The sequence below is a fragment of the Chenopodium quinoa genome, unplaced genomic scaffold (assembly GCF_001683475.1).
Source record: "Chenopodium quinoa cultivar QQ74 unplaced genomic scaffold, ASM168347v1, whole genome shotgun sequence".
Taxonomy (NCBI): Eukaryota; Viridiplantae; Streptophyta; class Magnoliopsida; order Caryophyllales; family Amaranthaceae; genus Chenopodium; species Chenopodium quinoa.
In genome coordinates this window covers 1,233,890-1,305,978 of record NW_018744633.1, presented here as the reverse complement: position 1 = coordinate 1,305,978, position 72,089 = coordinate 1,233,890, and the positions used below count along the sequence as shown (strand labels likewise).

The 72,089-nt window shown below is 35.1% G+C and overlaps 1 protein-coding gene, 2 long non-coding RNA genes and 1 pseudogene across 5 annotated transcripts; 3 read left to right on the top strand and 1 right to left on the bottom strand.

The window, feature by feature from the left end:
* The first annotated feature begins 17,664 nt into the window (after window positions 1–17,664).
* Window positions 17,665–18,610, top strand: LOC110701501. Its single transcript, XR_002507354.1, has 2 exons — window positions 17,665–17,949; window positions 18,304–18,610. It is a non-coding gene; the product is annotated as an uncharacterized LOC110701501 (long non-coding RNA).
* Window positions 18,611–29,571: 10,961 nt separating this feature from the next.
* LOC110700926 (interactor of constitutive active ROPs 3-like) lies at window positions 29,572–35,136 on the top strand. 3 transcript variants are annotated; one of them, XM_021878492.1, is made up of 5 exons: window positions 29,572–29,858; window positions 31,009–31,136; window positions 32,494–32,665; window positions 33,004–34,672; window positions 34,768–35,136. In XM_021878492.1, exons 2-4 carry the CDS (start codon window positions 31,117–31,119, stop codon window positions 34,657–34,659), a joined length of 1,848 nt encoding a protein of 615 aa, XP_021734184.1. In that variant the 5' UTR covers window positions 29,572–29,858; window positions 31,009–31,116; the 3' UTR covers window positions 34,660–34,672; window positions 34,768–35,136. The 3 variants fall into 3 exon arrangements, with proteins under 3 accessions (XP_021734184.1, XP_021734182.1, XP_021734183.1); XM_021878490.1 differs by having other exon boundaries at window positions 34,765–35,136; XM_021878491.1 differs by lacking the exon at window positions 29,572–29,858 and adding an exon at window positions 30,604–30,879 and having other exon boundaries at window positions 34,765–35,136.
* A 1,306-nt stretch (window positions 35,137–36,442) lies between these two features.
* On the bottom strand, window positions 36,443–45,659 carry LOC110700925 (annotated as a pseudogene).
* Window positions 45,660–48,539: 2,880 nt separating this feature from the next.
* On the top strand, window positions 48,540–53,332 carry LOC110700924. Its single transcript, XR_002507285.1, has 7 exons — window positions 48,540–48,916; window positions 49,070–49,637; window positions 49,724–49,780; window positions 50,036–50,151; window positions 50,252–50,296; window positions 51,261–51,334; window positions 53,086–53,332. It is a non-coding gene; the product is annotated as an uncharacterized LOC110700924 (long non-coding RNA).
* Window positions 53,333–72,089: the final 18,757 nt, after the last annotated feature.

The following is a 72,089-nucleotide window of genomic DNA, read 5'->3' as shown; positions in this document are numbered from 1 at the left end:
AACGTCAAATATGAGGACTTTACTCTTGTAGATCTTGGCCACTTAAATGATAGTGTGAAACCATTTTTCCTTCCATCTCAAGCTAAGCAAGTGTTCTACGTAACGGACCCAATGGATTCAAAATGGTTTATAGTGCTAGCTGGAAAAAGAAGAATCCTAGGCATTGGAGATGTTGAGGATGAGGAAGTGTAGGGAATATTTCAAGCATTACCCCAGACTTGAACTCCACTGTGATCATACACTAAAGTACGGTGGCGTCCAAAGGGAAAGAAGATAGAGAAAAAGAGTCACCAACAAGTTTTAGGAACTTGTAAACCGTTCACGAGGTGAAGGTTACACGCCTTCACGATCCAGGAGATCGGAGATGAAGGTACAAATCCAACCTAAAAGAGATTGAACCTGCCCTAATAATAGGCCTCTACTTTATTCTGATCGTATTCATGTGCGCTTTCTGACTAACATGCAATCAATAGGTTTAGCCCTAAACCTGTTTATCTATGTTGGTTGAATTTAATGCACAAATAAAACTATTATTGGTGATCACTTGAATTATAATCAAATTAACTCTAACAAGATTATCAATTATCTTATTAAGCGTGATTACAAGTACCAATTCCCTTTAAACATGCATAAAAGGTGTGATCAAGCAATAACAATAAATATCAAGCAACAATATAAATCATAAATAATAATTAAAATAATAATCATAATCATAATAATAATAATAATAATAATAATAATAATAATAATAATCATTAAAATAATCATGTTAAAGCATAATAGTAGCAAGATCCTAGGCATGATACTGACAAGATTAATAACAAATCCTAGCATGTCACTAAGCAATAAAAATCAAAGCTTTAACCCTAACATGATAATAACAATCATAAATATTAGGAAGAAAACATAGGAAGCATCATAATAATCATACTAAGCATATTTGATATTATAACCTTTTCCCTAAACATAATGCTAAGAATCATTGTTGTCATTCAAAACATCAAGCATCCTAACATGATACTAAGAATCATAATAACAACCTAGACATGATTTCTATATCATAATATCAATAAATCAATTAAAGCACTTACTTGGATGCCTCGTATCTCTTTCTAATAATAAAATACACACGTTAGTAACTTCAAGGAAAATAATAAATAAAACAATTAAATTAAATAATTGAAAGAGATATTTGGGACCAAACCCTCAGAAATTAAAACCTTTCACATCTAGGGCGAAGGCAACTTCGAATTATGCTAGGTGTGTCTAGTGCCAATGTATGAGGAATTGTGTTTGTAAAAGGGTTGTCTTAGAAAAGAGAGAGAGAATAAAGAAATTCTTGATGAGAGTTAGTGAGAATTGGTGATTAAAAAAATGGAGATATGACCTCTATTTATAGAGAAAAAAGAGAGTCGAAGAATAAGAAAAGAAATCCGAATTCGAATCGAAATAAAACTCGATGGACAGCAGTTTTTGCGAATTTTGTTTTTATCATATCTTTTGATCTAGAAGTCCAAATAAGGCATATAATATGTCGTTGGAAAGCTCTTGAAGTCTACTTTCCAATCCAATTAAAATCAGATTAAAATATTTTTCACATAAAAATATATTTCCGAAATAGTGGGACGGTGTCAGTTTTGGATAGAGTTTCATATCTAATTCATATCTTTTTCGTTATAGCTCGGATTTAATATTATAATATATCATTGGAAATATAATTTCAAGATATATCCAACCATATAAAATTTGGATAAAAATTATGAGGCACGAAAATAAAATCTGACTATTTTTGAACATCTTTAAATTCGAATAGAATTAGAATTTAAGAAAAAGGAAAGTCTTAAAAAAAGAAAGTTTTTATTTAACTCAAATTTTTTAATCTTATCTTTTTAAAAAGGATAATTAAGATCTTTTAGAAACTTGTAGAAGATTCTAATTAATCCTAATTAGTTTAGGAAAAGGATTAGACCTTTGGACCCTCCACATGATCATTGGGTTGTAGGTAATATCCGGTTTGGGCCCAGTTTAGTATTTTGGCCATAACTTCCTCATTATTCATCGGAATTGAGCTTATAATATATCGTTGGAAAGGTCTTTTAAAGCCCCATCCAACTACACCATTATTGGACCCTTATCATGGACCAAACTAAATAAGAATGCACGTTTTTCAAAAATAAGGTAAGAAAAGAAATATTTTCAAAAACAGGAAGAAGAGATATTTTAATAAAAACATCCTCATCACTAGACTTTTCACACTTTCTCTTCGTTCGATAATCAAATGGCATGAAAGGTATTCATCACTGGGTTTGGTTTTGGGGAGACACATTTGGGTGTCTACAGGAAGAATATGATGCGTTTGATGATTCAGCACCTTTCACTGTTCCTAGACCTGTTGTACTAAATGACATAGACAACGAAGCAGGTTATATGCGATCAGACCACAACGAAGGAATTTCAGATTGAGGTAGTTTGATTAAAAGTTAGTAATGGTTTCATTGCAAATATAGTTTAGTTATCATGTATATAGGAGCAAAAGTAAGCGAAAATGACCATAAACTAACATATTTGTAGTTTGAAATTGCCTAAGTGTACTCATAATCATGTATATACAAGGTTATAGGACCATAAGTAGGTGAAAATGGCTTAAATAGCTTCTACTTAACCCAATTCTTTTGGTTTGTGTATGAACTAACATTTATTCATTCTAAAAACCTATATTCATTATATTTAACATGTTTGTAGTTTGAAATTGCCTAAGTGTACTCATTATCATGCATATACAAGGTTATAGGACCATAGGTAGGTGAAAATGGCTTAAATAGCTTCTACTTAACCCAATTCTTTTGTTTTGTGTATGAACTAACATTTATTCATTCTAAAAACCTATATTCATTATATTTAACATGTTTGTAGTTTGAAATTGCCTAAGTGTACTCATTATCATGCATATACAAGGTTATAGGACCATAAGTAGGTGAAAATGGCTTAAATAGCTTCTACTTAACCCAACTCCTTTGTTTTGTGTATGAACTATCATGCATATACTTTACTATACACTAATATTGTTTTATGATTGCTTTGACAGGTGCTTATATCTCATGGCAGACGATCATGATCCTCATTGTGTAGAGGACATTGACGATGATGAGTATGAGGACGAGTACGAGGATGAGGACGAGGACGAGGATGATGATGAGCCTTATGATGTGAATGAGGAGGATGACTTGGGTGAGCCAGAGCATCAGGCTCAAGATGAGTTCGAGCGTAGGCTTGAAGAATTTGAAATTTCAGCTGAACGTGCACCGCCTATTGAAAATACAGCACGTGAGATTGTTGGTGAGAACCCGAATCCTGAAACTCATGGCCAAGGACAAGATCAAAACAACACAAGTGGTGGAGGGGGGGAAAGGCACCGGCTCAAAGAAAAAGAAGGGGTCCGACGAGAAGCTTTAAGAAACCGGACAGTCCCATGGTCTTGGAGTATGACAACAACAGCCAACCCGGGCCCAAATGGCGTCGACAATATGCTAATCAAGTTGGCATATGTGCGCGGAAAATCCTCATTACACTTGTAATGCGGCAAGTACCTCCGGGTTTGATTCAAACATTTTGGGATGATACAAGGGTAAGTGTGTTTTTGGCACATTTAGACAATTTAAGATACCTTAACCTTATGGTTGTTACTAAATAGAAACTAATGATCGGTTTTAATTTGTGCTTGCAGAGGCTATTTTTTCTATTCCTAATGATCCCGAGAAGAGAAGGGTGATTGAATCTTTATTAACGGAAAGATTCAGAGGCTTTAAGACCAACTTGACTAATGGGTGGATCTACAAGAACAAGAAGAAATCAATGAAGAAGAAAGCTAATGAGGATGACCTTCTCCCGTGGCAAATATGGCCGACCGTGTCAAAAGATGATTGGGAAGAGTTCGTTAGAATGAAGACTCAAAAGAAAGCCATTGTAAGTTTGTGTAAATCTGATCTCAATTGAATAATAACTTGACTCTTTTTTTAGCAATGATACTAACATTTTTAGTTTTGTAGGAACTTCGAGAGCAAAATAAAAAGAATGCAGAAAAGAAGGAATATGTCCATCGTATGGGTCCTAAGACTTTTGGTGAAAAGAGACCTGAGTGGGACGATTCGGGTTTATACCCTAAATCGCTTCTAGTGGCATCGAAGGAACCCTCTAGTTCCACGATCAAGGGTCCGGAAGCCAAAAAACTGGCAGATAAGCTTGTAAGTTACCTATGAATTGTTGAATTTTAAGTCACTTTTGCATCTAAATCACTATACAAACCATTAACTGTTTTACTGACTTCATTTTTCCTTATGCTATAGCTTGAGCACACTCAAGAGCTGGTGGATGGCAAATTTGAACCAAGTGTGGAGAATGACCCTTTCACCATGGCTTTGGGAAGGTCATACCATCCAGGACGAGTAGTAGGTTCGGGAGGGTCATTGCTTGGATGACAAAAGGTGATGAGTCCCGAATACACAAAATCGGGTAGATCTCGAGCCAGTGTTAACTCACCGGGGGAGTTGGATGCCAAGGTGGCATCAATTAAGGAACAAGTACGCAACGAGTTAGTTGGTGAATTCAATGCTTGGGCGAAGCAGATGAACTTACCGACTTTGCCGTTCCTCACGAGTACCATATTCGACTCATGTTCTCAACCAAAAGGACAAGGAGAAGGTGATAGACATGGAGGAGATGAGATACGTGGTGAAGATGTGCCACCTGAGGTAAAATCAATTGGGTTATTAAAAGTTTTAAAATGCCGAGTTAATTGAGATTTGAGGTGCAATGATTGATGTACTGTTGCAGGTTCCTACTCCTACACATGCGGACTCGAGGGAGCTTGAAAATCCAACATCGCATGAATTTCCAGAGTTACAGGTGTTAACCCTCTACCTTAATGAATTTTGTTATATTATCTATGCTGTTGTAAAAGTCTTATTTAACTATCTTCTTTTTATATATATACTTGTGTAGGAAGACACCCGGTGTTCAATTCTAGCCCCGGGGCATGCAAATAGTACGGCGTTGAGTTGGGTGACGTATGGTAGTGCCCAACCGACGACGGGTGCTACGGCGGGGCCACATCATTACTCGGTTGGGATCGATTCAGTGGTTGCGGGGTTCGAAGACATCCCACTACCCGTACCGATAGAGGAGGTTGAGATAACAAAGCTTTGGCAAGCTATAGGTAGCTTCGTTGATTGGCCACGTGCATGGGTTAAGTCGATTAATAAGGAGGTAAATTATTTATTTCTCAATTTTTGTAAGTGTTAAATAACCATTAGGCACTCTAAAAATAAAACCGCCAAAATAGCACGACTCCCCGGCCCCCATCTCCGATACCGAGGCAGCGGCAGCCTCGGCTGGTGCTCCCTGCGCTGCTCCGGCATCCGGAGCGGCTGCCCGTGCAGCTCAGACCTCGGGAGCCGCTGTCCGGGCAGCTCCGGACTCGGTAGCCGCTGTCGGGGCTGCTCCGGCATTGGAATCACGCAGCCCCGGGAGCGGCTGCAGTGGAAGAAGCATCCCCGGCAGCGGGCTGCCTTGGCTGCAACAGCCCCGGCAGCGGCTGCCTTGGCTGCTGCAGCCTCGGCAACCCCTACTGGGGCTGTAGCAGCCATGGCAGTCGCCTGCCGAGGCTGTTGTGGCCTCGGCGCGGGCTGCCTTTTCTGTTCCGGCAGCGGGGGCGGCTCCCTCGGGTTTTCCAATTTGGCGGAACTTGCATATTTTTTTTAAAAAAAAATTGAGCAATTTTATTTTTTTTTAAAAAAAAAAAACTCTACAGAATGGCTTTTCGCATGCCTATTTTCTTCAGTTCTCAACTGATAAACTCCTTGCATAACAAAACATCTCATAATTACATATTTATAAGTGATTGTCAGTTCAAATTACATAAAAACCGCTAAGTTCTAAGGTTTTGGGTCCAATTCATCAAAATAAAGCCATTTTGAGCCAAAAAGGCTTCTCACTTGCCTATTTTCTTCATTTCTCAACTTATAAACTCATTACATCTCAAAAAATCTCAAAATTACATATTTATAAGTGGTTTTCAGTTGAAAATACATAAAAAAATCGCTAAGTTCTAAGGTTTTGGTCCAATTCATCAAAATAAAGCCATTTTGAGCCAAAAAGGCTTCTCACTTGCCTATTTTTTTCATTTCTCAACTTATAAACTCCTTGCATCTCAAAAAATCTCATAATTACATATTTATAAGTGGTTGTCAGTTGAAATTACATAAAAATCGCTAAGTTCTAAGGTTTTGGGTCCAATTCATCAAAATAAAGCCATTTTGAGCCAAAAAAGGCTTCTCACTTGCCTATTTTCTTCATTTCTCAACTTATAAACTCCTTGCATCTCAAAAAATCTCATAATCACATATTTATAAGTGGTTGTCAGTTGAAATTACATAAAAATCGCTAATTTCTAAGGTTTTGGGTCCAATTCATCAAAATAAAGTCATTTTGAGCCGAAATGGCTTCTCACTTGCCTATTTTCTTCATTTCTCAACTTGACAACTTATTCATCCTCAAACCATATCATAATTACATATGTATAAGTGATTGTGAGTTGAAATTGCATAAAAGAAGCAAAGTTCTAAGTTTTTTGGCGCATTTCATCAAAATAAAGCCATTTTGAGCCGAAATGGCTACTCACTTGCCTATTTTCTTCATTTCTCAACTTATAAACTTATAAATTCTCAAACCATATAATAATTACATATTTATAAGTGATTGTGTGTTGAAATTACATAAAAGAAGCAAAGTTCTAAAGTTTTTGGGCCCATTTCATCATAATAAAGCCATTTTCTTCATTTATCAACTTATAAACTTATTCTTTCTCAAACTATTTCAGATTTCGCATGGAAACAAAACTTCAAAGAGAAAGAGGGTGGACTGACGAGGGTTAAATCGGTCGCTACAATCTAACTCTCAATCAAACAATACTTATACGAACACCCTATAACCAAGTACAATGGCAAATAAAGGTTCGGTCCACGAGGAACGAGAGTAATTGCAAATCAATCTTAAACCTAAGCTAGTTCGAAATCAATGGAAAATGGTGTTCTAAAATACTACTAAAAAGATGGAATAAATCAATAAACTAAGACACTAGGGAGAACGGGAATTCACCAAACCATCGGTAACTACGCAACAAGGAATCACAGAGACAAACGGGATATGCAAAGACTATATGTCTGATCAATATCATGTGATAGGAAGACAACGGGCAATACTAAGCTTGGATTTCTCATGCACTTAACATTACTCGATACATAATCAAACCACATTCAATAATGAAATACTCAATTCACAATCTCTTGTTCAAATCAAGGATATCATGCAATCAAATTCAAGATTCTAGGTTAGCTACTCCTATTATAATGAATTAACATGCAATCGCATATAATCAATTTAATCACAATCCGTTTATCAAAATCAATCCTCAATTACATAGATTACCTAGGCCGGGTTTCATCCCGAAACCCTAGCTTGGAGACTACTCACACATATTCATAATCAAAGCAATAATGAATTCCAAAAGCATAATAGATATAAACATGAATTCTGATTAAGGAATAATAAAGCTTGATTAATAAACAAGAATGAATAATACCAATTGTATTGATGCGAATCAATGGAAAAGTTCAGAACTTTGATATCCGTCGTCAATAAATAATACAAAGAATCTTCACAAATCTTGCTTCAAATCAGTCCAAGAAAACTAAAATCGCTAGAATAATCTCTAAGAAAACTAATGAATATCTAAAACTAAGAACGTTCTCCAATAACTCTCTACAAAGGCTCTCAAAAACTATCTCTAAAAAACTGTATGAGGAATCCTCTTAAAGTTGGGCCTTATATACGTCTTCTAATGTAGAGAAGTCAAGCGCGCAGTTAACCCTGGATCAGCACAGCCGTGCTGTATTTGGCACGGCCGTGCTAGCTTGTCAGCAAGTAAACCGGATTTCTTCTTCAAATTGGCACGGCTGTGAACACGGCCGTGCTGAATATGCTCTAGCACGGGGCTCATACTGAAGCTGACACGGGCACGGGCAACATCTGGCACGGCCGTGCTAATGGCCTGCACGGCCGTGCGGGTGCGTGGATACTGACACGGCCGTGCTATTTGCTTGCACGGCCGTGCTGCCTTGCCTGGGGTTGCTTGCTTATAGGCCAGCACGGGTGTGCCTATGGTAACACGGCCGTGCTGCCTGTGCTATGTAATCAATGCACGGCACTTGAACTTCCTTAACTCCTCGGACTTCGGTCAAGGCTAGCTCGGTTACGCATCAAGGGCTCGGGATCCGATTAAACTCGGTTGATATTACCTGAAAACACATCAAAAACAAACCGAAAACCCGTGAAGCACGTAATATGGGGAACGTAAGCATAACAAGGTAATAATCGGCCAAAGCGGCCCCAAATACATCCAAAATCATCCTAAAATATGCTCTAAAGCGCGCCCTAAAGTGCGCTTGTCAAAACCCCCCAAGCTACACTTTTGCTAGTCCTCGAGCAAAAACCAAGGGAAACACACACAAGATCAAATAAACTATGCCATTGCGAACAAATCAATTAAGCACGGAATGAAATCAATGGATCCTACTTAGAACAACCATGCACGGAAGGAAAACTCACTCAAACAAGCAACGAGACACACAATCCAAGATATCGTTGATCAAATGCAAACAAGACCTAAACCAAGCATAGAGAACAAAGAAATCATGCTTCCCTCTAAACCCGACCAAACCGGCCACGTCCTCCCCTTTTGCTTCAAATCACCACCCTAATTGGCCCCTCGTGATTCCTTGAAGGAACCGGAAGAAGTGATGTTTTGAGGAAATAACAAAGGTATCCCGACATCTCGATTACGCATAATCTTTCCATAGGGTTGAAAGGTATCTCCCTCCACCGTTTGAGAACCGAACACCTCTAAAGTCTAAGGGCCTTAAAGAGTTGTAATGTATTGGCAATGGGTAAGGTAGGTGAAAACAATTTAAAAAAAGTGGGGTTAATTCCTAAATGAAGCGCAAGAATCACAATTCTCAAAAACAATAGTTCAAAAGATGTAATTCACTTTCCACAATCTCATTGATTCACATTCTTACACATCCCAAATTATCCATATAATACACACTCAAATGACCTCTTTCAAACTTCAAAACTTTATTTATGTTTCCTTGCCTTTTTCACAATTCGGACGGCTTTTCTCTTCTTCTTTTTTTCTTTTTAAATTCTTTTTTTTTCTTCCTTTTTTTTTTATTGATGGCAAAATGACTTTCACATTACATATTTACAATTAGGATCACTTTCACACCTGCTCAAACCAACTATCAAACTTTATTTCTTGATTAGTAAACAATAAGCTCAACAAACCTATCTAGGTAAACGCTTCACAACTAAGGGTTGGTAAAACATTGGCCATCGGGTTTGTAACACGGTTAACCAAGAATGGAATTAAAGCTCAACATGGTTAGCTAGTAAGATGATGTAAAAAGAAAATCAATTTGTAACAAAACAAAAGGAACAAAATAAGAAAAATGAAAAAGGTGCCCTCTTCCTCCCTTAAAAGTGTCAAGTCGGTCTTGGGAGCTACAAGTCAACACAAAGATCGAAACATGCGTAATTAAGGATCCAAATATGCCACTCAAGAAGAATGATGAAGGCTAGAACAATAAAACCTCACGGGATTCAAAAACAAAGCAACTACCAATTAAGGGGATCAAATCCACAAATGGGAAGCGACTCCATCTTACCACAGCCCAAAGGCATAGAGTTTCACATGACAAAAGTGTTCTAACCAACTACCTTCGCCTAGACTCATCTACATTGATCAACAATAGACTCAAACTGTGTATTCATCACTGGCTTAAGTAGAAATAGATATTCCACACACATCCATTCACGTTTCGAATCCAAATATGAGCATTATTCCAAAAGTTTATGCAATTAGACAAGTTTATCACGATCCAAAAATATAGGAAAAGACTATGAGGCAAATCATATAAACTAGACTACACATTCTCATAACAGAAGCTTTTCCTATATTTCACACAAAAACAAAAAAAAACTAAAGGAAAAAGGGAAAGATTTCACCAAATGCTTCTTGAAAACACACTAAGACAACATGAGATGCGGCGAAGCTCCTAATGCTACCTCCATGAGTCTTCATATCTGCACAGGTTAGATAGAAACAAACCAAAACGAAACCAAAAGAAACTCGTTTTTTTTATTTTTTTATAGGAATATGAAGAAAAACAAGGGAAAATTAGCAAGGAAACCATTCACCCCCCCCCCCAAGCTAGTATAGACATTGTCCTCAATGTCAGGCATCGAGAGACTACCTAGAAGGCAAAAAGGGAAAGAGAAAAGTACCTCATTGACTGGGTCTCGGGTTTCCTCCCGGAAGCGCTTCTTTAACGTCATTAGCTTGACGCAACACATGGATTACAGGTTACCCATAATCAATACTTGCCATTGCAGTGGAGATAAGCTCACCATTCTTATTCTTGACAATAGTCACCGCCCCTTTCTTAGGTACTACAAACACAGGGGAAACCCTTCCTTGATGTGTTGGAAGGGGTTTAAGCTTTACCTTTGGTGCTTCATTAGCCTCCTTTGCAGTGGCCACATCTAATGCATCTAGAAATTGCTCCTCCATGTCCCTGTTTTCCTTGTTCTCATTCAACTCAAAATCATGATTAGTATAGAATAATTCGTTACGCATATCAGAGACAATGGAATCAACAGTGTCAACCATCATGCAATTATCAGAATTAGAACAAGGATATTTCATAGTTTTATTTAAATCAAAATCTAAAACCTATTTTCCTACTTTCAATGAAATCTTGGCACCCTTTACATCAATAAGGGCCCCCGAAGTAGCTAGGAAAGGACGTCCTAGAATTTTAGGTATATGAACATCCTCATCCATATCTAGGACCACAAAGTCAACAGGTATGACAAACTTCCCCACCCTTAGGGGAACATCTTCCACTTTACCCTTTGGAAATTTGATCGATCGATCGGCTAATTGAAGGGATATGTTAGTGGGAAGAAGTTCTCCTATATTTAATCGTTGATAAACAGAATATGGCATGAGACTAACACTAGCTCCAAGATCACACAAAGCATTATCAATATTCATTTTGTTTATAGCACAAGGGATTGAAAAGCTACCCGGATCTCCTAACTTAGGAGGCATTTTGTTCATTATTATAGCACTACAGTGTTCAGTGAGGTTAACAGTTTCTACCCCTTCACAGTTTCTTCTACCACTCAATATATCTTTTAAAAACCTAGCATAGTTAGGCATTTGCTTGATAGCATCAGTGAATGGTATAGAAAGGTGGACTTCTCTCAAGGTCTCTAAAAACTTCCCGAATTGGGCATCTAGCTTATGTCTCACATATTTTTGGGGGTAGGGGAGTCTATGTAATAGGTCGGGTTCATTGGTTTGTGCTCCCACCTGTTCCTTTGGGACCTCATTAATTTTATCTTTTTCTCTGGTCCTCTCATCCTCACTTCCTACAACATTATCAGTGATAGGTGGAGTCACAGGTTGACTCCTAGAGGTACTACTTCATCGCTCCCCCTCAATGTCTTTCCACTCCTAATGGTGATAGCATTTACAGAGTTTTTAGGGTCAATACCTTGAGGCGGTAGTTTTGAAACTCCAACCCCGTCTTTTATAGCACTAGCCAACTGAGAAATCTGGGTTTCAAGCATCTTATTATGTGTCATCACTTCACTAAACTTTTTATCAGTGGTGGACATAAAAGTGTTGAACATTTTGGCCTGGGACTCCATCATTTCCTCCAAGCTAGATCTCTGTGGTGGTCCATGAGCATAATAATTATCATTTGTAGCTCGGGAACCACGCACATTAGATTGTTGGGGATTTTGATTAGAGTACCCCTTATTATTATTCCAGTTTCCCCTGTTATTAATGTCGTTTCCCCCTTGATTGAATTGCCCTTGGGAATTATGATTCATTTGATTACCCTGTTGGTATTGGTTTTGATTTCCAAAACCACCATGTTGATTATAGGGTCCTTGGGAATTTTGGTCCCTTTGGCCCCTATTTCCCCACTGGTTTTGATAATCAAAATCATTACCTCCCTGATTATAATTGTTCCCTCTTTGATTAGGTGGCAGATATCTATTATTGTCATTCCTAGGTCCGTTATCATAAGACATAGCATTGACCTGTTCATTGTTATATCTATTACCATCATTATTATTAGGATCATATGAGGGATCAAAATTACAAGCATTAGTATAATGATCATAAGACCCACAGTTTTCACAGAAAATACATCCTACAGGCATATTAGAAACGGAAGGATTAGGATTCATACCTCTCCCCTTAGATTGGGAGGGAAGATCTTGCAATGGCACGGAATCGAGCTTGGCTTTAATCACTGACATCTCCTTCCCGAGGTTCGTAATTTGTGATGTCAGGTTGCTAATGGCATTGAGGTGGTCCACTGAATAGACCGCTCCTCCACTCTTGTTCACAGCATCTCGCTCGCTGACTTGTCAATCCATGTGGTGTCGTACCACATCTTCGATAATATCTATGACTTGCTCTTCAGTTTTGTTCATTATTGGGCCACCTGCTCCCGCATCCAAACTGGTCTTCCCTTGAGGACTCAATCCTCCATAGAAAATCTGTAAAACTTGATATGTTGGGATTCCGTGGTGTGGGCACTCTCTTTGGTACTCCTTGTACCTTTCCCATGCTTCATAGATCGACTCCCCACTCCTTTGCCGAAACCCTTGAATCAAGGCTCTAGCATCGGCCGTCTTCTTTTGAGAATAGAATCTTCCCAAAAATGCTGTCGTGACATCATCCCAAGTGTGTAGAGAGTTCGGCTTCACCTCCTTCTCTAACCATTCGAGAGCTCTCCCAATAAGTGAAAAGGGGAAAAGCTTCAATCTCACAAACTCTTGATTCACCCCATTAACCTTGATGGTATTGCAGTACTTCTCAAATTCGTTCAAATGAGCCAAAGGGCTCTCATGCTTGGCACCACTAAACTGCCTTCTCTCGATGAGGGTGATCATAGCTGGCCGGATCTCGAAATCATTGGCCTCAGTAGTGGGTGGATCAATCCCACTTGAAGCTCTATACGCCCCAGGAGTTCCCAACTCCTTAAGGGGTCGTGGTGCTGGCCGATTAGGTTGGCGCAGTATGTCTTCCATTGGAACCTGTTGTGTGTTGTGTTCCTTTCCTTGAGAGTTTGATGACGTCAATCGAGATTTACGATTGCTCTTCAAAGTTCTTTTGATTTCTGGATCGAAGAGTATTAATTCTCTCTGTTTAGACTTGTGCATACACACTAACCAAACCAATTAAATAGCAGGGCTACAAGTGTAGCCAAAAGGGAAAAATCTTTTTGTGCTTTTTTTTTATGATGAACTAGACTCAAGAAATAAAAAAGCAATTAACAAACACCGCTCCCCGGCAACGGCGCCATTTTGACGAGGGTTAAATCGGTCGCTACAATCTAACTCTCAATCAAACAATACTTATACGAACACCCTATAACCAAGTACAATGGCAAATAAAGGTTCGGTCCACGAGGAACGAGAGTAATTGCAAATCAATCTTAAACCTAAGCTAGTTCGAAATCAATGGGAAATGGTGTTCTAAAATACTACTAATAAGATGGAATAAATCAATAAACTAAGACACTAGGGAGAACGGGAATTCACCAAACCATCGGTAACTATGCAATAAGGAATCACAGAGACAAACGGGATATGCAAAGACTATATGTCTAATCAATATCATGTGATAGGAAGACAACGGGCAATACTAAGCTTGGATTTCTCATGCACTTAACATTACTCGATACATAATCAAACCACATTCAATAATGAAATACTCAATTCACAATCTCTTGTTCAAATCAAGGATATCATGCAATCAAATTCAAGATTCTAGGTTAGCTACTCCTATTATAATGAATTAACATGCAATCGCATATAATCAATTTAATCACAATCCGTTTATCAAAATCAATCCTCAATTACATAGATTACCTAGGCCGGGTTTCATCCCGAAACCCTAGCTTGGAGACTACTCACACATATTCATAATCAAAGCAATAATGAATTCCAAAAGCATAATAGATATAAACATGAATTCTGATTAAGGAATAATAAAGCTTGATTAATAAACAAGAATGAATAATACCAATTGTATTGATGTGAATCAATGGAAAAGTTCAGAACTTTGATATCCGTCGTCAATGAATAATACAAAGAATCTTCACAAATCTTGCTTCAAATCAATCCAAGAAAACTAAAATCGCTAGAATAATCTCTAAGAAAACTAATGAATATCTAAAACTAATAACGTTCTCCAATAACTCTCTACAAAGGCTCTCAAAAACTATCTCTAAAAAACTGTATGAGGAATCCTCTTAAAGTTGGGCCTTATATACGTCTTCTAATGCGGAGAAGTCAAGCGCGCAGTTAACCCTGGATCAGCACGACTGTGCTAGCTTGTCAGTAAGTAAACCGGATTTCTTCTTCAAATTGGCACGGCCGTGCTATATATGGCACGGCCGTGCAGCTCCCTGGCACGGCCGTGCTAAAAAAGACACGGCCGTGCTGAATATGCTCTAGCACGGGGCTCATACTGAAGCTGACACGGGCACGGGCAACATCTGGCACGGCCGTGCTAATGGCCTGCACGGCCGTGCGGGTGCGTGGATACTGACACGGCCGTGCTATTGGCTTGCACGGCCGTGCTTCCTTGCCTGGGGTTGCTTGCTTATAGGCCAGCACGGGTGTGCCTATGGTAACACGGCCGTGCTGCCTGTGCTATGTAATCAATGCACGGCACTTGAACTTCCTTAACTCCTCGGACTTCGGTCAAGGCTAGCTTGGTTACGCATCAAGGGCTCGGATCTGATTAAACTCGGTTGATATTACCTGAAAACACATCAAAAAAAACCGAAAACCCGTGAAGCACGTAATATGGGGAACGTAAGCATAACAAGGTAATAATCGGCCAAAGCGGCCCCAAATACATCCAAAATCATCCTAAAATATGCTCTAAAGCGCGCCCTAAAGTGCGCTTGTCATGGACAAACCTAAAATCATTGATCAACCTAAGAATAAGCTAAGTGAACAAAGGTCCAAGAGTGAACAAGCGTCGAAGTTGCACTCTTTGAAAGGTTTACCCATGCAACCTACTCCACTAGTTGAAGACATTGTTCTTCAATCGCTCTCTGCTGACATGAACTTTCTTCACAACCGTTCTTGTCATTTGGTCGATCCCATGGAAGTTGCACTTCCTAAGGCAATGTTTCACTATGATGAGGATGCAGTTGCATGGATCAGCAAAGAAGATGTGAAGGAATTTCTACGTGGTGCAAAGTTTAACATTTCCCTCATTCAAACATTCATGAGGTACTTCAATGCCCACATAATCTACACTTTTTTCCAAGTTATTCAAATTGATGGTGATTATCCTACATCTGATTAATTATTCAATGTTCATGCACGCAAAGCACTACAGGAGCACTTAACTGAAACTGATTCTCCTTGTAAAGTTGGGTGGTTATGCCCCGAGCAGTTATCCACTACTAGAATCATAGGCAACCCTCATGACGTGTTGTACTATGTTGAGCAAAGTATCAAGGAATCAGCGCGTGCGGGAGACAAGTTCATATTCGCCCCATGTTATAAAAAGTAAGTCTAACCATGTCAAATTCAATCGATTTGGCCTCATTATATGTTGACTCCTAAATATTAATTTGCTTGTCTATTGTGAACTTATGTAGGGAGCATTGGATCCTCATGGTGATTTGTAATTCCAATAACACAATTTATCACCTTAATTCAGTTCGATCATCAGAGGAGTGGCTCGTGAAGTCTATATTGCAAAAGTAAATATATATAGCTACCTAGTGATGATTATTGCTAATAATAACTAATTTAATAGTCATACGACTAATCAAATTTGAATGTAATTTTTTTACTACAGTGTTATGAAGAAGCTACATTGTCGTGCTCCAAAGGGTCCAACATGGAAGTCACCGTTGGTAATTTACATGATATTGTGATTATCTTCAAAATCTATGTTAGTAAATATTTGCTAATTTCCTTTGCACGTTTCACTGATGTGATTGTTTGTCATATGCTAGTGCGCACAACAAGAGAATGGACTTGATTGTGCTTTGTATGTGATGAGATTCATGCTTGACATTGTGACTCATTGTACGGACACTCAACAGCTTGATGAGGTAAGTCCTAAAACTTAATGAAATGCTATATTAATGTGATTTTTAGCCTTAGACACCTAATATTACCCAACACTGACATGTTATGAGAATTAAAAAGGTAATTTGACAAGAAAGGTAGAAAATGGGCTCAATAGAAGTCATATGGGCCATATTAGGGCCATTTTGTGTTAATATGCTCTTTTGATGTGATTTCTTTCATTATACACCTATAACTAGATAATATTGACATGTTATGAGATAAATAAAGTTCATTTAATAAGAAATGTAGGAAATGGGCAAAGTAAAGTCATATAGGCCATATTCGGACCATTTTGAGTAAAAAGCGTCATAAACCTTAATAAAATGCTCTTTTGATTCAATTTTAGGGCTTACACACATACAACTATCCAACATTGACATGTTATGAGAAAGAAATAGTTCATTTGATAAGTAATGTAGGAAATGGGCTACATAGAAGTCATATAGGTAATATTTGATAAAAATACATATTGTTTTGCCTAATTAATTAATTTTAACATAATGTTTTTGTATTTCAAGTTTTGCAAGGTCCAAAAGGATGGTTCGTTGACAATCAAAGAGCTTAATGAAGTTCGTGACAAGTTGGCGTCTTTTATCACCTTCAACATGTAAATGGCATTGTAATTTTAAATTATTTATGTTAACTTTTGAACTATATATATTATTATTCAGTAAATATTTACTTACTATTATTTGTATATATATATAAGCAACTTTTTTTTTAATGTATTGCGTTTGAGAATATTTATATCTATATATATAATTGAATTCTTGTTTTTAATATTATTTTTGTATCTTATTGTAATAATTAATGATATTATTATTAGTAGTAATTATAATAATAATAATATTATTAATTATTTTATTTAATATAATTGCTGGAATTACAGGTTATTATTATTGCTGAAAACAGGTTTTTTTTTAACATTATTGCACGAAAATTGGAAAATAAATAAATAAAATTGGGTAAATAGGCACTGGTTAACCGGTGCCAAAGATAGCTACCACCCAAAAAAAATCGGCGGGAGACTATTTTAGGCACCGGTTAACCGGTGCCCAAAACAGTTAAAGGCACCGGTTAACCGGTGCCAAATTGGGTCTATAGCACCTGTTTTGAACCGATGCTAAAAAGGGGGGTATTTGGCACCCCCCACATAGGCAGCGGTTCAAACCGGTGGCTTAGACCGGGTTTGAACCGCTGCCAAAGCACTTTTTTCACCTAGTGTCCTCCAACACCTAAATACTTTCAATTTTCATGTAGTACTCGTATTTTTGTAAATTGTTTGGGTGAAAATATTTTTTTAATTTTTTAAGGGATTTTATTTCCTATTACTTCGTATAAAGGTGGTTAAATGGAGTCAATTGCGTTAATTTCAACAAGCCCACCCACCCATACATTATTCTACTTTTCATATGTAAATTTAGGCAATTACTTTATATTTTAACAAATCTAACCCTACTCATATCTTATTCTATCCGCATCCTTTTTATTTTACCTGATTCATTTCCCCATTCTTTCTCTCCTCATTGAACGGAAAAATCCAATCATCCATGGCAGCAACGATTTTGTCACTCCCAATACCTCCGATTGCAACTCTAAAGTATCGAGTTTGTTGTCAGTATCATGGGAGATAGGAAAAATCAGGTAAATTTTGTTATAATTTGTTACAAGAACAATTTAGCAGCATATAATTTTGTAAATGATTTGAATTTTGGGGTTATTAAAGAAATTATGAAGTGCGCAATGATTCTTTAGATTTTGGAATTACGATTTCAAAAAAGCATATATATACTATCACTTAGCTTATGAGAATTTTAGATCTGTAGTAATATTTTGTAACTGTAGTTATGCTTGTGTAAATTCTCTAATCTATTTTTTTTTATTATCATTTTTTGGTTGATTTTATTTCAAAATAAATATTATGTTGGTGTTGTGAATTTGGTTTTTGTTTTGTTTTGTATTTCGGAATTTAATTTGTTATGGTATTGATTTATACAGGTTTTGTTCTCAAATTAAATTCATCTCTGACTATTGAAAGTGTGAAGAAGACTTACTGAAGAAGAGAAACCTATGGTGAATGCGGCAGCAAGCGATGAAATCATGTTACAATATGTCAAATACTTGTGAAATCATTGTTAAAAAATTGTAACTTTTTAAATTGGTAGTATCCTAGATATGTTTGTCATTCGTGTTATTCTTGTACATATAGGACACAAGGGTGTATTTTACATAGAAAATATTGATTTTTTTTACTAAATATTATAAATACAAGCTTTTTTCATCAGTAGAGTAATTTTTATTTTAATATATCCAAAAATGGTTATACAAGAAAAATACTGTAGAAATACTGGAATACAAAATGTCAATGTACAAGCTAGATATTTTGGCCATTTATTTTTTATTTTACAAAAAATGAAGATTATAGACGGTTGTCTTAGGTGACAGTTCTATTTGCAAGGAGTATTATACAACGGTTTAGCAGCTCAACCGTTCTCTTTTCCTTCATTAATTTCTGATTTCAGGAAGGGAAAAGAGAACGGTTATGACTAAGGACCGCCCTCTATTTCTTAGCATACAGAACGCCTATTCGAGGCGATCTATATTCTTTATACATTGATTAGCAGAAGAACGGTTGTAAAGCGTTCTATAAAGCCTATTTCAACAGTTCTCTAAGGTCTTTTTTGTAGTAGTGCTTGAAAATATTGCATCTTTTAAAGTTGTGGACTCTCATTTTACGCTCTTAATCCCAAAATTATAATTGAAATTTAGATGTCCTTTGCATCTCATAACAACGAATCTAATAGTAATGTTGAAAGCCACCTTTGTAAAATTCTACAATACCCAAAATCAAAACCAAAGTATAATATAAAGATCATAAATAAAAATCCTAAAATATCGTATAGAATTAAAGTACCTTTTGATCGGATTGGTGGTAGCGCTTAACTGGACAAACCAAAAAGTCACTAACAAATATTCATGAAATGATCAAATTGAAAGAATAGAAAGAGACATGAGGGGCTTCCATGGGGTAGTGCTCGGAAGTTGGTATATTTCCCTCGCTTTTAGTGTTTCTGGTTCTCCATTCACTTTAATTAACTACTATATTTTTTTCATCAAAATCCAACCAAATTTAGGAAAAATAGATGAATATCCAGACCCTAAAACTTAAAAAGGATAATACCTTAAAATCTAAAATCAATCAAAACCTTATAAAACAATTGAAATTAAAATTGAAAAATACCTTTGAAGATCATATTTTCAGTGACTTTGTGGTTGAAACTTGAAACCATTAATTCAACCGATTGAATGAGAAGATGAAAAAGTACGTAATAGCATAGAGAAGATATACAATATTAAAAAAAATCTTGTAATATTAAATGGGGGCAAATGCATAAATACACATTTTGGGGTTATAATTGTCACAACACTATTCATAAGAGCAAGATTCTACTTTTTATTAAGTAGGGATTTATTTTTTCTTATTTTTTGCTATTTTAATCTTTTGAAGTCACTCAAGATTTTTATGAAATTGAAAATTGCATACGTTACACACCATCCCATCTCAAGATTAGGTAGATATGGGTTGAAAAATGAAAGGTCTATCGTTAGACGAGGCTCAAAGTGGTTTATCAAAAAAGGATTGCATATTTGAAGGGTGAAAGGTGATATGATGTGGCTACAAGGGGTGCCTCAAATCATTGGTATGCCTTGTGCTTAGTTCGACATGGATTTTTTTTTTTTTTTTTAAATTCAATGTAATGAAATGATCATATGCAAGAAAATGAATGCTCATTTTTATTAAAGGAAAAGAAATAATGATCCTATAAGATAAATCTAAGGGAAAAAAAAAGGTGCCTATGCTAGACTTATTGGGGAAGGGATAAATAAAAGAAAAGAAAAAAGGAGGTCACGAAATCTTGTCGTTGAAGCTCACCTCTTGTCTTATGTCGTTTTCTTTATCATCACTCGCTCTTCTTGCTAGCTGGAGGCATGGGAAGTTTGTCATTATCGATCAAATATTAGATAGCCTCATTTAGCTTCCAACAGCTCTCAGTAGTATGACCCCTACCTCGATGATATTTGCAATGTGCATCTGGATTCCAACTAGGCAATCTCTTTTCAGGTGCGGGATCTTGAATAGGTCCAATGGGAGTAATGAGTCCTTTAGCATGGAGTCGATCGAAGGCATTGTTGTAACTCATCCCAATGGGGGTGAAGTCTTTCCTTAGTTGCTTCTTAGATCCTTGGTTATCCATGGCCAAGACTTCACTGAGATCAAAGGTACTAACATTGTTACTAGAGTGGGCATTTTCAGAAGAAGAAGGATTTTCGTTCTTCTTTCCTTTCCAGCCATTGTTGTTGCTATTGTTAGTAGCTTTTTGCTTTGCAAGGTCATCTCCAATCTCGATGCCTATGTCATAGACGGCCTTGAAAGTATTCAAGTTATGTTGATATTTTAAGTGCTTTGAATACTTTTCTTGTAATTTTTTTATGAACATCCTTACAGATTCTTTTTCGCTTGGCACTTCAATCATTTTAGCGGAAGTTTCCCTCCACTTATTGAAGAAAAAAGTAAAGCCTTTACTCTCTTTTTGTTTTAGCATCTCAAGTTGTCTATAATCGGTTTTGACTTGAATATTGCATTTATATCTATCAATGAAAGCGTTTACTATCGATTCCCAGGTAGAGGTTTTCTCTTTGTCAAGGGAGAAGAACCATTGTTGGCAAACGGTTTCAAGAGATAAGGAAAATAAGGAATGAAAGACTTTCCTATCAATCCCCTTAATGTTCATTATAGTTTCAAAGTCTCTCAAGTGAAGATAAGGATTATCTGTTGCCTTGAATTTAGGGATGTCAGTGGCATTGAACTTCTGCAGAAGAAGCTCCTTATCTATCAAGACCCCTTGTGAACTAATGCCTTGAAATTTATAGTCATTGGATATCTTGCTCAAGCTCTCTTGCATGAGCTCCATTTGTTGTTGCTTCACAAGGTCATTGATTTTGAGGGTTAAAGCCTTCAACACTTCAGTTATGTCAGTTAATTGACTCCTAAGTTTGTTGACTTCTTCCTGAGTTGCCATTATCTTCTTAGCTTTTCTTTTCCAACTCACTAGTTTATCAAAAAGTTGAACTTGAATGAAGGTGTTGTCCTTGATTAATCGCCCTTCTCTCCTTGACATGTACTGTGGAAAGGGAAATTAGGGATATTCATTGTTAATTATTTGACTCAAACTCTATACGACGTGCAAGGATGGAAGAAGGTAGGAAGAATAAAGGTTGTGATATGGAGGAATCATGTAGAGAATGGAAAGATGATGTAGATGGAGAGATATGAAGAAGTTAGGAATAGAATGTACCCCCAACTCAAATGACGGAAAAAACCGACTCATGCATGAACCTAAGACTTGGTCATGGTGTATATACATATTAGTGTGTGCTTTATGTTGTGAGTGCAAGTGACATGCTTTGATTCTTGTGTAAGACCATGGGACTTAGTGTCTATACTCGATTAAGGACTTAACAAAGGTATTTTTATTAACAAAATTATCGAATTGATTAGCAAACTGTTTAATTAGACTCATAGTGATGACTCGAGCAAAATACCGAACTGTCGCCAAAGCAACAGGACTGTCGCCGCACTTTACAGTGCAGCGCCAGGCGACAGAGCTGTCTCCAGGCGTTGCACAACAAAGTGTGGCGCTGCAGTCCAAATCGTGGCGCCATTGCTGGAGCGTTAATCTGGGACTGCTTTCAGTATATTAACTCTACGGGACATGCCTAAAGTCGTACTAAGTGAATTCTTATTAAATTATTAAACTTTAATTACTCAAATTAATTAATTAATTAGGCAAAGTCCTTTTAGTCATTAATCAGTTTATTTTTATCTTAAACACAAGTCAAATAAACGGTTAGGAAAAACACATAGAGTATGCGCAACAAATAATGCACAATTAGGAAAGTAGGCACAACATAATGCAATGAGTTTGCAACCTAACCATGGCTCTAGTTCTCTAAAGTTCGGGATATGGGTTAGTAAAAGAGGGTCCATGGTTACTTGTTCAGATGCACTGCGCGGAAGCTTACCTTTTGAAGGGTTGGCGCGAGTGGATGGGACACCGCGAGTTAAAAACTCGCTTCCATGGTTTGGTGAATTCAACATTCTCGGATGTACCCTTTGTTGCACAGAGCATTCAATCAAGTAGATGGAGCATGAATTCCCAGAGCGTTATGTCTATATGTAGAGAACATATGGGTTTCAGAAAAGAGAGAAAAACTCAATAAGGAAGTAGGATCGAGCAAACAGTGCTAAAAACTGGTCAAAATTAGAACGCATATTTCTGGCTCGGTATTGGAAGAACTTGGCGCAAGCGAACAGAGGTCGTCGCCGCAATTTGGTTCTATCGCCTGGCGACAGGAGAGTCAAATCATCGGCGACAGAATCTGTTTTCTGGACGCCAGTTCCTACATGCCTCAGCAGCTTTCTGTGCTCGATAAAATTTTCTAGGTTCGCGCAGCATTATTTCGATCCTAGTTGTGAAAGATATTCCTCAAATTTCCTACGTGTAAAAAATCCTATGTTTTTAACTCATTACGGATGGTCTTTCCAATGAGATCTTTTTTATGCATATGACAATAATGTTAATCAAAATTACGCACATGAAATACTTAGAACTTTTTGAGTCTCATCCACTTATTCTAAATCATTGCCGAAATAAATTTCAGGAATTAAAATAGAATTCCTCCCCGGTGGAGTCGCCAAAAACTGTAGGAAATATTTCAAGCATTATCCCTAGCTTGAACCCCACTGTGATTATGCACTAAAGTACGGTGGCGTCCAAAGGGAAAGAAGATAGAGCAAAAGAGTCATAAATTATTATTATTTAATAATTAGTATTTAATTTATTTTTTTTGAATAAGTATTTAATAGTTAATAAATAATTATTATTATTCAATAATTAGTTTTTAATAAATAGTTTTAAAATGGAGTAATATTAGTAATTTATAGTGTATTATTATTTATAATTATCAATTTATAACTTATATACAATTATTGTTAATTAATAACCAATAATTAATTATTTTGAATTATAACTAATTATTATAAAATTATTGTAAACTTATTGTAAATAATTAATTTACAATTATTATTACCAATAATTTATTATTTTAATTAATATTAAAGTACTATATTAGTTCATTAGTGTTGATATAGTTTAACAACAGTTAGCACCCAATAGCCAATTTACCAAACACTACAACTTTAGTCAAACAGCCAACTCAAAAGCCAATCTAAACAACCAGTCAAACCAGCCAACTAAAACAGCCGACAACCAACAATCAACAGCCAATTGCCAAACAGGGCCATTAACGATTCAAAATATGCATTCGCAAGCGTGAAAGAAGAAGTGTTGCAACTATAAAAATACATAGAAAGTATATTTTTGGGAGAAATTCAATGAAAATTATGCCCTTATGTTTATTAAATTTAGCACTTGTCAACGCAATATTTAAACGCAGGAATTAATATGAAGAGGCAATAAATATTCTATAAGTGAAAATCAATATTCATGTAATGACAGATTTTACCCAAACAATCTAGTTAAACACTTAATATCGATAACAATCTAATATATATATATATATATATATATATATATATATATATATATATATATATATATATATATATATATATATATATATATATATATATATATATATATATATATATATATACTCACCAATTGGTTGTTGGTGTCGTGGTGATTGGGACTACACTTGGTAGGGAGGACTCGTGTTTGATCCCCCGCAACAACAATTGGGAAGGGACTGGAACCTAACCACCCAGAACTGATCCCCGAATCCGGATTAGCCCAAAGGGTGAACTGGGTAGAACACCAAAAAAAAATTATATAAGGGGAGTTTTTTCCTGAATTTTTAGATAGCCACGTGGGATTTAATTTTTTCAGCGCGCCACGTAGGATAATAAATTTTAGTGGTAGCTAATTAAATACGAGATTATTAATTTCTTTTAAAAATAAATAATTTAAATGACACGTAAGCAAAATAAGCGAATGAAATTTCCCAGTTTAAATTAATTAAAAATATAAATATATAATAAATTAAATTTTAACACACACACACACACATATATATATATACATTATTTTAAAAGAATCAAACAAGTCGTGCATCGCACGGGCTTCATCTAGTATATATATATATAAAGGGGAGTTTATTTTTTAGTTTTTAGAGAGCCATGTAGGATTTAATTTTCCCGGCACGCCATGTAGGATTATAAATTTCAATTGTAGCCAATTAAATAAGAGATTATTAATTTCTTTTAGAATTAAATAATTCAAATGCTACGTAAGCAAAATTAGCGAATGAGATTTTTAAGTTTAAATTAATTATATATAAAATATTATCTTTTGATATTTGGAATTTAATCTAAATATATAACAAAATTTAGTACATAAATACAAAAATAAAAAAAACATTTTAAGAAATTGAAATAAACCGTGCATCGCATGAGCTTCATCTAGTTAAATTAAATTCGTTTCACATACATACTCCCTCCGCGTTTTAATAGGTTTTACATTTATCAAACGTCGTTGTGTTTAAAATAAGTGTTACACTTTCTTTTTTTGGGCAAAAAAACTACATTTTAATATTATAATACTAGATAAAGCCGGTGCGATGCAGAGTTTGTTTGAATTTTTTAAAATGATTATATACATATATATATACATACATACATATGTGTGTGTGTGTATGTGTGTGTGTGTGCTAAAATTTGTTATATTTTTAGATAAAATTCCTAATATCAAAAGATAATATTTTATATATTAATAATTTAAACTGGAAAATCTCATTCGCCAATTTTTCTTACGTGTCATTATTTAATTATAAAAGAAATTAATAATCTCGTATTTAATTGGTTACCACTAAAATTTATTATCCTACATGGCGCGCTGAAAAAATTAAATCCTACGTGTCTTTCTAAAAATTTAAAGAAAAACCCCCCTTTATATATATACTAGATGAAGCTCGTGCGATGTACGGTTTGTTTGAATTTCTTAAAATAATTATATATATATATGTGCTAAAATATGTTATATATTTAGATAAAATTCCTAATATCAAAAGATAATATTTATATTTAATTAATTTAAAATGGGAAATCTCATTCGCCAATTTTGCTTACGTGTCATTTAAATTATTTAATTCTAAAAGAAATTAATAATCTCGTATTTAATTGGTGTAGGGAATATTTCAAGCATTACCCCAAACTTGAACCCCACTGTGATCATACACTTAAGTACGGTGTCGTCTAAAGGGAAGGAAGTTAGAGCAAAAGAGTCGCCAACAAGTTTTAGAAACTTGTAAACCGTTCACAGGGTGAAGTTTACACCCCTTAATCATCAATGAGATCGTCAACTCAAATAGGTATGGAACCATGACTGGTGTTCGGGGATGAAGGTACAAATTCAATCTAAAAGAGAAAGAACTTGTCCTAATAATAGGCCTCTACTTTATTCTTCTCGTATTCATGTGCGCTTTCTGACTAACATGCAATAATTAGGTTTACCCTAAACCTGTTTAATCTATGTTGGTTGAATATTAATGCACAAACAAATCTATTATTGGCGATCACTTGAATCATAATCAAATTAACCCTAAACAAGATTATTAATTATCTTATTAAGCGTGATTACAAGTACAAATTCCCTTTAAACATGCATAAAAGGTGTGATCAAGCAATAACAATAAATATAATCAAGCAACATAATAATCATCATAATAATAATGATTAAAAAATTATAATCATAAATCATATTAAAGCATAATAATAGCAAGATCCTAGGCATGATACTAACAATATTAATAACAAACCCTAGCATGTCATCAAAGATCAAATCTTTAACCCTAACATAATACTAACATGAATATTAGGAAAGGAAAAACTTATTCTTACCCTAAATATCATACTAAGAAAAGAATCGTAACATGATACTAGGAATCAAAATAGGAACCTAAATATGATTTCTATATCATAATATCAATAAAAACAATTACAACACTTACTTGGATGCCTCGTACCTCTTTCTAATAACAAAATACACACATTAGTAACTTCAAGGAAAATAATAAAACAAACAATTAAATTAAATAATTGAAATAGAGATTTGGGACCAAACCCTCAAAAATATCAAACCTTTCACGTCTAGGGCGAAGGCAGCTTCGAACTTGGCTAGGTATGTCTAGATCTTGTGAATGCGGAATTTTGTTTGTGAAAATTTGGTTTAGAAAGAGAGAGAGAATCAATATTTTTTTGATGAAAGTTGGTGATTTTAAAAAGGGGTGATATGACCTCTATTTATAGGAAAAAATAGAGTCGAAAAAATAAAGAAAAGAATCCGAATTCGAATTGAAATAAAACTCGACGGACAGTAGTTTTTGCGAATTTTGTTTTTATCATATCTTTTGATCCAAAAGTCCAAATAAGACATATAATATGTCGTTGGAAATATATTGAAGTCTACTTTCCAACCCAATTAGAATCAAATTAAAATATTTTGTAGATAAAAAGTTATGATTGAAATTGTAGGACGGTGTCAGTTTTGGATAAAGTTTTAATTTGTATTCCATTCATATCTTTTTCGTTATAGCTCGGATTTAATATTATAATATAACATTGGAAAGATAATTTCAAGATATATCCAAACATATAAGATTTGGATAAAGATTATGAGGCACGAAATTAATATCAGACTGTCTTTGAATATCTTTAAATTCGAATAGAATTAGGATTTAAGAAAAAGGAAAGTTTTTATAAAAGGAAAGTTTTTATTTAACTCAAATTTTTTAATCTTATCTTTTCAAAAAGGATAATTAAGATCTTTTAGAAATTTATAGAAGCTTCTAATTAATCCTAATTAGTTTAGGAATAGGATTAGACCTTTGGACCCTCCACATGATCATTGGGCCGTAGGTAAAATCCGGTTTGGGCCCAGTTAGTATTTTGGCCATAACTTCCTCATTATTCATCGGAATTGAGCTTATAATATGTCGTTGGAAATGTCTTTTCAAAACACATCCAACTACACCATTATTGGACCCATATCATGGACCAAAATAAACTGGAATGCACGTTTTTATAAATAGGGTAAGAAAAGAAATATTTTCAAAAACAGAAAGAAGGGATATTTTAATAAAAAAACATCCACATCACTAAAATTTTCACACTTTCGCTTTGTTCGATAATCAAATGACGTGAAAGGTATTCATCACTGGGTTTGGTTTTGGGGAGACACAATTGGGTGTCTGCAATTGGCTACCACTAAAATGTATTAGGAAAAATACACTTTAATAATCCCAACTATGGGCGATTTACCTACAATAATCCCAACTAACGTTTATTTTATAATAATCCCTACTACGCCCTGAGTTTTCCTCCAGCAATCCCAACCGGTAAACACAAAGTGAACAACATGTTATAACAAGTACCATGACACGTGTTAACACGTTATTGGTCAATTTTTTTTTAAAAAAAATAATAACCATAACCCCCCCCCCAAATGTCAGCCATTCTCTCCCCCACCCCAAACCTCGCTGGAACCCTAACCACAACCCTTGATCTCGCTGGAAATCGACCGACCAACCACCGAAAATAGCCGGCCGGCCTCTACCCCCTACCCCCACCCCTGAAACCGCCCAACCAGCCCTCCCCAACCTCCAAAACGAGAGCCCAACATCGAATTCGACCACCTTAAAGGTCGTCACATGCGTGGATTGGGTCTGGAGGTTGAAGATGATGTCGACGGTGAGAATTCGGTTGGTGTTCGTGGATGTTCGTGGGTGTTCTTCAGCGTGGGTGTTCGTGGAATCGTGGGTGTTCGTCAGCGGAGGAGAGAGAAAGAGGCACGAGAAGGAGAGAGAAGGGAGTTTGTGGGTGTTCTTCAGGTAGGGCTGCGCTGCTGCGGTTGGTCGGAGGGGGTAGGCGATGGTGGAGGCGGCGGAGCCGTGGTGTTGGGTGAAGAAAAAGGGTTTGAGCCGCCATGGCCCGAGGTTTCATGGTGAATGTAAGGTGGCTGAAGGGAGAGGGGGTGACTCAGATGACTTTTGTTTTTTTTTTAATAATTTTTTTTATATTAAGCCAATTATGTTATGACATGTGGCGTTTTTTTATTTTTTTTTTTTAAAAAAAGTTTACCCTTTTAGCAAGTAACCGATTTTTGGGACTGCTGGAGGAAAACTCACCTAATAGTTAGGATTATTGGAAAATAAACGTTAGTTGGGATTATTGTAGGTAAATCATCCATAGTTGGGATTATTAAAGTGTATTTTTCCAATGTATTACTCTACCTGACGCGCTGAAAAAAATTAAATCCTACGTGACTCTCTAAAAACTTGGGAAAAAAACTCCCCTTTATATATATATATAGACTCCCTCCGTCCCAAAAAGAACGACCCATTTGGGTTGATTACGCGGGTATTAAGGAAGTTAAGTAAAAAGAAATAAAAGTATATTGGAAAGATAAATTTGCATGGGGTTTGTAAAAAAATAGAGAGAGAAAGTAATAAAATAACATTGGAAAATAAAATTTTTATATGGGGAACCTAATTTTGCACAAATATTGTTGCAAATTGTTGGTGTTTTAATGCAAATGGGTCATTCTTTTTGGGACAAAGTTTTGGCCAAATGGGTCGTTCTTTTTGGGACGGAGGGAGTATTAGATTTTTCTCTTTCCATAGTTCTCACTTTTTTTTTTAATTATTTCTCTCCCTCACATTCATTACTTTTCAATAAATTATTACTCCGTAACTCCACTATTTTTTTTATAATTTTTTAATACTCAAATTATCCTACTTATCTCTTATTTTATTTAAATCAATTAAATTGACTAAAAATGTATGTCAATCAAAGTGTAACAATTATTCCGTATTAAAATACGGAGAAAATAGTACTCCCTCCGTCCCCGAAGGATAATCACTTTTGCCATATTTAGTGACTCAAAATGTTAGTCACATTCGCTTTTTTTCAAATACTATTAATATTATTTTTTTTTATCAAAATTCTATAATATTTGCAAAAATATTTGTGCAAATTTAACCCATGTACTTTAATTATTTTCTCTATCTACTTTTTTGCATACTCATTGTAAATTTACCTTTTCAATGTACTTTCTATAATTCTCCTTATTTTTCGTGATTTTTCTTCAAAAGTGAGTATTAATCGAGGACGGAAGTAGTAAAAAAAAAACAAATACTTGTACGCTCTAAGGGTGGTTTAAAATGTTGACATTGGAAAGTAGCAAAAGGAAAGAGGGTTTGCGGACGTGAAAGAGTAGTTAGAAATGACATAATTTTTGAAAAATAAGCTTTGGGAAACGACAATTTTAACTCCGCGCCCCTTCTACTGTCTCCCCCTACTCACTTCTTTTACTACTTCTCTACAAAGTTCAGTCCTTATCTCACTTATTCTCTCTCATCTTCACTCTTTCTCACTTTTTCTCTGCATTTTTAAGAACTCCTGCATTTTTCTTCAGGTAACTAATTTTATTTTATTTTAGCATTACATTTATTCTTATTTATTATTTTTCTATTTTTTTTGCTTTTGTTTTTCCTGCTTTTGAGCTTAAAAACAGAGGAAAAAAAACAGGATTTTTAGCTTTTTAAGTGAAGTAGATTAAATGGGTGTTCAAGATTTTTCTGCTTTTTTAATGGGTTTTGTTTATTTAATGATTTTTTGTTTTTGCTTTCTAAAAAATAATGTATTTTTGGAATAGTTTAGGGTTTGTATAAAGTGTAATGATGATACCCTTTCAACCGTTAAAGGTTAATTTTTTTTCTTCATGTAACTGTTTAAGTAAAAAGTTATTAATCAGGGTCATAATGTGGGTTATTATGTTGGATGTTTACTACTTTAGATGGTTAGAGGCTTAGAGCATTAAGTACATGTGTCTTGTGTCAGATCGAATCCCGTCTACGTCTTTGTGGTTAATCTCAACTTACTTGATATTTGAAGTGATTTATGTGTTGTAAGTTTATCTCTAAAATCTGCTAAGAAAAGGAACTAAACTACAATAAAAATCTGAACAAAGTTGAACTTCCTTTTTGTTCATAAATGATTTGTTTTTTTCCTGATATTCAAACAAAATAGAATTTCATATAATATTTTAATATATGTAGAGCTGTAGGCCATGAATGAAAATAAAAAATCTGATGTTACAGTATGGTTACATTGACATGTGCCATTGTGCCTTAATTCTCGGCCATAATTCTACCAAATATTGAGCTTTATTCCAAATTTACCCTTTTGGTGGGTCCTTTGTTGGCCAATTCATCAAGGGTATTTTTAGAAAATATACCTGAGCAGTTACTGTCACTCTTGCACATTACTATACCTACTCCCTCGTGCTTACAATAATGGTTGCTTTTATAGAACCGTTGGAAAACATTCAATATTTTTGAAAAAAGCAAAAAAATAAAATAAAATAAAAAAATTACTAATCACATTATAATGAATTTATGATAATATTATCAGTTACTCAATTGCTATGTTTCTTGGTGAGTTCATATTAAATTCCATCATTCATTTGCATATGCATTGGGTTCTTTTTTTTTTGTTTTTTTTTTGTTGGGTTATTATTGATTGATATATGTGTTTTGTGATTTCTGTGCTTCTGTTTGTGGCAGAATTTGTGGGTCCAAAACAGTATTAATTGTGTGAAGATCTAACACTACTACCTCCATTTGCCAATTTACACCTTGTGTTGTGTTTAAGGGGGGAAGTTGAGATTCATTATGCAGACTGCCAAGGCAAGGTATGGTATCATAATCCTTTTGAGTGTTTTCTTGTGCTAAACTCATCGTGTTCGTGTTTCGGGTTTTCGAGTTTAAGTTCGTTGTATATATTACTGAATGTGAAGGTAGTTTAGAGGTTAGAAATGTATATAATGTGAAGGTATGGTATCATAATCCCTTGAGTGTTTTCTTGTGCTCATAACTTATCGGAGATTTGGATTTCGAGTTTTAGTTCGTTGTATGTATAGCTGCTGAATATGAAGTTGGTTTAGTGGTTAGATATATATAAAATGGTTTACTGGTTGCGCATTGAAACAAGTTTGTAAAGTATTTTGATCTTTGGTTGCGAGTTTCAATTTTTTGAGTGCTAATTCGTTGTGTGTATGACTGAATGTGAAAGTGATTTTAGAGGTTAGAAATGTATAAAATGGTTTACTGACTGCGCATCGAAACAAGTTGTTTGTAAATTGTTTTGATCTTTGGTCGCGAGTGAATATCTTTGGTTGTAATCCAATTTTGCTCGTGTTGAAATTTGAATAGCTATCTTGTTCTCATTTTTGAAATATCTTGCTGATACGTTGTTTTCTTTGTTATGCTATATGATAACTTTTGCCAATTGCTTATTTCTGCTTTATGGTTGTATCTGCTTTTGGTTTTGATTAGAGTAAGACAGGGACGGAAACATTTAGTTAAGGTTACTAATAACCATGAAGGTTGATTGGTAGTGGAACAACTCGGGCTTAACTATATATCCTGTGGCAATCCGAAAAGAAGGGATTCTGCCTGTATAATTGTTTTCATAGAGTTTCACAAGGGCTGGATGTTTCATTTCATAAAGTTTAACAAATCAATTAGCTTATTGATATCTTTGAATCAGAGTGAGATGGCTACAAGTCTAGTCCAGGGGACAAATTAATAGCAAATGGTCTGAGATGCTGGTTTAATGTGCTATGTTTATCCTTCAGATTAGTATTTTTTATTACTAACTCCACTATTTTTGAGATTAAGCTGATAAAACACTTTGCACCTTAGTGTCATTTTCACCCTTGATCTAGCGTCCAAATAATTTTACTTCCACTCTCTAATAGTCTAATCCCTATTTGTGTATTTTTGGTATTCATTTTAGAGTTGTTTAGCTAATTTTCTGTGTTTGTCGTTGTCAAAATTTCAGTTTTTCTGTTCCTAATAGAAACTCATAGCCAAGATTGGGATATTTGTTTTCTCCTATTTGTTTTATATGTGGCTACTAATGTTGAGTCAATCTTGCACTTTTACATCTTTATTACCAGATCACAATGGTTTTTTTTAATGCGTCTATTATGTACAGTACATGTTTACTTACTATCAATCTTTCTTCTCCTCTCTCCTTCGAAACAGAGGAAGCCCCAAGGAGTCTCCTCAAAAAGTCTCTGCACGACCGGCCAGACAGCTAAAAATAAATCCTGTTGAACCGACCTCCTCATCTCCGTCAAGTAATGCAACTGCAAAGACTCCAAATAGGAGCCCAAAAGTAATTGAGCGTAGATCACCAAGGAGCCCAATTTCTGAGGTACTCTAACTAATTATTCCTCCACTTTAGGTAAACAAATCACAGTTCTTTTTAATTATTCATTTATCTATCTTTATGCATATACAAAATATTACATGAAAATTAATTTAGAAGGTTTTTTTTTTTTTTTTTTTTTTTTTTTTTTTTTTTTTTTCATTTTTGTAATGGCTCTCCATGCTGCTTCTTTATCATGGTGCAACTTCTTTTTATTTCCTGGTTTTTTTCTGTTCAAATGCTACCTTCCACCCCACTCCCAACAACTAACATGGACACACAAGTTGAGTTTTAGCAATTTTTGAATTATTCGTTAACTTTTTTATGTTGCATTCGACGTGTAGAAGAAACGCCCTAGCAAATTGTCAGAATTAGAGTCCCAAATTTCCAAACTCCATGATGATCTGAAAAAGGTAAAAGACCAACTGGTTGCTTCTGAATCGGTGAAAAAGGAGGCTCAGGAAGATGCAGAGGAATCAAAAAGGCAGCTAGCTGATGTCTCTTCGAAACTGGAAGAAAATCAGAAGCAACTTTGTCAACTTCTTGCTTCTAAGGAAGAAAATATTGTAGATCTGCAGAACATTTCAGAGGATAAGGAGCATGAATGGAAATCTCAGATTGAGTCTGTTCGTCAGCAGCACTCTGCGGATTCAGCTGCATTAGCCTCAGCCTTGGAGGAGATTGAGAGGCTCAAGCTGCATCTTGAGAAGGTCACTGAATCTGGTGATGTACAGGTTGAACAAAGTGAAACAGCTGCTGAGCTCCAAAGCTTGAAAGATAACTTGACTGAAACTGTCTCGGTCCTTGAAATCATGAAACAAGAGCTGAAAGACTCTCGAGTATCTGAAGCTGAAGCACAGGATCTAGTCAGGGAAACCTTACTGCAACTAGAAGCAGCTAAGGAGACTGTCAATGCCCTCAGATCAGATGTCAACAGATCCACGGAGGCTTACAATGCATTTGTTTCTGAATTAGAACAGTCAAAGGCTCGCGTATTCTTTCTTGAAGGTGTTGTCAAAGGTCTTAATGCAGATCTCATGAATCTCAGCAGTGTAAATTCTCTTGAATCCGTTGGTGATCAGATATTGCCAGAGGATGTCAGTCAGCTTCAAATAGAACTGCAGGCCGCAAAGTCCGATGTGAGGCAGCTTAAATCTGCATTAGAAGCTGCTGAGATAAGATACAATGATGAGCGTTCTCACAGCAGCACGCAGATTGGAAATGCTTCTGATCTCTTAGAGCAGATGAAGATGCAATCTAGGCTAAGAGAGGCTGAGCTGGAAGTGGAGCTGAAAAATGCTAGTGCAAGTATCGAAGAGCTGAAGGCAAACCTAATGGACAAGGAAACTGAATTGCAAGGCATATCAGATGAGAATGATAGCTTGAATCTAAAACTTGAGAAATCTTTGGCATGCCAAAGAGAACAGGAAGTGGAGAATGAGCTGAAAAGACTGAGGGAAGACGTAGCCGATTTAAGGTCAAATTTGATGGATAAGGAGACAGAACTACAGAGCATTTCAGAGGAGAACGAAATACTGAAGTTAGAGATCAGTAAACATGAAATGGACAAGAGTGTTGAAAATGACCAAGTTGCGGCTGAGGTGGATGCCTCCCGAGCTGCTGAACAAGATGCTGTGACAAAGCTTGGGTACATGATGGAAGAAGTAGATAAGAGTAACAGGAAAGCAGCAAGGGTTGTTGAGCAACTAGAGGCAGCTCAGGCCACAAATTCAGAGATGGAGGCAGAGCTAAGAAGACTTAAAGTGCAGTCTGATCAGTGGAGAAAGGCAGCAGAAGCGGCTGCTTCTATGCTGTCTCCTGGGAGCAATGGGAAATATGTGGAGAGAACCGGATCATTGCCTTTAGATAACAAGTATAGTCCTATCAGGGGAAGACATAGCTCACCATACATGGATGACTATGATGACGATTCCTTCAAGAAGAAAAATGGCAACGTCCTGAAAAAGATCGGAGTTTTGTGGAAGAAGCCACAGAAATGACGTGCTGATACAGGCAAGTTTCTTTTTCTTTGATTTTTCGACTTAATATGGTTTGTTTCTTTCGCTTGATATCCATAAAGTTGATTATGTTTCGATGTTCTGCAGCAGTTATGAAGGCGCTTCTTGTTGGAGCAGCCTGATGAGTCTGCAAATCTTGTACTTGGTGATCGAAGAGATTTTTGCAGCATTCTGTTATCAGTATATTGGTGCCTGATGAAAAAACTAGTAATGCCATCCAAGAATCCTTTTGTCGATGTATATGTATTAGGACTAGTTGGAAGAAGCAGGTTTTTCTTTTTTCGTTTATTATGCAATCAATCAACTGTATTTTTGGTAAACCGAATTTGTATATCTGGTTTACCAATGATCGACTCCGCTAGCTATTATGACTAATGTGCATGTTAGACCAGTTTTTGGAGAATTGGAGATTCAATTGCATATGCGCAGTTCCTGGAAAGAAATTTTACAACGCCTTTATTTTAAGCTTGCTTTTATAATTTTAATCTAAAAAAAAAAAATTAAAATTTACATTTGATATTTGATATTTGATATTTGATATTTGAAGAGACTAATTTAATTAAAAATCTTCTAGTTTGGTTACAAATTCTTTCAAATAATAATATTTCTTTAATTATATTTTCTAGATCTCAACCTAATGAAATTCGTAAAATATAGCTCTCAAACAATTTCTCTCTAAAATAATTTGAATAAGCTTAATTTATTGTTTTTTTTAGTTTGCAAAAAAGTAACTTTGTATTCGGATTTGTTTGGTAAATATAATATTCAAGTTTATTTAGTAAATTTATGAATTTATCAATGCTGGAGTAGTGGAGGGTTAGAATTACAACACACGTTCAAGCTACAAGTAATCACTATTGGATTAAAGAGGGTAAAACCATGCTTTTTGGTAGTCGACTAGTATACTCTACTAAGAGAGATTGTGGCCTACAACAGTTGCCCACAAGTGGGTTGTGGAGTAGACTTTTTATATCTATCTATTTTATAAGAAAAATCAGCCTACTCCACAAGTAGGTTGTGTCTAACAACGATTGTTTACAAGTGGGTTGTGGAGTATACTTTTTCATAACTACATACATTCGGCTTTTGGCATTCTTCCTACATCTCTTGGATTCTCTTGTAACCTCCCATTAAAGTGGATGTTTACGGTGATTTAATCACCCTTTGATGTCTAGATTCATTCTCTTAAAACTCCATCTTTGCTTATAAATTTGGCATGGTTATTTTTCTTCTTGCATGTAGATGATACACAAAATTAGCTAAACACATTTGTTTTTTGGGAATAAGTTTACTTTGACTCCACCTCTTACTCTAAAATGCCTTAGAGTGAAAGTGGTGTGTAACCTTAGGGAACGTACCGGTGATACAATGTGCACCCTAATTGCGTCGGAATCCGTTTTCAAAGTCAATGACGAATCACGCACACTATCTTCCTTCTGATCAAACAATTACATTACTCATTCTAGTATTTATAGCCTTTAAAACACTTATTTTTACAACAATTACTTCAAGTCTATAAAGGAAATATGCAGTTCAAAAACAATACTTGTGTTTTTCCAATCTGCATTATCTCTTGGTACTCCGTGAATTAAAATTTTCATCTCATATAGTCAGAAACTTGACAATATATTTTCTGAAATTGTGTTGCCTTGAGTAACAAGAAGTTAAGATTCTCTTGCCGATAAATATTAGATATTCACCACCAACAATACTAATGACCCAGTAACAGAATAGATTATGTAGTAAACAAATCATTTGAGCTATAATGAACTGTAACAGAATAGATTATGTAGTAAAAAAATCATTTGAGCTATAATGAACTAAGGTTTATACATTAACGACACAATGTGAAGAAAAATATAAAATTGGTCAAGAACTTGAAGACTACATAAAATGGTTTAAAATCACATTCACTATACTTGCATACTTTTCTTGGACTCTAGGAAGATAAATCAATCTACCAAATATGCCAGACCTGAAAGAGCCAACCCCAAGAGTATGACAAGTTATGGAAACATTGTACTTGAAACTACTTCCCTCGTACAACATCTCAGATTTACAAAACTCCGAGTTTCCCTAAACTTTCCACATCGCGATGCCAACCCCATGTTTCCGTTACTTCCAGAGGACATATTGTTAAATGGCAAGTATGTATTCTTCAGCAACCTCAGTTAAAAATATTTTGCAGGAGTCTCTAATAGGGGGTCTTGTTTACTATATCTCAAGCTTTTAATCCACAAGCAGAAAACAATCCCACTTCAATTTTCAGAAGCCAAACTTTCAGCAGGGTTATTTAGCACTGATGGCACAGCCATCTTCAATGCTTCACAAACTTTGATTATATCAGATTCACCATGACCAGCAGAAACAAATAGTTTTATACCAACAGGTATAGGACATTTATCAAGTGTTGACTGCTTGGAAGTTACAACGAATATGTTGTGCTTCTCCAAAAGCTGCATGAAGTATAATTAGCTCAGAATTCTCAAATCTATGCATAAAATAAAATGTTCGGTGGCATGTATACCTCATCAACGATATCTTCAAGCAACTGGATGTCCTTTTCTGAAGAGCCTGTGGATTTTGATAGTTTTAGAAAAACAATGGGAGAAATAGGGTCACTTGCAACTACTCTTTTTGTATTACCACGTCCCAAAAAGGGACGGGAACTTTTTTTTGTTTTCCAAATACCTATTGATGTTGATGAACGGGCGGCCTTATCTGTTAACTCTGCCTATCTATATTTAAACAATGGAATTTTCTCCCAGAGCTGCGGAACTAACGACTCTATTAGAAAGTAGAATTGCCAACTTTTACACGAATTTTTTTATTTTTTATTGGGCTTTTAGGAGGCTCCCCATGAGCCTCCAAGTTTTTACAACCTTCACAATTCGAAAAACCTGAAACATAAAGAACTATCATATTAGCACAGCCAAGTAGCCCATGAAGCCTAGATGGCTAGAAGAATTACAAAGATGGAAGACCGAGAAGATAAGTGTTTGGCTATCCTAGTAAATAAATTTTCAACATCGTATCCAAATCCAAACACAACTTCAAATTCTGCCTTATGATTCCAAATTCATATCTAGACTTCCCAAACTGCAGAATATAGGCTAATTTAGAACAGATTTTGCAACTAAGTCAGCCCCATTAGTAAGAAGCTTTAGTAATAAAATCATCCAAAGCACAGAATCGTGTCACAAAGACATCAAAATATCAATGAACAACAAAATTGAAACACTAAAATCTAACCAAAAGGACCAAGTAAAATATTTTCTAATTATAATTTCAATACTAGAAAGATATTAGATTATATATAGATCAGTTCATCTAATAATCTCCTATTATCTTGTTCTTGGCCTAAATAGTCCAAAATACTTCATATCATGCAGTGCCTTTACTTCATTAAAAAAGAAATAAGTTATTGCCTTGTTTAGACACTAATCCAAATAGAAATGCTAAAATTCCAAACCTGAAGACGCTTCAAGAATTGAGTCAAATAGCTTGGACCCTAATCCAACATAAATACATATATAGTGCAGGTTGGTGCTATCCAAACGGAGTAAACATGGCACAAACAAAATAACCCACGGAACTAAGAAGATTGTCAACGCGCTTCTACGAGACTAGGGTATACTTCCTCTTTTTTTTTTTTTTTTTACTCACAACCTTTGTTAAAATATATAAAAATAGTTTTAACTAGTATGTACCCCGGGCGATGCCCCAGGTTCACTTTATAGTTAAAATACTTCGTACCATATAAGCATTCAACAACAAATAACAAATAAGAATTCATATTCATAATGTCGGGGTTTATTTATTTAGAGTTATATTTTATTTTATAGGTGAGAAACATGAGAAGTTTTATTGAAAATAAAACTCTAAGCTAAAAAATTTTATCCTAATATATATTTACTCATTATTTTATTAAATTTTAATCCTAAATTTTTTAAAAGTCATAGTTTATTATATACGTGAGAAGCATGAGAAGTTTATTGAAAATAAAACTCTAAGCTAACAATTTTATCCTAAAATATATTTATTTATTATTTTATTAATTTTTATCTTAATTTTTTTATTATTTAATCATTGTCTACGTGGAGCGACACTTGGCAAAAAATTGGTACGCCAAGTGTCGCTGTTTAACTTTATATATTAGTTATATGACATGTTCAATTGCTTATATCTTTAATACAGTACATATGTAAAAATTAAAAAAAATAAAAATAAAAAAAAGCTTTTAAAACAAATCTAATAAGATTCCACATGAGTATATATTTTATCAAGTATAAATTACAAAATGCAATTATAGTTGAGTATGCGAATAATAAACACTATTGCAATGTTGTGAGTAAATAAAAAAAGAGGAAGTACTATTTAGTATGCATAATGCATACTACTACCCAAAAAAAAAGTCAATAGATATGTATCATGAATCCTAAGATGTAGTATGGTGAACATTGATAGATACTGACCAAATCACAATGTCAACAATATCTACAGGACCAATTCACATCGGTAAAAGCAGAGCTCATGCACTAACTTTTGCAAGTTTGCAACAGAAAATTCAGAAACATACCAGTCCTTAATTTTGCAACATTTTCCTTCAACTTGCTGATCAGATTAGGATTTTCTTCGAAGACATCGTCCACATCGATAGCAGAGACTGGTACTAGCTAGGTATGGAGGCAAAGAAGCAGAAAAAACATAACCAGAGCTGCTTAGGCGCTGCAAGTAAACACCAAATCCAACAAATCGCTTGTCATCAACCAAATCGCATGTTAGCCTTTTGTAATGTAATTTGGAAAAGAGACTAGGACAATGGATCAGCAACAACAAAATGTGGGATAAATTAGGTGGGGGCATATAAATAACAAGATTGTATCTGATTTGTTTTTCTTACTAAGTATTTACCTAAAGATATGTGAGTCTCAGAATAAATTCATTATGAGGATATGGATATAGAATACAAATCTTGTAAACAACACAAGCTCAGGTTTAATTCAGAATTTTAATACTGGACTTTTTAGCTAAACATTAGTGTTCTTTACAAAATTTGTATTCTATATCCTCCTTGTTGAGCTATATAAAAAAAATTATTGAGTGTTGTCAAGCCATATTAATCACACTTGACAAATGCACAAGTATGCAATAAAGTACAGCTGCACGATACACAGATAGGCCATCCACACAATAGATTATAATGTATCTATAATACCTGGTGATCAATGACACTTGCATTTCCAGTACAGAATCCTCCTTCTGCAGCTAATGCATGACCCATTGCAGCTGTTATGATATCGACTTTCTCAACCTGCAAACCATGACACAATGGGTATTATGGAGATATGAGAAACGATTATAACCTCAATAACGTTGAACATACAGGAACATTGAAGTGCTCTGTGAGGCCTTTTCCAGAACTTCCTTGCACACCAAAAGAGTTGCTCTCATCCATCATAAGGCGGAAACAGTATTCCTCCTTCAATTTAACAATCTCATCTAGAGGAGCAACTTGACCAGAGTTCTGTAAGGTACAAATAAGGTAATATCAACTTTTTGCTTCATACTATGTTTGTTAAATCAAAGATTTCAAAAAAAAAAAAAAAAACAGAAAAAAGAGAGATACCACAAACCCACAATAATAAATTACATCAGTAAGATCAGTTTCCTACTATCCGTAATGGTACCTTTGTGGAGAACCTTTTAGAGTTAAAGAGCAAGCTAAATATTTATGATATATATACCATCTCCAGTAAAAAGATTTAGGGAAATTCTCTTTGGTAGACCTCTAATAATAAACATTCTCAGTGGTCAAATGCAAAAAAAGATATTATCCTTGGTTAACCATGTTTTAAAAAGTTTTATCAATGGTAACATTAAGCAAGGTAATTAGGCATTTTAAGCGTAACTATGGTTAACTAATGATGTAATGACTAATTTGACCCTATGGTTAACCCCTTCTTAGATTTTTTTAAAGGAAAAAAAAAAAAAAACCCCAAACCCCTCACCTAGCCACCAGCACCACTGCCGGCGGCTAACCCCTAGCCGGCTTGCCTTCCCACCTCCGGTCGGCGACGCCTGTCCTCTACCACCTCCGGCCGGCGACGCCCCTCCTCGGCCCCGTTCCTCCTCCCTTTCCCATTTCCCCCATCGATCACCACCTGCCCTACCTCCTCTCTTTCCCAGTTCCCCCACCACCGTTCGTCGGGCCCTTATCGCACCCAAAACCACCACAAAAACCAACAGCCCTCCTCGACGAACCCCTCCCCGACAAAACCACCACAAACCCTTGAAATCTACCCAAAACCACCAGAAAACCGAAACCCATTTCCTGGGTTTGGTTTCGAAACCCTAAATGGGTATGGGTATTTTCTGGTGTTTTGGGGTTTTTTAGGGTTTTTGGCCGGCGAACAAGAGAGGGGGGGGGGTCGTCGGGGAAGGGCGTCGGTTTTGTGGTGGTTAGAATGATCGGCGGTGGGCATTGGGTGGGGAAAATAGGAAGGGTCGAAAGGGGGGGAGAGAGAGGAGGTGGGGGCGAGGGAGGCGGGGCGTCACTAGGGGAGGCCGGCGCACCAGCGAAGGTAGAGCTGGGCGCCGGTGCCGGCGTCGGTTTTGGTGTAGGAGGGGGAGGGGGAGAGGGAATGGTGGCGAATGGTGGGGAAGGAGGTGGCAGGGTGGTGGTTTTTATTTTTTATTTTTTATTTTTTTTAATTAATTTTAAAATGGGGGTATTTTAGGCATCACAACTTTTTTTTACTTAGAATGGTTAACCATGGTTAAGAAATTCCTAATTACCTTGCTTAATGTTACCATTGATAAAACTTTTTAAAACATGGTTCACCAAGGATTATAACTTTTTTTGCATTTGGCCACTGAGAATGTTTAATATTAGAGGTCTACCAAAGAGAATTTCCCAAAGATTTAAAACTTAAAACAAAAAAAATTAAAAAAAAAAGAAAAAAGAATCAAATCTAAATAATATTGAGGAAAAGAACATAATGTTCCTGCTGGTATTTTGTTTGTAACAAAGAATCTCCAAAACCTGATTGACTGTGCCTATTCCCCCCTGCCCCTTCAGTCTTAGTGGTTCTAGTCTCAGAACACAAAAGTTTCTAGCATGTGATCACTTAAATCTGGCAGACAAGATTGAATTCAAAACAATCAAACCCTAAATCTTAGAATACAGAAAGCATCAAGCTTTGCAAGTCAATAACGCCATTCTCAAGGTCAAGCATCTATGTCTTTAGGTGTTTTACACTCCTGTCCTAAATTAGTTTTCTTACTTACCTTTATAATCCGTCATAAATTCTTCGCTCAAATCTAAAAATGAAAATGGCCCACTAGTTCATTTAATCCTTCCGTTCTTTTTGTTCTACCAGCTGTACACTTCTGTCCATTTTTGTATGTTCTACACTTTATTCTATTTAAAGCATATCCCTTACCATCTTACCCCACAATAATTACAGCTTCTAAGAGGTGGGCAAGACATTAGAGGCACAATTCCAGGGATTCACATTTTGCAGCTGAAAGACCAATAAAAATACATACCTGATAAACTGCTTTGATTACAATGTATCGTCGAGTTTTCTTGCGCTTGTTTTCAGTAGTTATTGTCTCTAATGTTCTTTTCAGGGATTCCATATTGTTGTGCTTGAAATGCACAATTTTGCTTCTTGACAAATGGAGTCCGATTTGAATACCCCAATGAACACCTTCATCCCTGGAAGAGCAACCATCAGATAGAATGAAAACAGAAAGGCCTATCCACCAGACATAGGGAGGGGGAACACACATAATGATAATTCATTTAATCGACGCTAGGACAAGGGAAAAAAAAAAGATCATTCTAATAATATTTCAAAATGTTCGAGCTAACAATATGAATAATTAGGCAGCATAGTCAGATTGCGAGTGAAACTTGTAATCTTCATAAAAATCTGGTCATTGTCAAAATTATATTTGCAGTGGCTATTTCATTACTTTTTCAGAAGGGAGAGCTATTATTTAACTAAAAACAGGGTGGACTGTGTTCACATAACTAATTTTTAAAAAGACTACAGGCCTTAGGTATGCATTTAGTTATTCTAGAGTAACAGCCAAACAGGGCAGGATTCTTATACTTACACAACAATGACATCGCCTTTTTTACAGAAAGCTGGGATTGTGCTAAACATGGTGGAAAGTCCATATGAGTAAAGTATTGAATCTGGCGTCCCCAAAAACTTTGCAATTCTGGATCACAGTCCAGGTGCACATCTACAATAACAGAGAGGATTAGAAATGATTACATACAATGATACAAAGAATCCAAATATGAATTTCCAACTCATATTTAGCACGGGTCAATTCAACCAAGAGCAATAAATATTTCTCACCAATAGTTCCATAGAAACCACGAGGACCACAAGAACCAACACCATATTTCTCTACCGCGGATGTACAAGAATCCTGTCAAACAAAACAAGTCAGATTCACCAATACAACAAGCAAGTAGAATATAAATAATATGCATAAGATTTTCACCACAAGTAATTTTTCATGTCCAATCATCCCAGATAATTAGCCGATGCAAAATTTACAACTTCCTTGCCATTTATATTGTGTGTGGCCCGGCAGCACTGGATCAAAATGATCATTTATCAATTAATCACTTAGGCCTCAAACATGATAAAGCTCTCAAACATCTTCATAGTGTTTGATTCAAAAGACAAACTAAACCTAAACCAACAGATCCACAAAGAACACCGTAGTAAACCAGTTGCTATGGTATACATTGAAGATTCTAAAACTTCATTTTCCATCTCAAACTTTTGCAACAGACATCATCTAATGGCTTGCCAACCAGACAATGGATACTATTATAGCAGAACCAAATCTCGAAAAAAATCATCAACTTTACCTCTGTAGTTTAGGAGGTTCATGGCGCATTGCTTTTGTCATAGCTGGAATAAGGGGCTCAGGAGTCCAGTAAACACACAATCCATCTATTTCCTGCTAACATACAAGAATCTTCATGGACTCTGAAGGTACAATGCAACATGCTCAGCACACTTAGGTTGAATAGTAGCTCATATTAACAAAGAGCACACAATTATCGAAGTATCTAACAACCACAGGTAGTAGTAGATGAGCATCAAGCTATTAAATATGAGAACAAATTTCCCTCACAAAAAACGCTTAATAGTGTGAAATGTCTAGCACATGCCATCACAAGAAACTTTAATCCCAAAACAACACTCAAGATACAGAACAATATAATGATATAGTTGTGGTCCTTGTTGGATCCAAAACATATCCTTTAATGAAATCTCTCACAAAAGTTCTCTAGCATTCATGAATAGAATTGTGAAGATAACATAATAAAAAGGGGCAGATAATGAAACCTTGCAACGTATGGTAATTATTAATAACCTACCTCCTCTGTCAATGGTTTCTTTGGAGGTGCATAACTCTTTTGAGACAGAAGATAGAGGATGACTACAAAGAGAAGACCTTCAACAAACAGATGACCTTCAAACAAAGAAACAAGAAATGTTTTAGAAATTTACAGGTGAAGTTTGCATATATTAATTTCAATACCTAGATTCAATAAAGTAACGGTACGGATATGAGAGGATACCCCCAATTTGTACTCCAAAGACAACAGCCCGAGCAAAGGGAGCTTCAAATGCCAGTGTCACCCAATCCACTGAAGTTTGCAGCATGCTTATAATAGTTGTATCCATCTCCTGTAAATAAAACCAATTTACAACCATACGCCGCTTAACTGTTTATTCCAAACAAATGCTTAAAATCATGATGCATTCAATTTAACCAATTCATCTCCAGTTCTAATGCACAATAGCTTAAATTCTCAGTTTCCTTGTTTGGAAATTCTCGGACGTCTCTACTTTTGATTGACTCTTCTCTTTCTATTCTCTCTTAAAGTATACATTCAAGTCCCATACCCAAATGCTGGATACCACTCAATAACAAATTTGACAAGCTTTGACCTAAAAGTTGCAATGAAATTCAATATTTAGGAAATAACTCCCTTTCGACTAGCCTATAAGGCTATAACCAACACACAATTCCAATCAACTAGGCATATAGTCGAGATACTTTCAAGTAATTATATCCCTAATAACACTCTTTTGCCGTGATCCCTAATAACACTCTTTTGGATGGTTTGAAACCATCAAACCAAGCAATAAACCAAATTGACAACAAAATCAACCATCCATTATCTCATTATACAAATTGCAAATGGAAATTTCAACTTATACCACCCAAAAAAACCAAAATTGTTTTTGCCACCCAAAAAAAACGCAAATTTCCTTTTACACCCAAACTTCCTAATGTTTTGTTTTAAACTTTAAACACCACATAAAAAAAGGGAAACAAAAATATTTTATTTCAACACCAAATTCTTCTTTAATGGGTTGTGTGATCTTGATTTTAGACACATTACATAATAAAAATTTGAACTTTAATTGATCTTGATTTCATTATTAAAAGATAGGTAAATAAAAATTGAATTCATCAAAACACAAGATTGGCAATGAAATTAAACCCCTTGTTATAACAAATCATACCCACAAACCCAAAACAATTCTACATACTTTGTATGCAAGCACAAATCAGCTAGTTAGATTTGTTCAACGTCGATATATCAAATCAAAGCTATTAGAAAGTTAGAAATTAAACCAGTTCAATTACACAATTTCAGCATTTATCCTAGTTCTAATTGGAAAATCAATTAATTTACCTGATTGTATGATTGATAATGAAATTGGGCAAGGAGAATGGGAACTAATATTCCAAACCAACGAGCCCAATTGTGAAATTGATATGCGATGATTGGAAAATTAGGAATATATGAACATGGGCAAATAAGGGTTTTAGTATTTGGGGAAGAAATGGAGGGAAGTGATGAATTTTGCACGTCTTATACTTTTTCATTCAATATCGTTACATCAGGTTCCTGGGGTTAGGTTAAAAACGATAATGCAACGGCTCTTAGGATATCATCATATCATTCAATATCTTTAGCTCTTCCTGGGGTTACGTTACGTTACATTACACTACGACCGTTAAAAAAAATACTGTTGCATTAGCCTTTACTTGTTGGAAATGTATTAGTGTCATTTAAGGGTAACTTTTAATTTGTAAAGAGTTTGATTTTATTTTAATGTATAATATTTAATGAATACATGTAGGGCTGTTCATAAATCGGTCCAGACCGAAAAAATGGATCGGACTGACCCCGGACCGATTTTCGGTCTTCGGGTTTAGAAATTTATTTTTTGGTCCGGTCCAAAACCCTATAAAAACCGGTCTTGAACTAGACCAATTTTTTATTAAAAATATGCATAAAACCTTAAATAATGGTTAAGAATATACTTAATAAGCTTAGAAAACTTTAAATTTATGAGCCTTTTTTACTAAACATACAAAAAATTAAGGTTAAAGTTTTTGACTTTTACCACAAAATTAAGGATTTTTGACTTTTACCACAAAAAAAATCACGAAATTGTTTTTTACTACCAAAAATTTTAAAAGTTGTATTTTACCACCAAAAATATTTCTAAAAATTGTTTTTACTACCTACCGCCAAGAAAACCGTTAAATTTAATGGTTAAAAAAAACTCTTCGATTTTCGTGTGCAAAACATGTTGTTCATAGATTTAGGGGCATTTTGGTCCTACAAGTCTAATTTGAAGTCAGAATTGACAAAAAAAAAAGATTGGAAATGCCTCTTTTTGCGTGTTTCACGCAAACCGAGGTATTTTTAATCACACAAAAAGAAGCATTTTCGATCATTTTTTTATCGATTCCGATCTCAAATTGGTTTCGAAGGGGAAAAATGCCCCCCAAAACCCCTAAATATGATGTGTTTGGCACAGAAATAGAAGAATTTAAAATATTCTGTTAGGTTTTTTTACGACAGGTGGTAAAAAACAATTTTTATTTTTTTTGGTGGTAAAATCTAACTTTTAAAATTTTTGGTAATAAAAAACAATTTCGTGTTTTTTTTTGTGGTAAAAGTCAAAAAATCAAAATTAATAAAAAATTAGAATTCTTTTTAAAAAAATTCTTAAATCGGTCCAAAGCGGTCCGGTCTGGGTTTTCGGGTTTGGTCCTAGCTTAATCGATCCAGTTTTCGGTTCTTAGAATTCTAATTTTCGGTTCGGTTCGGTCCGACCTTGGACTGATGAACAACCCTAAATACCAGTTAATATTTAAGGGTAAAATTTCATTAGAAGAATGACAACTTTTGTAAGTTTTTTTAGAAAATAACACCACAAAAAAATCCAAAATTTGATTATAACACAAAAAAAAACTTTTATTATAACACCACATAAAAACCCAAAAATTTAATTTCATCACCACATAAAAACCGGCGAAACCAACCCCACCACCCAATATTGCCTTCCCCTTCCCTAAAAACCGCCCCACGTCGCCGAACTCCTACCAGCAACTGTAGGGAAATATAGGTACTAAGCAGCGGAAAAACATGAATCATATTCATACAGTACCTAATCCCAAGATCTAATGCATAACACATAAAGAACATATAATCGTACCTTTGAAGCGTGATTCCACGTGCGATCGAGCAAGAACAATGGGAGATAAAGAACCCCAAGCGTGATTCCTCTACTTAGTCCACGAGCATGGATTAAACCTCCACTAATGCTAGTTAGTTGTGACTGAACACTTCAATCAACCTTCAACGGAGATTTGAGCCACGAACACACCACAACACCACCCACGCACCACCACACGCGCCACCCAAGGAGGAGGGCCATACGGACAGGGAGGAGAGAGAGAGGGCCGAGTAGAGAGAGAGAGAGAGAGTTAGGGTTTTTGGGAAACCTGGTTGCTTGTGTGACAATTCACTGTATGTCAGTTGTTGTCATGCAACCCTAGGCATGGTTTATATTTATAGATCATATCTAGAAATAAAACCATGTCAAGTCCAAAACCCATTAGACTCTTCTAACTATCCAAGCCCAATTATCAACATGGTATGTCATGTACTCGTGAGGCCCAATAATGGGCCTCTAACTTGTTTAACCCAATACTCTTATGTGTGACCTTGTAGGATCCATTCTATAAGGCTTTGGGCCATTAAGCTAGCCCAAAGATCAATTGTCATATCTAACACCAAACATTGACGACCCTATAGAATGAACTTATTATCTCCATAATAGTGATCCTTGATATATCTAGTAATTGCACTTATCGAAGTCATAACTCCTTCAATCTCCCACTTGTCTGAGACAAGTGCGTAATATTCAAATTCCTTAAGTCAATGTGTGTCGATTTGATAATATGATTGCATCTCATGTCGAGATCATATTAGTCTACAAATCTTTTCTTGAAAACTGAGTGAGAATTGCAAAACAAAGGGTTACTATGTAATCCATTTGAGCACGGCCATGCATTTTCTGAATTCTCCCTCTTCAAGGGGCCAAGACACATTCCTAATTAAATAGGTAGACTCTATCCAATCTTGTGGCAACCAAAGCTCCCACTCAACTTCTGAAATACACTAGTGGAAAAAATCTTATTTGTAACAAGCTATTCGTAACGGACATATGATTTTTCGTTACAATTAACTCATTCGTAACGGGCAAATTCAATGTCCGTTACAAAAAAGTTGTGAATTGGGCAAGGAAAAGGGTTATTCGTAACGGACAAATTAGTGCCCGTTACGAATAAGTGGTTATTCGTAACGGACAGATTGGTGCCCGTTACGAATAAGTTGTTATTTGTAACAGGCATTATTCTGCCCGTTACGATTAACTAACTAATCATAACCAACAAATATTGCCGGTTACAAATAAAAAAAGTCAACAGAATTTTGACCTTATTATTTGTAACTAACATGGGGGTGTCCGTTACGAATAAGGTTTTAAAGTAAGCCCTAAATTTTTACTTTCCCCTTTCTCACTCCCCTCTGTCAAAAAATTTCCACTTTCTCTCTCCAATATTGAAGCAGCTCCCGCGCGCAAGGTCGTCGTCCTCACCTCCCTCAACTCCATTGAAGGAGCTCCAAGCTCAGTTCAATCTTTTGCTCCTCTCATTCTCACTCTTCTCCTCCATTGAAGCGCACTTTGAGTTCTCCATTATTGAAGCGCACTCCGAGTTCTCCATTATTGAAGCGCACTCCGACATTGAAGGGCTTTTTGAGTTCTCCATTGAAGCGCTATCTGAGTTCTCCATTGAAGCGCTCATAGTTCTCCATTAAAACGTACTCTTTCTCTCTCCTCCCCCAATTTCGTAACCCTTGTTTCAGTTTGCTTAATTGCAATTACTTAATTATAGGTTTTATTTTTTTTTTCCCCAAATTAATTGATTGATTTTACTATTTTCCATTTGCTTAATTGCAATTACTTAATTATAGGTTTTATTTTTTTCCCCAAATTATGCTTCTCTGATTGGTGGGTGGTGTTTGCGTGGGTTTGGTTGGAGGTGAGGTGGTGAATTGGTTGATGATTGTTGTTGTTGCGAGTGGAAACAGGGGAAGGGCGTGGTTCAGGTGGTTGCGGTTTTGTGTGGTGGTGGTAGAACAGGAGAGAATTGCGCTTATTGGTGTTGGTGGGCTGATTGGAGTTGCGGCTGGCAGTTGGTGAATTTGGGGAAAGCAGTGGTGGACTGGTGGTTTGCGTGGTGGTGGTAGTGGCTGCTGTTAAAGGTGGCTGAAGGTGAAGGTTGGTGATTTGAGTGGCTGAAGGTGGTGGTTGGTGATTTGAGTGGCTGAAGGTGGTGGTTTGCGGCTGTTGTGGTTGAGTGTGGTGGAGATGGAAGCAGGGGAGATGTGTTTTGGTTGTGTTGGTGTGTAGGGTAAGGTGAAGTGTGGTGAAGGTTTAGGGGCAGCAGCTTGTAAGACATTTTGTTGAACTTGATTGACTCGGGTCCCGAACTTCCAATGCAAACCATTTGACTTTGAAACATAAGGTTCTGGATGGGTGGTAAGTTTCAGTCTTAGAAACCTTTAGTTGACCTTTCTTCTTTTACCCCTTCTTAACTGTGTGATAATCTGAATTCATTGGAGCAGTGGCTCGGACTTGACACACAGTCGAAGAAGCTTCTTGTTGAAACCACTCCAAATCAGGTGAATGCCCAGAGGCCCCAGATTGTTTTCTTTAATTAATAGGAGCAAAGCTTGAAATTTCTTGTGTTTCTAACGTGATGTTCTTAGAAGGAAATTCCTTTGTACTCAAATTAAGACAGAGTTATACTGTGATAGTATCCTCTTTCATTTGCATGTTGGCTGTTGGGTTTTCTAGTCTGTATGGTTGTGAATTTGTGATCGCATTTTCTTAACTAGTGATGATTTATGAGTGTGTTATCATTTCCGCTTATGTAGGTTTAAAGGAAGTTGTTCAAACAGACAAGGCTCGTGCGGCATTGGGACCATATTCTCAAGCCATTAAAGCAAACAACATGCTCTTTGTATCTGGTGTTCTGGGTCTTGTGCCTGAGGTTTGAGTTTCAAATCTGATTATTTCCAGCTAATTTTGTCAGTTTGTGCTCTTGTAATTGTTCTTGCTTACTAATGTAAACAATACCTGTTTGAATGCAGACGGGAAATTTTGTATCAGAAAATGTGGAGGAACAAACTGAGCAGGTAATGAAAATTTTTGCAAACTGACACGGTAACTTAAAGATTTGTTATAGCTCTACTATTAGGAAATCATTCTTTTGTACAAGTATGCTGGGGGTCTAAAAGTCTTGTAATTGTGAAGGACCCGTGATGACTCAATCACTGGACAGTAGATGGACGGAATGACGGATTTATGAGTGTAATTATATATTTATATACATTTAATAAAGGAAGTTTTGCCTTGACAAGCTTGTTAATGCATCTCCTTTTTCGCTGCTAACTACTCTACTTGTGCAGCATTCTTTTGGTTAGGATGGGAGACTGGGAGGTGGGGTACTGTTTGCCAAAGAAAAGTTCTTTAAACTATCTTGTGCTGATAATATATGCTTAGTAAAGGCATATCTCAATGCTCTACAACGGGTCATTTGCTTATTCCTATTAATCAATATTAGCTAAGACAAATATGATGCTCAATGAGTCAAACTGTCAAAGTGCCCATATTAAATTCGCTTCAGTGGCTGAGTAGTATCAATTTATCAAATGCTTGTCACTTGTCTGCATTGTAAACCCAAATTTTGTTTTTCTGTGCTCAATGAAATGCCTAAAACTGTAGCAAACTGCTGGTTCAAAAATACTGCTTTTGATGTGAATAAGTTGGTCGGCTTTCATTTGCCATGAAGATAAACATGTTCCTTTTACAAACTGTAGTTTGATGTATGCAAGTGAGCTATTTGCAAATTGCCAATTATTTGCCAAACATGCATTTAGATTATCATTTTGAATGAACTTTTAGGCATTCTACAATTATTGTAGACCTCTAGTGTTCTTGCTTCCAGCACAGTATCGAGGTAGGGGCAGTATATGGTTCGTGAGTTTGGCATATCTAGACTTTCAACTTTTATTTCAATTAGTTCTTTTAAAAAAAATCTCATATTTTGGGCCCTAAAGTGATAGAGGTGTTAATAATTCAAGTCATCTTACATTTCAGGTTCTCAAAAACATGGGTGAAATTTTGAAAGCTAGTGGGGCAAGCTACTCTTCTGTAGTCAAAACAACCATCATGTAAGTGCATTTTCTTCTCAAATTTCCTCCTTGAAACGCGTATTTGTATCCCTTTACTTGAAGTGCAAAGGTGTCTTAGAAGAGGTTAGTAATTTTTTTTTGCAAATTTTGAAACCTTTTTAGCTCTATACGCCCCCAAGAGTAAGATAATGGTCAATTATTATTGATTTCAATTCATAAAAACCAAAATATAAGGTAATTAAGGATGTTTAGTGTTATATTGTGTTAATTTGAACCAATACATGAAAGATAGGAAAGGTAGAAGTCCCTTAGGCAATTTTGAAGCCTTTTTGGCTCTATACGTGCCTAAAAGTGAGTAAATGGTCAATTTTCATTGATTTCAATTCATAGAAACCAAAATATAAGGGTTCGTTTGGCATTGTTGCGGTTTTCAGTTTTTTGGTTTTTTGTATTTTAATAGTGTATGATATATGTCATATAATGAATAAAAATTTAGTCAAACTTATTAAAATCATGCTAATTTTGAAAACTGACAACAGAAAAGTGAAAACACCTTTTTCTAGTTTTTGGTTTTTTTGTTTTAAACAAAACTCAAAACAAAAAATAATGCCAAACAAGCCCTAAGGTAATTAAGGATATTTAGTATTATATTGTGTTAATTTGAACAAATACTTGAAAGATGGGAAAGGTAGAAGTCCCTTAGACAATTTAGATGCGTTTTTGGCTCTATATGCTCCCAAGAGTGAGATAGTGGCCAATTTTCATTGATTTCAATTCATAAAAACCAAAATATAAGGTAATTAAGGATGTTATGTGTTTTATTGTGTTAATTTGAACAAATACTTGAAAGATGGGATAGGTAGAAGTCCCTTAGGCAATTTTAAAGCGTTTTTGGCTCTATACGCTCCCAAGAGTGAGATAATGGTCAATTTTCATTGATTTCAATTCATAGAAACCAAAATATAAGGTAATTAAGGATGTTTAGTGTTATATTGTGTTAATTCACCAATACATGAAAGATGGGAAAGGTAGAAGTCCCTTAGGCAATTTTGAAGCCTTTTTAGCTCTATACGCTCCTAAAAGTGAGTAAATGGTCAATTTTCATTGATTTCAATTCATAGAAACCAAAATATAAGGTAATTAAGGATGTTATGTGTTATATTATGTTAATTTGAACAAATACTTGAAAGATGGGAAAGGTAGAAGTCCCTTAGACAATTTTGAAGCGTTTTTGGCTCTATAAGCTCCCAAGAGTGAGATAATGGTCAATTTTCATTGATTTCAATTCATAGAAACCAAAATATAAGGTAATTAAGGATGTTAAGTATTATATTGTGTTAATTTGAACAAATACTTGAAAGATGGGAAAGGTAGAAGTCCCTTAGGCAATTTTGAAGCCTTTTTGGCTCTATACGCTCCTAGGAGTGAGGTAGTGGTCAATTTTCATTGATTTCAATTCATAGAAACCAAAAAATAAGATAATTAAGGATGTTATGTGTTACATTGTGTTAATTTGAACAAATACTTGAAAGATGGGAAAGATAGAAGTCCTTTAGCACAATTTTGAAGCCTTTTTGGCTCTATACGCTCCCAAAAGTGAGTAAATGTTAACTTTTTATTGATTTCAACTCATAGAAATCAAAATATAAGTCAATTAAGGATGTTATGTGTTTTGTTTCTATATTATGAGTTTTATTTCTATAATTTGGTTCATCACATTTATTTTAATGATTGTTTTTATTATGGATTGTTTTTATTTAACCTCTTTCATATGTTTTTTTTTTCAATAGGATTTTTGTCCAAGGACCGCCCCGTATGATGTTGACGAGTTGAATGTGGTTCGAGAACAATGGGCGCAATACTTTAGAAGTAAATATTTATTGAATGCATAACTATTAGCTTAGGTAGAACAACGTAATATTTTTAGTGTTGTTGTATATGTTGGATAAATTTATACAAGTTTTTATTTGTAATGTGTTACTACTTCAGTTTTTATATTACGTCGTATTAATTTTTATGAAAGATTGTTCGGTATAATTGCTTATTCACAGGAACAGGTATATTATAACAGGTTTTAATTAATATATATTAATTATATATAAATACATGCTGTCGAAATTAAATAAAACGAAAATTTAATTTAATAATTATTTGTAACGGGCAGCAAAATTGTCAGTTACAAATAACCAGTTATTCGTAACGGGCACTTTTGTTGCCCGTTACAAATAAGTGTTAAATTATATACAATAAAACTCTATTCGTAACGGACATTTAAGATATCAGTTACGAATAATCACTTATTTGTAACGGGCGTTTTAGGTGCCCGTTACGAATAAGGACTTATTTTAATACAAAAAAAAATATTCGTAACTGACATTTCAGATGTCCATTACGAATAACCCCTTATTCGTAACTAACATTTAAAATGTCTGTTACGAATAATGAGTTATTCGTAACGGACATCTAAAATGTCAGTTACGAATAATGGGGTATTCGTAACGGACAGTGCCCGTTACGAATAACAATGGCCATCCGTAACGGCCGCATACGTAACGGACGCTGCCCGTTACGGATGGCCCTTTTTTGCCCGTTACGGATGAGGATTTTTCCACTAGTGATAACCGGGAAACACCCTTTATAATCTCCAGTTACGGGCAGACGTTTGAGTGTACCACAGCCATAACATCCATTAAATGAAATCAATGTTCCACTCATGTCAAAGGAATCCACTAATATATCCGGAAGCTTTATACTTGAACTTCAAAGTAGGTCTATAGTTCGATCATGCATCATTCATGCATATCCATGTGATTGACCGAGCTTCACTACGCTCCTATAGCCCATGAAACTGCGCTATCCAATCAATCTTACATGCTAGTCCATGAATTGAAATAATTTATGTCCAGTTTAATGATTTCGAACTAGGAACTTAAATAATATATGAATTTAGTTCACCTGTGGGGTTTCATTCACTAGGTCATCAACCTGATAAGCCCATCAATTCATAATAATTTTGGACATTTTATTTAATCTTGAAACCACGATTAAATAAGATTGAAACTTTGTTTCAATTGATAAACATAATTCTGCAAATGAATGTATTACACATGTAACTTGTTTTTCCCCAAAAACAAATACAACTTCTAATTACATCATTTGCCTAAATCCAATTTCATTAGCATGTTTCTCATGCTTTGGAAATGGAAGGGGTTTAGTAAGTAGAGTTCATGAGACATTCTCATAAACATGAATTTTGCAATTTCTAAATCTTATAATCATTTTCATCTCCATACACTAAGAATTTTCCTTCGTCCTTTCACAAGGAACTTAGAAATTTCTAATTTGTATTCCAACGTAACATTGGATTTCAATTGAAATCTATCATCACTTGTTCTTAAAAAATGTGAATCAAATAGACGAGTATAGTCCATGACATGCATGATGCATCCTTTGCAAACTGCATAAGGATCATCACTCAAGACCTTAATTTCATCAACCTTTCTCAAAGTATTGAATCATAAGCAATGTGCCATGTTACATGGGATTGAAACTCCTTTCAATATAACGTTGAAATTTATAAGAATCTTATCAATATAAGTTTCTTAACCAAACTCAAACATCAATCGAAACCTATCTCTATAGATTTTGAATCCCAAATGTACTCATCATTCTCTTCAAGGTTTTTCATACAAAATGCACTACCCACCACTTGACTCTTCAAGCAATGAATAATTTGCTCTTTATACTAGACCAAGAAGACTTCATAGCTCCCACTAAACATCTTGTACACACAAGACCTTTTCTTCAATTTACGAGAACATCAAACAATTTAATTAACTCAAAATTAAGAACACTAACTCCATGATGCTATGCATCCCTAGGATTATTGGATCTTCAAACTTTTGATTGTATCATATACAAATCTTCTTTCATGAACAATTTCAATAAAGCGTTTTGAAGTCCATCTACCAAATCTTATAAGGTAGTAATCACTAAAATATCTTTAATAGATCTTTGCAACATGACTAATGTAAAGTTTTCATTGTAGTCATAGTCATACTATGAATTAGTTGAATCCTTTAATAAGTCTTTGCTTTAGTTAGAAAACATTTTTCTTTCTTGTCTGTTTTTCTTATAATGGGTCTCACCCAATTAGGCAAATTATTCAAGTGCCATACACTTGCTTACAGATTTAGAATCTATTTCAGATTTCCTGGTTTTTAAACCATTTGGAGTCATTACTTGTCAAATCATCTTTGTTACTTGCATAATCATCATGTTCCAAAATGAATATTTTAGAACTCTTAATCAATATGAAATCATATTTCTTTGGCTAAGTTTAACATATGCTAGTCATCATTGTGGGTTTTGATGCAACAATTGAAACTTATACAACAACTTTGTTTAGTTTTCAATGAGAAACGACAATAGAGGATGTGCACTTGGAATGTACTACCTTCAACACATGGTTATTATTCCCATTACACTTAATGAGACCACGCGTTGTCATTTGTAACATGAGGTGAATCATGCTCATATTGTTGCTTTTATTCGATTACTTCTCAAATTTCTTCAAGATTTTAGAAATCACTTTTCTTGAATTCTTTCAAGGCTCTCGAACTTTTCGAGATTCTTATACTCCCACTTTCCTTTTTGAGGAGGCACATTTAGCATAGGGTGAACCAACCATGGTTTGAGCCATGTTTGTTTGTTGTTTTTCTCGAACTCTTTCGAGATTTATACTACTCCTACTTGACCTTTAGGAACAATTTCCATAAGGGCACCTACTTGAGCAACAAATATTTTGTGCTAAGTATGATTTGTGTAGTAGTACCCCGTGCTCTGTATAGGAATTGATCGTGCATTAAACGATTTAATACAACTTTATTCCTTGCTTTGTAGAAAGACTTTATAAGAACTCTTCTTATCCATATCACATATGAAACCTTTGATACAATTTGATTTGACTTATGTATCTTTGTTTAGTTTTGTAGCTTATCTTAAATTATATCCCCTGAATAATGGTTGGAAGATAGGTAATTTTATCCATTATCAAAATATATCTCATATAGATTGATAGCTCCCTTCATAAACACTTCACAAGGTTTTCTTTCGAAGTTTGTCGTGAAACGATTTCACAACTCTTGGATGTTCATCAAGGTCTTGGATTAAATTTTCATTATTACTATCATATCGCAATATTTTGAATGTGTTGCCAAGTAAATGTCTTGACTCAAATTTTCACAATTACAATCATATTGTAATGCAATTATTATCTTGTCAAGTTGATACTGACCTTCACACTGAACATTTTGAACTTTTTAAAATTTTCACTCTTATGCTTCAACTAAGCACAAGTAGTGATCATATCACAAATGAAGTTTTATTGTGCGTCTCTAGTCTTTGAACCTTTGGTTTTCTTACATCAATATGTATTCGACCTTGAGTTAACATCATCATTTCTCTAAATGGTAATTTTGTCAAAATTTCAAATTAGAATGATAATTACATATATCAATGGATTCATAATCTAATGATATTGAAAGTCCATCCCTTTGGATCTTTCGCATGCAATGTTCATTTTTGTTTGAATTATTTGACATTTCAGAGACAATTCGTTTATAGAAATGGTTCAATTATTTCTATCATATAGAACTTTGAACCTGTTTAGCAATTTCAAAACACATTATGACTCAATGAAGCATAGAATAACATTTATTCCACGTTTTTGAATCTTTGATGCTTAGTCATTACTAACATTGAATGGTGTTTTGATAATGGAAAGAATGAATAACATATATTTAATTCTAGCCAATAACAAGGTAAGGTGAAATATAGGTTCTACTTGTAAAGTTGCAACTTTTGCTTCCAGACTTGTAGATTCTACTTGTGAAGTAGCAACATTTTCTACTAAACTTGTAGATTTATTTCTCCCTTAGCCATACTTCTTCATTTAGTTCAACCTCATTCTCAATGAGAGAGAACTAAACAAGACATCATATGTCCAAGAAGTAGTAGTAATGTGCTAAATCAATTTCTATAATATATTTCTTAAATTGGAACATTTCCATTCTTTTACCTTCCAACTATATGAGGTAGTTTCTAATTAATTGGAATTGGTCCATTTAATTTGAAACATTTGTTGTTCATAACAACTTTTAGCATGTAAGTAGTTCTAGGTTTGAGAAGTAGCAACTTGTTTGCATTTCTTGACCTATAACTTCTTAATGCAATCCTCATATATTCCTAAACCTTTCCCATTTGAGCCACTTAGAACACTTCTCTTAGGTTCAAAATGATGCTCTGCTTAACTACTTTAAGCTCTTTTCATGATTTTGCTAAGTTTATTCAATCATCATTCATATTAGAGTTTAATCAACTATTTAACTCTTACATAAAATGGATGAAGAATAGCGTCATTTGATCAACTTTTGATCATAGAAATTTCCAATCACTTTCTTATATTCAATCATATTGAAGATAAAAGATTTTATTGGAATTCTATACTTGTCTGTTAGAGGGTTTGTACCTCCCATCTCATTATATCCCTTGAAATACTTTTCAAAATGAAAATGTGTTGGCATTTTACTCAAACATTTTGAATAAAACCATTCTAGACATGTGACATGGATTTCTAAAACTTGCATTTTAGAACCATCTTAGCAAAATTGGAATATAGGTTTATGGATTATCTTTTAACCTTTTGAGAACGTTTCTCAACTTTATTTTCAATCGAGAGATTATATATAATAATAAAATTAGAACGACATGTTACTTGTGAGTAAACGCAAAATTCAATTATGTTTAATAAAAATTTAAAGTATCATAAGCAATTATAAAACTGGTAACTTTATAACATTCATTCAATTTAATTGATCCCTATTGAATAGAATGATTCTAAGATCCTTTATTTGTGCAATAATTGACCAGACTTTGGCCCTACCATCAACTATTACATTTTCAAGGTGAGTAAACTCTTTACTGATTACAACTCTTTGTAATTCTTGGTTGAATAATTATCCATCACATGTTTAATTATTACCCTTAGCTTCAAGGCTCTAAACTCTTTAGGTAACCTTGTTGAGTATAACCAATCAAAAGTGTAAAATTTGTTTTACCCCCACTCCCCTAAGATATAATATAACACCCTGCTTTGGCATGACCCATCATAAATATCGAAGGTTTCATCGGGTTTTTGATTGGAAAAGCAACCTCAATATTACTGGGACCTATATTTATTATGTTGTGATTAAATAGTGAACTCTAGCGCATCATCACAAAACATCAATAAAATCTAACATGCATAATCTACTAATGCATAAATAAAACATGACATAGTATGGACCCTTAATCCTAAGAAAACTAATAAAGCAAAAGCTCCCACTTGAACCTTCATGGATCTCATCCATCTTGCTCCTTTGGGCCTTCACTCCATGGATTTCTTGGATTAACTGCAACCTGTAATTTTACTCTATTCTATCTACTACTTAAATAAAATGAAATAAAATTACAAAAATACTTTATCGGTACGTAGACCGTACTAAGATTACAAAAATACATCACGATGTGCATATCGTATTTAGTAATCTACTGGGCCATACTAGTCAATATATAGCAGTAAATAATATCATATATTATAAAGTGCCACATAATAAATCACTCATCATGCTTTCCTAAACTACAACATCGAATGTTCATAATTAAGGAAACATGACACCAAAATATCTCATATTTTAATTAATGCAATTAGATAATATCATATATTATTCATGACTATCAATAAAATATCATATATTCTAAATTAGTCATGAGATAGAATCAAATCTTATTTTAATCTTAAAAGATAAATCATATTTATCCTCAAAGATTATCCTAACAATGTTAGGAAATTCTACCCTAATTACTAGCCAATCACAAAATTTTAAATCAATTATATCCAAAATTAATTATGGGATAATCACATTATTTAAATCAATTATTATCCTTTTGAAATATGCTCAGAATATCCTAACAAATCTTATCCAAAATTAACCACTTTAATTATGGATAATTACCAATTTAACAACTTTAAATATGGATAATATCAAATATAACAACTTTTGAATATTTGATTTTATCCTAAAATAAAAGATTTTATCCAAATAAAACCAATTTTATCTTTTAAAAATAAAAGATCATATTTTCAAAATATTTTATCTTATCCAAAATAAAACTGATTTTATCCCAAAATAATTCATAATTATCTTGAAATTTTTCAAAACAGTTTTTTTTTTTTTTTTTTTTTTTTTTTTTATTTTTTTATGAAAATCCGTGACTGCACTGTTGCTGGCCACCGTGGTTGGCTAGCCGGAGCTAGCCACGGTGGATGGCTGCTTTGCAGCAGCCACTGCTATAAGGCAGCAGCACCCGTAGCAGTGGCAGCCACGGCAGCAGCGTGCAACACTTGCACAGCTGCTGCCTCAGCCACCCCGACCTCCGCCCTCTCATTCCCTCCCTCTTGGACCAGCACCTGGTCGGCAGCCGCCATGGCTGCGCCACCTAGTCGCGGTTGCCGACCTTAAATATTTTTTTTTGTTTTCAATTTAATTAAAATAATATTTATTAAAATTAAAGGGTTCATCATAAAATTAATCCCAATTTAATTTTAACATTTAAAATTAAATCGATGATCATACACAAAACGTTTTTATCCATAAATCAATCCGATTAAAATTATGAATCATAAAATAAACCGAATTAAATCAAAATCAAGCACAAAAATCATATTAAGGCTAGGATTTTCGAAAAATTTGAAATTTAGGGTTAGGGGTTTCAAAATTTTCGAACATATTAGGGCTAAAAACGGTCATCTTCATGGCTATTTAAGCATAATTAAATCACATTTAATCGATTCCAAAAGTTTAATCACATTAAAATAATAATTGAACCATAATTAAATTAATCTCCCTCTTAATTGAATTAAAATTGTGGACTATCAAAGAATTATAGTCAATATGCGTAAATGCAATAGGCTAACTGATACCACTGTAGGGAAATATAGGTACTACGCAGCGGAAAAACATGAATCATATTCATACAGTACCTAATCCCAAGATCTAATGCATAACACATAAAGAACATATAATCGTACCTTCGAAGCGTGATTCCACGTGCGATCAAGCAAGAACAATGGGAGATAAAGAACCCCAAGCGTGATTCCTCTACTTAGTCCACGAGCATGGATTAAACCTCCACTAATGCTAGTTAGTTGTGACTGAACACTTCAATCAACCTTCAATGGAGATTTGAGCCACGAACACACCACAACACCACCCACGCACCACCACACGCGCCACCCAAGGAGGAGGGCCGTACGGACAGGGAGGAGAGAAAGAGGGCCGAGTAGAGAGAGAGAGAGAGTTAGGGTTTTTGGGAAACCTGGTTGCTTGTGTGACAATTCACTGTATGTCAATTGTTGTCATGCAACCCTAGGCATGGTTTATATTTATAGATCATATCTAGAAATAAAACCATGTCAAGTCCAAAACCCATTAGACTCTTCTAACTATCCAAGCCCAATTATCAACATGGTATGTCATGTACTCGTGAGGCCCAATAATGGGCCTCTAACTTGTTTAACCCAATACTCTTATGTGTGACCTTGTAGGATCCATTCTATAAGGCTTTGGGCCATTAAGCTAGCCCAAAGATCAATTGTCATATCTAGCACCAAACATTGACGACCCTATAGAACGAACTTATTATCTCCATAATAGTGATCCTTGATATATCTAGTAATTTCACTTATCGAAGACATAACTCTTTCAGCAACGTCATGCCACCACCACCTACCTCAACAACATCACTGCCATCGTCACCGAACTCCTCTCCCTTGACCCAAAGCCGTCGTCGAAGTACCAACCCACGCCAACCCAAAAACCGCCCTACTCCTCTCACCCTCCCTTGAACCCAAACCCATACCCAAAAATCAATTTGCATCGTTCAAGTGTTTGTTCTAGGGTTCAACTCAAATTCCTTCTTTTAGTTGGGTATGGTTTTTTAGGGTTAGGGCGTTGTGTCGTTCAAGTGGTTGTCTGGCTGGTTTCGTCGGTCAAGGGTGATCGGCTGGGAGAGCCATCAGCAACGATGGAGGGTGGTGAGTGTAGTGGTTGGGTTAGGATTTTAAGGTTTTACATTTTTTTTTAATTTTTGTTTTTTTAATCTAATAGATAATTGACATGTGTATAGTGTGGGCCCCCTAACGGTTTTTTTTAATTTTGATGGCGTCAGTCAGTGGTGGTGAAATCCAAATTTGTATTTTTTTTTGTGGTGTTATAATAAAAGTTTTAAATTATGTAGTGTTATAATCAAATTTGAGACAATTTTTATGGTGTTATTTTCTAAAAATCCACTTTTATAGTATATAAGGATAACTTTAAATAATATTAAGCCAACTTTAATTCGTCTTACGACAAATTAATAAAAGTTCGTTTTCATCAAGAATTTGTGAATTAATAATAATTGTGCATGTCAATTACAATTGAATAAACGTAACGAAAGAACTTTAATACTTCCTATCAAGTAGCTATAATCAATTAATCATGCACATGTCAACCATCCAAGTTATACGCAGTACTATTTTCTACCAAATTAAATGTTCACATATACCAAGTACTTCATACAAGGAAATGACCATATTGAAAGTATGTCCTTAATATTTTTAGAGAGTAACATATTAAGATTAACCTAAAGGAAAGGAGAACACCTTTCAACTAAGAGGTTGGTGCATATTTGGTTTGAATAAAGAAAATGGATGAATAAGAAAGAGAAAGGATAATATAAAGTGTTACAATATTTGTTGCTTGGTATATATGCACGTGAAGGGGAATTGAGAGAAACATTCTTGTTACCATAAGATTGGGAGAGGTAACAAATGAAAATTATCCCTAAGAAATTATGTTACCACACTTCTCATACCAAACTATGGGTGATGGAGATGGTTAATGGATTCCCACAACTCATAAACTATATACCAAACATGAAAATTTCTTAAATTTATATTTGATGCATGACAAAAGATCACACAACTTATTAATTATTAATCGATAATTGGGTTCCTGGGATAGAGGTTAAATTTAAGGATTCAGTTCCCATGGCGTCCCGTCCGTCGCAGGTTTGTGATCTAATTATACCTCAAAATCAAATGTGGGATTCTACAAAGATTCATCACTTATTTCATCATTCAACAACTGCTACTATCCTTGGTTTAGATAGGCCTAGGATGCAAATGGATGATTTTATTTACTGGAAATTTACTAGGGATGGATCTTTTCTACTAAATCGGCCTATGCTTACCTTCTGAACCAAGTGCACATGACTTCAACTTCCACGCATGGCCTTCAGGCTTCTTGGTGGAAACGTCTGTGGGGTCTGCCCATTCTAGCAAAGTTTAAGATTTTTTCTTGGAAGGTGCTTCATGCAGCTCTTCCTACGGTTGCTTTGCTTCATAGAAAGGGAATACCGGTGGACCCTTTGTGTGCTTTGTGTCATCAGGAAGATGAAACTTGTTCTCCCCTCTTTCGGGATTGTCCGTTTACTTGCCAGTTGTGGGACAATCATCCTTGGCTCTTTTCCGTTCCGTTGAATTTGGATCAACCGTTTGAGGTGTGGTTTTCGGAGATAATTTTTTATCTAGGGTCTCTTAAGAACTGGGCTGCTCTAGATTGGTTTTCTAGTTTTGAATGGGCTATGTGAGTAACCAAAAATAATCTCCGCTTTCGTTCGAATGTGTATTCTCCATCTTTTGTTTTGGCCTTGGCCACTAGTTGGGTGGATCGAAGTTCAGAGGCTGGTGCCCTTTCCTCTGCGTGCCTACCGTCGGTTCCTCCGGGTTTTTCAACTTCTGCGCTTTCTACCTCAGATAGGAGGTCTACTAGGACGGTGTTTGACGTTTTTATTGTGGTGGATGGGGCTTGGGATCCAGTTGATCATTGTTCGGGTGCAGGATGGTTCTTATCAACTGATAATTCTCCTCAATACTTAGGTGGGGGTGCTCAAGCTAGTTTTTGTAATTCGGCGCTTCAGGCTGAGTTATGTGCGTGTCTGCTGGGTCTTCGACATGCAAGGGATAGGGGTTTTAGTAATGTTCGGTTGCTTACGGACTGTAGTTTGGTTCCTCAATTAGTTTGGGGAACCCAGATAGGTGACATTTCGGTGGCTTGGACCCTGGAGGAAATTCGACAAATTACTTCTTTGTTATCTTCTTGCAGCATTGGGAAGGTCTCCAGAGCCACAGTGGATTATGCCCATCACCAAGCTGGTTTAGCCCGTGATCCTCAGCTTCTTTGATTCCATTTTTAGTTTGTTGTTTATTTGTTAGTTCTCTTTGTTAAAAAAAAAAAAAAAAAAAAAAAAAAAAACTTAGGGCTTGTTTGGCATTAGTTTTGGTTTTGCGTTTCCTGTTTTTTTGAAAACCAAAAACAGGAAACAAGAAAAAGGTGTTTCCACTATTCTGTTGTCAGTTTTCAAAATTATCATAATTTTAATAAGTTTATATAATTTTTGATTCATGATGGGACTCATATCATATACTTTTAGAAAACAAAAAACAGAAAAGCACAGCAATGCCAAACGAACCCTTATTAATTATTGATAGATCTTTTAATGATTTATTTTGTATTTTTTTTTTCAAATATCTTCTTTTTTTCCCTCTTAATTAGGGTTCTTTAATAAAACAATATTTCATATTCAATTGCGATATAGATCAAGCAAATCCAAAAAAATCTCCTAATATATGAATAAAAAAAAAGTCATAGGTCCAGTTCACTTCACCTTAAGAAAATAATATTAAGTAAAAATAATTTCAGTTCAGCTTAGAAATAATAAGATCATTTCAGTAAAAGTAATTCTAGTTCAATATAAAGAATTTTAGTTAAGTAAAATTTAATGACTATAAAGAGGGAATATAATAGAAAATCATTAAAAATAATTTCAATTCAACAAAAATAATTTAATTCAGTAAAATTAATTTCAGCTCAGTAAAAATAGTTTCAATTCAACGAAAATAAGATGAAGTGAACGCAGCCTAGTATATAAATTTAACCTTGCATAGTTGCATATACTGGTATTTATATAAAGAAGAGCGAGAGTAATGTAGTATTATCGTATGTAAAGAAAGGTCATGTATGTTCTCATTGTAATATCTACTATGCTCGCTTGTTTTGGTTAAAGATTGGCTGTCAGCCTACGTGCTAACATGTTATTTCTTATATGTAGTTGTAGACACCCAAATGTGTCTCCCCAAAAACCAAACCTGTTGATGAATACTTTTCATGTCGCTTGATTATCGAACGAAGTGAAAATGTGAAAAGTCTTATAATGCGGTCGTTTTAATAAAATCTTTATTTCTTTCTGTTTTCGAAAATCTACTCTATTTATGAAAATTGCTAGTACAATTTCGCTTGGTCCATGACAAGGGTCAAATAATAGTGTAGTTGGGTCAAGCTTGCAAAGAAATTTCCAATGATACATTATAAGCCCAATTCCGATGAATAATGAGGAAATAATGGCCAAAATACAAAATTGGGTCTAAAATGGTTTTATGGCCCACTGATCTAGTGGAGGGCCCATTAATTATTATTCCTAAAATTATTAGGATTGATTCTAATCTTCTAGAATAGTCTAGAAGGTTATCTTGAGTTCGAATAGAGTTAGGATTGATAATTATCTTTTTTAGAAAAATAGTGAATTTTATTTGAAATAAAACAAGTGTTTTATTATGATAAAATTTAATTTAAATTTGATAAAAACAGAGTTTAACTGCTTAATTATATTAAAAAGAGAATTCCGTATAAAAGCGTGTTTTATCTTTTAATTAGCGCCAAACGACAAGGCTGTCGCCAAACGATAGAGCCTGTCGCCATGTGTGATGCTTGTCAATTCGCGTTGGGCTCTGTCGCTGGAGACAGGGGTCAGTTTTATTCTGAATTCAAATTTTGATTCTATTCTATCGTTTTCGGACTATTTTCTTTATAAATAGGGTCGTATTCCCCCGTTTTCATTCACTTAGAATCATCAAGATTCACAATCATCCTTATTCTCTCAAGCAATAACTTATTCTTCTCTCTCTTTCTAAACCTTCCCCTTTTTTTTCAAAATTCCACATTTACAAGTTCTAGACACACCTAGCCAAGATCGAAGTTGCCTTTGCCCTAGCCGTGAAAGGTTGATAATTTATGAGGGTTTGATCCCAAATCCCTATTTCCATTATTTAAATTAATTGTTTGATTTAATATTTTCCTTGAAGTTATTTATGCGTGTATTTTATTATTAGAAAGAGATACGAGGCCTCGAAGTAAGTAATTTAATTGTTCTTTTGATATAGAATCATGTTCATAATTTTATATTAATTCCTATTATCATGTTAGGATGCTTTTATTGATTTCTAGTATCATGTTTACGTTGCTTCCTATTTCTTCTATCATGTTAAGGCTAAAGCTTTGATCTTTAATGTTTAGTGACATGCTAGGATTTGTTATTAATCTTTTTAATATCATGCCTAGGATCTTGCTAATATTATTACGCTTTATTAAATATTATTATGATGATGATTTGTTTTATCAATATATTTATATATTATTGTTGTTATTGCTTGATCACGCCCTCTCTTGCAGGTTTAAAGGGAATTTGTACTTGTAATCACGCTTAATAAGATAATTAATTATCTTGTTTAGGTTAACATGATTATAATTCAAGTGATCTCCAATAATAGTTTTGTTTGTGCATTAATATTCAACCAGCATAGATAAACAGGTTTAGGGTTAACCTATTTATTGTATGTTAGTCAGAAAGCGCACATGACTATGAGAAGAATAAAGTGCCTATTTTTAGGGCATGTTCAATCTCTTTTAGGTTGGATTTGTACCTTCATCCCCGAATATCCAGTCATGGTTCTAGACCACTATGGAGTTAGCGATCTCATGGATCGTGAAGGGGTGTAACCTTCACCCTGTGAACGGTTTACAAGTTCCTAAAACTTGTTAGCGACTCTTTTACTCTAGCTTCCTTCCCTTTGGACGCCACCAAGCTTAAGTGTATGATCACAGCGGGGCTCAAGTGTGGGATGCTTGAAAAATTCCCTATACTTTTTTGGCGACTCCACTCGGAAGGATTTCTATTTTAAATCCTAAAATTTATTTTGGCAATGATTTAGAATTAGTGGATGAGACTCGAAACGTTCGAAGTATTCGTGTGCGTAATTTTGATTGACATTATTGGCATAAGCATAAAAAAGGTCCGCATTGGATAGATCATCCGTAATGCGTCAAGAAAAACATAGGATTTTTACACGTAGGAAATTTGGGAAATATCTTTCACAAGTAGGATCGAAAAAAACGCTACGAAAATCGAAAAATTCAAAGAACAGAAAGCTGATGAGGTATGTAGGAACCGACGCCGAGAAAACAATGTCAGTGCCATACGATGGCTCTATCGCCGTGCGACAGCAATGTCGTTTGGCGACAGAGTTATCTTCTGGTGACAGGCCCTGTTGTCTCGCGCCATGTTCTTCCAATACCGAGCCAGAAATCTACCTTCTTTGTTTCGACCGATTCTAGTATTGTTTGCTTGTTCTACTTCCTTATTGAGTTTTTCTCACTTTTCTGAACCCATATGTGTTCTACATATGGCCATAACCCTATGGGAATTCACGCTCCATCTATCCAATCGAACGTTCATGGCAACAAAGGGTACATCTGAGTTTGTGAATTCATCACCAAACCGTGGAAGCGAGTTTAACTTATGGGGTCCCATCCACACGCGCCAACCTTTCCAAAGGTAAGGCTTCCGCGCGGTGCATCCGAACTCATAACCATGGACCCTTTTTGACTAACCCTTATCTTTGAACTTTAAAGAACTAGAGCCATGATTAGGTTGTAAACTCATTGCATCATATTGTGCTTACTTGACTACTTGTGCATTCTTTACTTGTACATAACCTATGTGTGTTTACACTAACCATTTGTTTGACTTGTGACTAAGTCAAAATAAACTAATTAATGACTAAAGGACTTTTCTTAATTAATTAATTAATTAATTAATTAATACGAGTCTAAATAAATTGATCAAACCTGACTTAGTACGACTATAGGCTTGTTCTTTTAGAGTAAAACACTGGAGATAAACCAAGACTAATGTTTCGGCAATGACGCAGAAGTTTGGCCTGTGCCGCGACACACTAGTGTCTGGAGTGATGCGACAACAATGTCGTTTCGCACTGGTCCTAGCGTATGGCAACAACCCTGTTGCTTCGGGGACATCCCAGTTTCTTACTTGAGTCCTCACATTGAGTCTAATTAATCAATTTATTTAATGGCAGAAGCTATATTTAGTCATTAATTGAGTCTAAGTACATATTCTCATGGTCTTACACAAGTTTCCAAGAATGTCACTTCCACTCACTATTAAAAACACACTACATGCATGTTTCACCTTGACCATGTCTAAAGAGTCTTATGTGCGCGTATTTTTTCCGTCATTTTTTAGGGGGGGGGGGGGTAAGTCGGATATTAATCCTCAAATTAAACCATACTTGTTTAAACCCTATGCTTGATTTTACCAAAAATATGCACCCTATTTTTGCTTTTTTTTTTTAAAAAAAAAAACCAATAAAATCAAAGTCAATTTGAGTTAAGTCATTAAAATAAATGGTTTAATTTACAGTACTTGGTCAAGAAGTGAAGGGTGGCTAATAAAGGACAACGCTTTTGTTCAAATCTTACTTTTTGATAAAATGTTTCGTCAAAAGAGAAAAGCTAAGAAGATAATGGCAACTTAAGAAGTTCACAAGGGTTGTTTAAACTTGACACAAGGGTTGTTTGAACCTATGGATTGTCACAAGGGTTGTTTGAACCTAGGGATTGTCACAAGGGTTGTTTGAACCTAGGGATGTCATTGGCTTTTTGATAAACGAATGGAGGAAAGTTTTTGATATACTTGTAGTCGTTGGAAAGTTTGAACCATTTACTTTTTGATAAACGAATGGAGGAAAGTTTAAACAAGCTCTCCAACGACTACAAGTTCCAGGGCATTAGTTCACAAGGGGTCTCAGTGGACGAGGAGCTTCTCCGCAGAAGTTCAAAGCCAATGACATCCCTAGGTTCAAACCTACTAACATTCCTTATTTCCACTTAAGAGCTTTCGAAACCATAATGAACATTATGGGGATTGATAGGAAAGTTTTTCACTCTTTGTTCTCTCTATCTCTTGAAATTGTTTGCCAACAATGGTTCTTTTTCCTTTGACAAAGAAAATATCTCTACTTAGGATGGGAAAATAAACGCTTTCATTGATAGATACAAATGTAACGTTCAAGTTGAAACTGACCATAGAGAACTTGAAATGTTAAAACAAAAAGAGAATGAAGGTTTTACTTCTTTCTTCAATAAGTGGAGGGAAACTTCCGCATAAACGGTTGAGGTGCCTAGTGAGAAAGAATCTGTAAGGATGTTCATTAAGAACCTCCAAGAAAAATATTTTAAGCATCTCAAATATCAAAGTAATTTGAATACTTTCAAGGCATTTTATGACATAAGAATCAACATCGAGGACGACCTTGCAAAGCAAAAAGCTGCTAACAACTCCAACAGTGGCTGGAAAGGAAAGAAGAACGACAATCCTTCTTCTTCCAAAACTACCCACACACTCAAACAATGTTAGTACCTTTAATCTGAATAAAGTCATTGCTATGAATAATCAAGGACAAAAGAAGCCATTAAGGAAGAACTTTAGTCCTATTGGCATGAGTTATAACACCGCATTTCATCGCCTTCATGCAAAAGGTCTTATAACTCTCATTGGACCATTTGAAGATCCACCGGTCGAAAGGAGGACGACTTGTTGGAACCCCAATGCACATTGTATATACCGTCAAGGTAGGGGTCATCTTACTGAAAATTGTTGGATGCTAAAGGAAGCTATTCAATATCTGATTGATAACAACAAACTTCCATTGCCTCATGCAAGCAAGAAGCCAAGCATCAATAGCGCCCCAATTTCAGATTCTCTGGCTATTTCTAATGAGGGAAGTGATATTGACCCATCATCCCTCATTAAACCAATCAAAGAAGCCCATGCTATTAGAGAAGAGGCGGAAACCTTGTTCGATGCCATGAGTGATCTTTCTACAGACCGACAACTTGCTACAAAAAAAGAAGTGTGGGTCCTAACACAGCTGGTGAAGGAAGAAATTGTCATGTCACGAGGCCCTCGATCACGTAAAGATGACTCAAAATAAACGTGACATTAAAGAGGAGACCCCTACAGAGACTACTAAGAGGAAGTCATTTTCTCTCTAAGTAGTCGAAGCACCCAAAAGGAGCGATAAGCCTTTCACTCTAATTGGGACTTCTTACGCTAACATGTTCAAAATGCTCTTCGAGAGTGGGAAGATCAAACCTCTCGATCCAATACCATTTGAATCTTTGAAAAGGATAGATAGGGTTTGTAGGGAATATTTCAAGCATTATCCCAAACTTGAACCCCACTGTGATCATACACTAAAGTACAGTGGCGTCCAAAGGGAAAGAAGATAGAGCAAAAGAGTCGCCAACAAGTTTTAGGAACTTGTAAACCGTCACGAGGTGAAGGTTAAACCCCTTAACGATCCAAGAGATCGTTAACTCCAATAGGTCTGGAACCATGACTGGTAGTTCGAGGATGATGGTACAAATCCAACCTAAAAGAGATTGAACCTGCCCTAATAATAGGCCTCTACTTTATTCTGATCGTATTCATGTGCACTTTCTGACTAACATACAATCAATAGGATTACCCTAAACCAGTTTATCTATGTTGGTTGAATATTAATGCACAAATAAATCTATTATTGGCGATCACTTGAATTATAATCACATTAACCCTAAATAAGATTACTAATCATCTTATTAAGCGTGATTATAAGTACAAATTCCCTTTAAACATTCATAAAAGTTGTGATCAAGCAATAAAAATAAATATAATCAAGCAACATAATAATCATAATAACGGTTATAAAAATAATCATAATATTCATGTTAAAGCATAATAATAGCAAGATCCTAGGCATGATACTAACAAGATTAATAACAAACCCTAGCATGTCACTAAGCCAATAAAGATCAAATCTTTAAATCTAACATGATGCTAACATGAATATTAGGAAAAGAGAGTAGGAAGCATCGCATGAATCATAATAAGCATATTTGATATTATAACCTTTTCCCTAAACATGATACTAGGAAGATCAAAAACACCCTAACATGACATTAGGAATTATAATAACAACCTAGACATGATTTCTATATCATAATAACAATGCAAACAATTAAAGAACTTACTTGGATGCCTCGTATCTCTTTCTAATAACAAAATACACACGTTAGTAACTTCAAGGAAAATAATAAAACAATCAATTAAATTAAATAATGGAAAGAGAAATTTGGGATCAAACCCTCAGAAATCAAAACCTTTCACGTCTAGGGCGAAGGCAACTTCGAACAATGCTAGGTGTATCTAAGTCTTGCGAATGCGGAATTTTGTATTTGAGAAAAGGCTAGTTAAGAAAAGAGAGAGAGAGAGAAATTAATCAAGAAAACTTGATGAGAGTTGGTGAATCAAAACGGATTTTTTACGACGTTATTTATAAAGAAAATCAGCCAAAAAGATAAAAAATCAGAAACAGAGTTCTGACGCAAAAAAGCCAAGTTAGCGCCAAATGTTGACCTTGACGCCAGACGCTAAGTGTAGGGAATAAATTTCAAGCGTTAATCCCCTTGCTTGAACCCCATTGTGATCATACACTAAAGTACGGTGGCGTCCAAAAGGGAAGAAGATAGAGCAAAAGAGTCGCCAACAAGTTTTAGGAACTTGTAAACCGTTCACGAGGTGAAGGTTACACCCCTTAACGATCCAAGAGATCGTCAACTCCATAAGGTCTAGAACCAAATAAGGGTTCGGGGATGAAGGTACAAATCCAACCTAAAAGAGATTGAACCTACCCTAATAATAGGCCTCTACTTTATTTTAATCGTATTCATGTGCGCTTTCTGACTAACATGCAATCAATAAGATCAACCCTAAACCTGTTTATATGCTGGTTGAATATTAATGCACAAATAAAACTATTATTGGCGATCACTTGAATTATAATCAAATTAACCCTAAACAAGATTATTAATTATCTTATTAAGCGTGATTACAAGTACCAATTCCCTTTAAACATGCATAAAAGGCGTGATCAAGTAATAACAATGTATATGAGCATCAAGCAACATAATAATAATCAAAATAATAAAAATAATAATAATAATCATAATCATGTTAAAGCATAATAATAGAAAGATCCTAGGCATGATACTAACAAGATTAATAACAAACTCTAGCATGTCACTAAACAATAAAGATCAAAGCTTTAGCCCTAACATGATACTAACATGAATATTAGGAAGAAAATAGGAAGCATCATAGAAATCATAATAAGCATATTTGAAATTATAACCTTTTCCCTAAACATAATACTAGGAATCATTGTTGTCATTCAAAACATCAAGCATCCTAACATGATACTAGGAATCATAATAACAACCTAGACATGATTTCTATATCATAATATCAATGCAAACAATTAAAGTACTTACTTGGATGCCTCGTACCTCTTTCTAATAACAAAATACACACGTTAGTAACTTCAAGGAAAATAATAAACAAACAATTAAATTAAATAATTAAAAGAGAGATTTGGGACCAAACCCTTAGATCTTGCGAATGCGGAATTTTGTAT

Coding starts and splice junctions, on each gene's coding strand:
- LOC110700926 (XM_021878492.1), top strand. CDS start 31,117: ATGCAGACTGCCAAGGCAAG. Junction 31,137..32,493: donor ATGCAGACTGCCAAGGCAAG/GTATGGTATCAT, acceptor CCTTCGAAACAG/AGGAAGCCCCAAGGAGTCTC. Junction 32,666..33,003: donor CAAGGAGCCCAATTTCTGAG/GTACTCTAACTA, acceptor TTCGACGTGTAG/AAGAAACGCCCTAGCAAATT.